The sequence below is a fragment of the Uloborus diversus genome, chromosome 7, assembly GCF_026930045.1.
Source record: "Uloborus diversus isolate 005 chromosome 7, Udiv.v.3.1, whole genome shotgun sequence".
NCBI lineage: Eukaryota > Metazoa > Arthropoda > Arachnida > Araneae > Uloboridae > Uloborus > Uloborus diversus.
The window spans coordinates 2,233,646-2,305,734 of NC_072737.1; the positions used below are offsets into that span (position 1 = coordinate 2,233,646).

Consider the following 72,089-nt stretch of genomic DNA (forward strand, 5'->3'; position numbering starts at 1 on the left):
ACACACATGCATACACATACATACACATACCCCTACATTCAAACACACACATATACCCCCCACACACACACATTCATAGAGAGGGAGGGGAGTTTTTAAAAATCAAATCCAAACAATTTTTTTTTTTTTTTTGAGCAATCACGATTGCTTATTGTTCTCACTTGACTGTTTTGATGTTCTATCATTTCATTTTCCCACCCCTCACGATGCTGCTCCTGTAGCGAAAGCCATCTCTAGGTTGCATCCATGTCCTACGCACACGCGCATACATACACAACTACACACACAAACACATACAGACACATACACATACACACATGCACACAACTACCCACACATTCATGCCTGCACACAGACACAAACACATATGCCTACACACACATACACATAACCCCTCCACACACATTCATACACACAAGTACCCACACATACACATACCCCCCCCCCCCCCACACACACACACGCACACACATTCCAGGGGTGATTGTGTTCCAGTATTTTACCGGATTTTCGGTATTTACATGTTGATTTCCGGTATCTTCATCTTCGAAAATACCGGAACTCATATATTTTCAGAAAAACCCACTTTTGTAAAATTTAGGTTGATGTTTAATGAAACGCCGAAAGTCCAAATTGAAGACGTTTTATTTGGTATAAAGCGTAAGCTACCGTCATGTTTTACAATCTCTAATTATTGAAGAACAGTTGGGGTGGGAGATGAAATAAAGGCTTGATAAGAAGAGGAAGGAGGGTTACTTGATGTTTTTCCTCTTAATATTTTCTTTTGAAGATGTCTAATAGCGTTTCTCTGTTGCATATCTTAATATGCAGATGATGTAACTAGGGGTGCCCATTCCCCCCCTCCCCACTGCGATGGCACCCCTCAATTTTACCAAGCCCCCTTTTCCCTCGAAAATTGCCACCCACTAATAAAAAGATTTAAATTCTTCTTAATTAATTTCTCGAAAAGTTTCTGTATTATAATCTGCCTCATGATCCCCCCCCCTCCCGACACAAACACATGAAAATCCTTGCTGTAGCTATAGTATTAGAATAAATTGCTAAAATATTTATTCACCAAGACGGCCTATGTCTTTTCTCTGTTGCAGATGCTTATGTAATAGGCTTTGCAGTCCCCCCCCCCCCCCCATAAAATGTTGAATTTTACGACCTATATATATCGAAAATATCGATATTTGGAGAGCGATATATCGTGGTATTAAAATTCTCATATCGCCCAGCCCTATTGCACAGTGATCATAATACATGCTGCCCCTTTTGCGCCAAACATATTTAATTCTGAAATCTTTATGCACTTTCAGTAAATGAATGTAATAAATGGTTAAGGATTCAGATGCAGTGGAGGAAAATAAAACATTCTTTGAAAAATTTTAAGAAATGAGAAAAATTAAAAGAATTTAATTCCCTCCATGCACATGGACGTATTAAGTCCAATTAAAACTTCGAGATTTAGCCCCAACAAATAATTATGTGTATGAATAATGTGTGCATATACGTAATGTGTGTATGAATGCCCATCAAAACATTTTTTCTTCTTGGGGAAAAAAAGTTTAGGTATTTTTTCATGGAGTCGCAATCACCCCTGACATTCATACACACAAGTACCCACACATTTATGCCTGCACACAGACACAAACGCACATGCCTACACATACATACACATACCCCCTACACACAAACACACACGCCTACATACACACACTCGTGATTACGAAAAACATAATTTGAATTCAAGATGTCAAAATTCAAATTATTATTTCTTTTATTGCCTAAGTTCTGGTGCCCAACAGAAAAGCTTATTTTTCCCAAGCTTGCCTGAAATATTTTGGAAACCAAATCTGAATTTTCATGTGAAAGCACTAGAATGTTGTTATCTCTGCATGAGGCAATTCCCCAAATTAACACTGGTACGAGGGGCAAATTCCATTTTCAATGCTGGACAACTCAAGTTTCGGAGCGTAGTAGACAATTTTGGAGTGTGCAAACCACCTTACCTGTTCTGAACTCTTTTATTTAGGTGAGTTTGAGTGACCTTTTAGTCCTAGCCTGTTATATCTCTCTTTTAGTTTCGTTTGGCGATTAAATATCTCGCCAGTTTTATGGCAAACCTTAGTTTAAATTGAAAGAATCTCAGTTTAGATTCAGATTGCTTTAGGATTTTAGATTGATTGATGTCAATTTACGAAGGGAGCTGCTGGCCCTTTAAGTACCAGCATGAACCATTCCTATAGTTATAATTCTATTTGTTTTATGTTAATAAATGTTAGTTTTGTTTAATTGATAGTTGTAGTGTTGTTACTTGTCTAACATTGTGACCAAAGGAACGGACTTACGAACAATTATAAACCTGCAAAATTTAGAGCTGCTGAGTTCTTTTATAGCCAAAGGGACATTTTTCTCGATCATGTTGTTTTTGGCCTTTGTAATTATGTTCACATGCCATATTGTTTGACATCGGGAAACATGTCAGAAATATGTGACATTGTCCATGACGAGAAATTCTAATATTTCAGCATGCCAGAGTTTATTTTGCAAAGTATGTATTAATTCAGAGTTTTATTTGCAAAAAGAAGTGGAGGGGAGAAATTTTCTCTCGTTTCCTACTCATCGTAATCAGGGTTGGCAAAAACCCAGGTTTTTTTTAAAAAAAGCCCATGGACAAAGGTTTTTTTGAGTTTTTTTAAATATAACCCTAAAAAACCCAACTAAAGCTGGGTTTTTTTTTAAAAGAAATGTGGGTTTTTTTGGCTTTTTTTAGGGAAAATATGGGGTATTTTCAGCATATTGTAGCGTAAGTATATGGACAAAGCACAAAAATTGTCTTGCAGTAAAAAAAAAGCTGGAAAATTCAGCATTTTTTGAAGAAAAGTATTAAAGACGACGAAACCCAAGAATGGTGACGTTTCAGATTTTTTAGTTTCCATGATTACCAACAGTTAAGGCAAAGTTACTTCTCGAGTAATAAAATCTATTGTTCGTTTTTAATTACGACTTTTTTTTTTTTGCATTTTACTTTATTGTATTTCATTTTGTTATGCAAAACGACTGTGGAACCTCAAGTAGTTTAAATCCCTTTTTACTGAATTCCAGCTTAATCAAGACATTTCTTTGAACTTTATGTTGCCTGTTTTTCTACTTCTGTGTACAGAGTAAGACATATTAAACTTTTTCGTAAGATAATGAAAATACTGTACATCCTATTCTGTTTTCTGTCCGAACGTTTGTAAAACATGCTAATTTCTAAAAAATATACCTTGTTTATTCGAGATTTGTGACGTGTTGGTTTGCAGAAAATAATTCACATGAAAGCCTTTTAGCTAGAGTAGTTTCCTCTGTACAACCTACAAATATTGAGAAAATCAGACGTGACAGGACTTAGTTAAAATAATTTGAGTTATTTATTGACCATTTAAAGAGAAGTTAGATATATTTATTTAAAATCTTTGAAGCATTTTTTTAATGCCGTTAAGAGTTAAAAAAAACTATTAAAGTTCAAAACTCATTTTTTATGTCCATTACCTGTGGTGAAGAACAAATAAAAAAGAAGTTTAAAAAAAATTAATTAATTTAAGTACTTTCACAATTTAAACTTCTCAGAAAATTAAAAAAAAAACCCAGAAGTGGGCTAAATAATGGGTTTTTTCAAAAAAAAAACATTGGGTCCAATCCGGCCAACCCTGCTTAAAGGTTATGTTTTAATCAAAAATAGGAGAGGGAGGGGAGTTTTTAAAAATCAAATCCAAACAATTTTTTTTTTTTTTTTTGAGCAATCACGATTGCTTATTGTTCTCACTTGACTGTTTTGATGTCCTATCATTTTATTTTCCCACCCCTCAGGATGCTGCTCCTATAAACATACCCCCCCCCACACACGTTCATACACACAAGTACCCACACATACACATACCCCCCCCCCCCCCCACACACACATTCATACACACAAGTACCCACACATTTATGCCTGCACACAGACACAAACACACATGCATACACATACATACACATACCCCTTACACACAAACACACACATGCCTACACACAAACACACACACACACATAACCCCCCCCCACACACACACATTCATACACACAAGTACCCACACATTTATGCCTGCACACAGACACAAACACACATGCATACACATACATACACATACCCCTACATTTAAACACACACATATACCCCCCACACACACACATTTATAGAGAGGGAGGGGAGTTTTTAAAAATCAAATCCAAACAATTTTTTTTTTTTTTTTTGAGCAATCACGATTGCTTATTGTTCTCACTTGACTGTTTTGATGTTCTATCATTTCATTTTCCCACCCCTCACGATGCTGCTCCTGTAGCGAAAGCCATCTCTAGGTTGCATCCATGTCCTACACACACGCACATACTTACACAACAACACACACAAACACATACACACATGCACACAACTACCCACACATTCATGCCTGCACACAGACACAAACACATATGCCTACACACACATACACATAACCCTGCCACACACATTCATACACACAAGTACCCACACATACACATACCCCCCCCCCCCACGCACACACATTCCAGGGGGTGATTGTGTTCCGGTATTTTACCGGATTTCCGGTATTTACATCTTGATTTCCGGTATCTTCATCTTCGAAAATACCGGAACTCCTATATTTTCAGAAAAACCCACTTTTGTAAAATTTAAGTCGATGTTTAATGAAACGCCGAAAGTCCAAATTGAAGACGTTTCGTTTGGTATAAAGCGTAAGCTACCATCATGTTTTACAATCTCTAATTATTGAAGAACAGTTGGGGTGGGAGATGAAATAAAGGCTAGATAAGAAGAGAAAGGAGCGTTACTTGATATTTTCCCCCCTTAATATTTTCTTTTGAAGATGTCTAATAGCGTTTCTCTGTTGCATATCTTAATATGCAGATGATGTAACTAGGGGTGCCCATTCCCCCCCCCCCCACTGCGATGGCACCCCTCAATTTTACCAAGTCCCCTTTTCTCTCAAGAATTGCCACCCACTAATAAAAAGATTTAAATTCTTCTTAATTAATTTCTCGAAAAGTTTCTGTATTATAATCCCTGCCTCATGATCCTCCCCCCCCCCCCCCGACACAAACACATGAAAATCCTTGCTGTAGCTATAGTATTAGAATAAATTGCTAAAATATTTATTCACCAAGACGGCCTATGTCTTTTCTCTGTTGCAGATGCTTATGTAATAGGCTTTGCAGTGCCCCCCCCCCCCCATTAAATGTTGAATTTAATAATCTATATATATCGAAAATATCGATATTTGGGGAGCGATATATCGTGGTATTAAAATTCGGATATCGCCCAGCCCTATTGCACAGTGATCATAATACATGCTGCCCCTTTTGCGCCAAACATATTTAATTCTGAAATCTTTATGCACTTTCAGTAAATGAATGTAATTAATGGTTAAGGATTCAGATACAAAAGAGGAAAATAAAACATTCTTTGAAAAATTTTAAGAAATGAGAAAAATTAAAAGAATTTAATTCCCTCCATGCACATGGACGTATTAAGTCCAATTAAAACTTCGAGTTTTAGCCCCAACAAATAATTGTGTGTATAAATAATGTGTGCATATACGTAATGTGTGTATGAATGCCCATCAAAACATTTTTTCTTCTTGGGAAAAAAAGTTTAGGTATTTTTTCATGGAGTCGCAATCACCTCTGACATTCATACACACAAGTACCCCACACATTTATGCCTGCACACAGACACAAACACACATAAGATAAATAAATACCTTTGTGCTGAATAGTAAAGTCAGACCAAACAACGTAAGTCTGCTCTTGGCTTTTGTCAGATGTCTTTTCATCCATAAGCTCATTATTTTTGCATTGAAAAAGGCGTTCCCTGTAACGCCGAAACCCGTGTCTGCTGTAATTTACAAATTTGTGCTTCTACTTACGTTGTTTGGTCTGACTTTACAAACACACATGCCTACACATACATACACATACCCCCTACACACAAACACACACACATACGCCTACATACACACACTCGTGATTACGAAAAACATAATTTGAATTCAAGATGTCAAAATTCAAATTATTATTTTTTTTTATCGCCTAAGCTCTGGTGCCCAACAAAAAAGCTTATTTTTCCCAAGCTTGTGTGAAATATTTTAGAAACCAAATCTGAATTTTCATGTGAAAGCAATAGAATGTTATCTCTGCATGTGGCAATTCCCCAAATTAACACTGGTACGAGGGGCAAATTCCATTTTCAATGCTGGACAACTCAAGTTTCGGAGAGTAGTAGACAATTTTGGACACTCGACGTTAAATCCCTGTTATCACAAATTTGCCATTTCAACTGCGCTTGCTCGGACTTAGCTGATTTCAAAAATCTTGCTAAAATTAATTTCAAACATTTTAAATTTGTTAATAAATATGAGATAGCAACAGATAAAAATTAGAAATCACAAAATTTTCTCTGATTTAGTTTTTAGTCCTCGGTAAAGATTGAGTTTTAATTAATAATGGATTCGGTGTTTGATTTTTCTACCAAATTTTTAACCTCTGAAGAGCGTACTAGAATTGCAGCATCACTTCTTGTACAAAGCCGAACCATCACCTAAATAAAAATGTATAATACTAAGCTGTTTACGACTAACGTAAAATATCCGCAAAAGACTGATATCTGTACTCATATTCCAATAATTTTTGAAGTACACAACGTGTTTTACGTTTACGTTAAATAAATTTTTCCAAACCAATTAAAAAAAGTGACATTTTTCTCTTAACATTATAAAGATTATCAATTATTCATATCCGTAGTTTCACATAAAATATCACGAAATCGCTGTGAAAATATTCTAATCGTATTCATTAATTTGTTGAGACCGTAGCTCAGCCTAAATATAAACAAGCAACACGAAATCTTAAAACAGAAAGCCCAAAAAGCTAAGTCCGTGCGCAAGCGCAGTTGAAATGGCAAATTTGTGATAACCGGGATTTAACATCTAGTATTTTGGAGTGTGCAAACCACCTTACCTGTTCCGAACTCTTTTATTTAGGTGAGTTTGAGTGACCTTTTGGTCCTAGCCGAAGGGACATTTTTCTCGATCATGTTGTTTTTGGCCTTTGTAATTATGTTAAGGGGAGAGTGTCGTACCTTCTGCTAATTTCTAAGAACCTATTTTTAGTATATACCTCAAAACTTAAACTTTGAATTGGTAGCCAATGGCTACCAGATCCTTACAAAATGGTAGCCAAATCTCAAAAAATGATAGCCAAACTTTATTTTAATTTAAATTATTTAATTTATTTTATTCCGTTTATTTATTTAGTATGTGTGTATATGTCATTGGCGTAGCAAAGAACGTTTCTTATAAAATAATAATTAAAAATAAATAAGTAAATAGAAAACATTAAAAAAAAACTAAATAAAATAAAAAGCGAGCTAAAAAGAAAAAAGGAAAAGAGGGTTGAGGAAAAATTTTGGGGGAATTGAACTTGGGGGGAACGGGCACCCCTGTCCAGATATTATTTAACACATCTTTTACAAACTATAATCTACATTAATTTATCTTTAAGCAAAACACATCACGATAACAAAATAAATAAATAAAAAAGATTGTTATTATTATTAATTTTTTTCAGCTTTCAAAACTTCTAGAAACATCACAGCTTTCAACCAAAAGACGAGTTAGTTCCTTGATAAAGAAAACAACAAAATACCAAAAACTTGAACAGAATGTAAAACCTAAACCATTTGCGATTCTACAAAAATATTTTTTTCTTTTTACAAATGCATGCAGAATTTTATAAAAATGAATAAATAAAAGAAAGGTAAACAATATAAAACAAAAAAAAAAAAAATGAAATAAAAGATCCAGCAGAAGAAAAAAAAGGGTTTCAGCCGTATTCTTTCCACCTTCTCTAGACGCAAGGGTGCCATTTTTTTTTTATTATTTATGTGTTTTATAAATACGATTGTACTTCTCTTTATTTATTTTGGAACACACATTTTCCTCTTCTAACTGGTGAAAATGGACAATCTACAACGCGGCGTCATTTTGAAAACCGGGGACGCCATTTTGAAAATTTACCGCGAAACTTAAAAATAACAACTTTTTTAAGGGGAAATAAAGTAAATAAACGGATATGTCCTCTCCTCCAGTAGGTTTTATATTTTAAAAAGAAAAAAAAAGGAAAAACAAACAATATGATTAAAACAAAAAATCAAAAATCTTGCAAAAAAAAATTTTTTTTTTAGCAATATCGTTTTTACCTTGTCTCGGTGCATTTTGACTCAAAGGCGCCATTTTTGTTTATTCATATGTAAACCAAATGTACAAGATTATTTCTTTAAAATTCTTTTTATTTTGGAAAGGACATTTTCGTCTAAACTGGTAAACATGAACAATAACAACGCGACGCCATTTTGAAAACGCGTAGTTTAAAAATACCGCAAAACGAAGAAATAGCCATTTGTTAAGGAGAAATAAAGTTGAAAAATGAATTTAAGATCAAAAAAGCTTAATTTATTAAATTGGTGCATGAAATTTGTCTATTTTTAGGATCGCGTGTAAAGAAAGCCCAGTTTTCGAAATAGCAAGTTTTGTAACGAATTTGCCATCGTGATTGCGATTTTTGTTTTCTATTCAGAACAAGAACACATAGCACAATTGGACAATACTCTCCCCCCCCCCCCTTCCCTCCTTCATCCACGGCGATCCGAAAGCCGAACTTTTAGTGCACAAAAGAATTTGGGGAAAGGTCATAAGCCAAGACTATAGGTCAGGGAAGGTTGCATTGGCGAATGGTAGCCACATTGGCGACTGAAGTGAATATAATGGTCGCCAAAATTTGAAAATCTGGCGACCGCGAGTTTTGAGCTTTATTTTAGTAGCCATAATTTTGTAATCTCTAATAGTAATCTTCACCAGTAAACGGTGCTACAGTAAAAATCAGCATCAAATGAGTAAGATTGATGATTTTGTGAGAGAAAGAAAATTTTATGACACCAAAGTAAATATTTTCTTCGTTTTCATTTCATTTTCTGTCTTAGTATTTGTAAATTTAATCAACTGAATTTTATTTTGTTATTAAAGAAAAGTACTTTAAATAATTTGTTTTTGAGAAAATAATGATAGTGCGTCTAGGTTGACCATCATTTTGGTTTTTCTTAAACCATATGACGACTGTACTTTGGGACAGCCAAACATTTTCTAAGTTATGACCCGTTCTAAGGTACAATATATGAATGGTTCTTAATAATTAAGATATGTTTAGGAACATGGAACAATGTCCTAATCTTATGTAGTCTTTTAAACAAATTTAACATTGGATAATAATTCATAATTCATCATTCATAATTAATTATTCATAATTTTATTCGCTATCATGAAAAAAATATTTTTTTGGTTTCTGGTGAAAAATTGGTTCAAGTATATGAATGGTTCTTAATAATTAAGATATGTTTAGGAACATGGAACAATGTCCTAATCTTATGTAGTCTTTTAAACAAATTTAACGTTAGATAATAATTAATAATTCATCATTCATAATTAATTATTCATAATTTTATTCGCTATCATGAAAAAAATATTTTTTTGGTTTCTGGTGAAAAGTTGGTTCAAGTATATGGCTGTTTCCTGAATTATGAAGATTTTCCCTTAGTACAACACGATGTGTTTCGAGGTACAATAGGATGTTGTACCTTGGGACAGCTTGGAACTATTGCTTTAAATGGGTGTCAATATTTTATTTTCAAACTGTCTGAATTTTAAAAAATGCATAGAAGTATGTTGGTGTAGTTTAATGTGACTTTTAGGTTTTAAATTTGAGTAAATGATTGAAGTTAAAAATTAAAATATGAAAACTGTCCCAAGGTACAACACTCTCCCCTACGTGCCATATTATTTGACATCGGGAAACATGTCAGAAATATGCGAGATTGTCCGGTATGCCGAGAAGTTCTAATATTTCAGCATGCCAGAGTTTATTTTGCAAAGTATATGTATTGATTCAGAGTTTTATTTGCAAAAAGAAGTGGAGGGGAGAAATTTTCTCTCGTTTCCTACCCATCGTAATGCACGATAAGAAAAAACTGAAAAGCAAATTAGCATTTTTTTTTGTTCCTTCACTTTAGGGGGGACAAAAAGCTATATTAAGTCTTAATTGTGAAACATTTTAATTTTAGAACTGCAAATATTTGCTTCATTTAAATTTTTTCATAATTATTTGTAATCAGTTAAAGTTTTCTTATTGGAATAATAATGGATTGTTCATTAGTGTTTGTACAAAATAAAACTAAACGGTTTATTAACATAATAATAATTTATTTCGAACTCTTATTTTTTAAGTTTAGCAAATATATGCAGTCGAACCTCAATAACTCGAAGCTTATAACTCGATTATTCCTTTATCTCAAAGTTTTCATCGGGTCCCAAACTCTTGAAATTGAAAATATTACTGTGGAAACTTTTCGTACTGTGGAAACGTTTTAGCTGGTTCCAAGGGCGCCCATATAGGGGGGCTCAAGCCCCCCCCCCCAATTAGAAACAAGAATTTCCTTGGTTTTAGTGCTTTTTTCTTTGCAAAAATGTGTAAACATTTCTTTTCCAGCCATCTTAATATATAAAAATCTTCTGTGCGAACGTTTGTCACCATAAGGCTTTTAAACGGCTGGACCGATTTTGATCAAATTTTTTGTGTGTAATGAAGTTGTGGCAAGCATGGTTTCGAAGCGCAATGGATGGAATCGGAAATGTTTTTGTTAATTAATTAATTAATTTAAACATTGGATGGTTATTTCTCCCAAATAATTAATATTTATTTTAACCTATTGTTGAGCGAGTACTGAAATAGATATTTAACTCGTTGCCAAAGAACAATATGAAAGCCAGCTCTGCTTTTTGTAATGAAATTTCCCACTGTGATATGTCAATTGAGAATTGATAAAACATAGAAAGAGAGAGTGAAGCCTTCATTTCTTAAAAGCAGCGATTTTAGGTCCCGTGATATATTTTAAAGTAAAGTACTGGAAGGTTCACGCAAAACGTGTGTTCTGCCGTCGTAGTTGAACCATGTGACCGGACCGGTGCTTTACGTTTTCCGAACCAAATAATCAGAAAGTACCGTACCTAGCATGATTTATTTATCGACCATCTGAGTTTTGGCACCATTGTCAAGAACTGTGGTCGGAAAAACTACATTTTTTTTGTAGCGAACTACAACTACTTTAATACAAATGTAATTTACTACAACTACTTTTTTCAAAATGTAGCAACTACAAACTACTTTTAAAAATAAAAAATAGTCGCTACTTCGTTTTTTTTAGCTAATTTTAAAAAAATAAATAAATAAAAAGCATACACTTATACACCGTTTGAGAATTGAACGGAAAAATTCATAAAATGATTTAGATTAGTAAATTGAATCATTTGAACATGGTATATTACCAAGAATTATTTATTCTTTCCTTCGCTTGCTGAGTCAATTTGTCATTCAAATATTTGTAATGATTTTTACGCATATTCGCTGTAAGAAAGGATTTAAAAGTGGAAGGAATTCAACGTTTAAATTTTTAATCCTTTCCTGATAGTGAATACAGTCGGATACAACGCTACAACGCGATCCGACTTGCGCGAAATGGCTATAACGCGAGTTTTTCATGAGTAATGATTTTTTTTAATGCGGACACAAATTACTCGCCTGCAACATGAAATTTTTCAGAAAAGAGCGGCGGAGAGTTAGAATGGGCTTCGTTGATACTAAATATTGGTTTTGTGAACCAATCTTTAGCATCACTGAAAGCGGAAGTTCACCCACTGCATTAGTCTAAACAACGCTTTGCTTTAGTTTATGCAAATAACCAGGGCTGCGGAGTCGGAAGGAAAATGGCCGACCCCGACTCCGACTCCTGGATTTTGAAACGCCCGACTCCGACTCCAACTCCGACTCCGGATCTTTTTTAATTTTTTTAATTGTATTTTTTAAACTCCCTCTCTCCATTCAAGGGAAGGGGGAAAACCTCTTAACAGAGATTGAAATATTAATTCCTTTTTATGAAAATTTAGCATTTTGTTTTTTATTGTAAACCCAAGACGTCATACAACGTTAGAAATTCAATTTAAAAATCAAACTTTCCAATAGTTACGAGTTAAAAAGTGAGATGACTTAAAAATCCCTTTTAAAAATTTTGAAAATGATTATCTGTAATTTTCCCCCTTTAATGTTTAACAAATAGATGTTGATCAAATCGTGTGCTTTCAATTTTTGAAAGCTGTAACTTGAGAGAAAAAAAAACTTTTTTTCTAAATCCAAGTTCTTGAGAGGGAGTGGTTTGCCCCTGGTGACATCCATCTAGTAGATGACACCCAAAGTTAATTTCAGAGTTTATAAAAAATATAAATACTTTAATTCTGAAAATTTTCACGAATATATTTTAAATTATATTTCATCAATAAAATTTCAACGAAAATAGGGCACATATGCGTCAGGAGCTAATTTTACACAAAACGCGGCGGTATACAAATTTGTATGAATAGCTTTTACTATACCTATATTTCTTCTTCGCTAAATTTTTAATTTAAATTTTATTGGCTGCTTTAGAATTAACCTAAATATGAAGATTTTAAGATTAACTGCAATTCTTGAGTGTTGTAATCAAGAAATTTTTTACACTTATTTTGTTACATACTTTTTAGTGCGAACCAAGCTTACAGAAATAGTCTTAATAAAGAAAAAAACATTAGATTATTTCATCGAATCTTTTGGATTTGTGCTTTCGAGCCAGAACTTCTTTGAATTTGCCGATCACACTTAAACGTTTCAACCTTAGCTACAGGCGTCGACTTACTAATTTGTTACGTTTCTTTTACTATTTTAAACTGAGATGGAACAAAACACTATATTTCTATTTTTATTTGAAAGTGATTACTTGAAAATGTTATTCAACAAAACCGTTTGCTGACAGTTGCTATTAGTTAAGTTAAAAAGCAAGCAAACTAGGGGACGGCTACAGAAAGTTCGGTACGCATTCAAGCTAGCTGATTGCCATAATGGCGGTTATTTTCTCATTAGTATCTTTTTATACATGTAATCGAACCAATTGGTAATCAATTTTTAAAAAATGCAAGGAGAGTCAGTGAAAAGGAAAGAAAAAAAGAAGCCCGGAGTCGGAGTCGGCATGTTTTCCAACGACTCCGACTCCTTTATTCCAAAATCAGTCCGACTCTGACTCTTCGACTCCGACTCCGACTCCACAGCCCTGCAAATAATCACGCCGATTCTTAACTTTTTTTTTTTTTACATGTGAACGTTGATAAAATGCGTCGAACGCTGATAACAGTCTGATCGCGCTGCATAAACCTCCTTATTTTTTAAATTACAAATATATTTACTATATCAATATTGAAGTTTCTCTCCCCCATTAATCATTGATTTTGTGCTAGATTAAAAAATTTTATATCAAATAATAACGCTTTTTCTAAAATACAGAAAAAGTGGGTTCTTTGTAAAAGATACTGCAATATATAATTAATAAATGATTTGAAACAATATGAAGGGTTTTTACAAACGTCTGAAACAATTGGGTATGCTTATAAAAAATTACTAAACATACCTTGTTCCACAACGCGAAATTCCGACTTACGCAAGGTGTCTTGGAACGCATCCCTCGCGTAAGTCGGGACTCGACTGTATTTCATTTAAGAAGTGCATCTTGGCTACTTGAAAATGTAAATAGATGCAGTCATAATTTGTTTTAAATTTTATGTAGACATACGTGTACATAAAATTGATTTACATCATGAAAAACATCTTTTAAACAAAAGAGAAAAAACTTGAATTTTCATTATATCAGTTAATTTCATAGGAACTTTTTTTTTTAACTGGAACTAATGAATTGATTTTGAGCTTCAAGCTAGAGGTCCGGACCAGAACACCATCTCCTTTCTTACGCCACTCATAAAATGAAATAAAAGCATTTTTTCAATTTCACCAAATAACCTCAAAAACTTACTATATTTAATAATCGACTTTTATCATGTTAATATATCCAACATCCAATCAGTAGAAAAGTTGCTTCTACATTTGAACAAAGCCCTTGCCTGTTTGGTGATATTTTGACAAACCCTAAACTCCAGTAGATAGCGTTAATTTTGTTGACCACTTTTTTGTTTCTTCATTCTCCTTAAATATATAATTATAATATATATATATATATATATATATATATATATATATATATATATATAATATATATAATAAAGTTGCTTCTACATTAAATATAGCATTTCCCTGCATGTCAAACATTACCAAAAAATATTTTCAAATGATCATACCGTGGCTTGCGTTTCATTGTTGATGACGTCAGAAGCGTTACTCGATCATTCGCTAGTATATATATGAGGATATCTGAAATATGAAACATAACTAAGGATGCTTACTTTACTTCAATGTGAAATTTTAAACTACAATGAACTCGCAGGACAGCACGATTCTGTTTACACGAAAAGTATATTTGGCGAGCTTTTCTCGAGTAATGAATTTGAGCTAACGCGAATTCCTCACCCCGTAACGCGAAAATTTTCGAATGGGAATCACAGGTAAGTATCATCTTCTTTACTGGCTATTAGATATTAGTTTCGTAAATAATCTTTCCCTTTAGATTCACTGAAAGCGGAACTTCCCCAACCGAAACATTGTTTTGTTAATTTACAAATCGCCACTACGCATCTTTTTCATTCTAAATATGAAGTTGATGAAACATAATTTCACATAAGCAGCTGTTTATCTAAAGTTTGAAAATGGAAGGAAAAATAGAAATCTCTGACAACTAAAGAAATTTAAAGATTTTCGATATGCTTGAACTTAAAAAGTGTGTCGAATATAATTACAGTGTCTACTGTACAGTATTATTGAAGTATTTCTTTTTTTTTTTTATTGCTACATACTATACTTACTGTACTGCTTCATTTTATGCCATTATCTCCGACTGATTTTTGTGCAACTTAACAGTATTTTTATTCATTAACACAGCTTTTTTAAAAATGCAGTAAAGTTTCAGTCCTCTATGTTTAAATTTGGTAATAGGAGGTTTAAGAAATGGGTAAAAATAATTTGAGGAATGTTTTCAAATGTCTCAAAATGATTGGTATGCTCATAAAAAATCGTATTTTTTAACCCTTTTCCACAACGCGAAATTTCAACCCACGCCATGAGTCTTGGAACGCATCTCTCGTAGGTTGAGATTCAACCGTATATGCAGATGGCATTTGACATGAATACGTAGAGCTTTTTGCTCAACAAGCAAATTTGCAAGACACGGAAAAACTTCCGTGATCATACATTTCTATAACACTGTAATATTTGCTGTTAGCCGGCCAAGACAGTTCAATATCATCCACTTCCATAGCATTTACAGTAGCATCCATACTAGGTGTATATTGGCACAATAATCTCATTGACATCTAAAATGTTCATCCACGGGACATTCTCAGCTGCCAGAAAACAGAAACGCAGCATGGGCGCCATTATGCAAAGTTTTAGAGAGGGGGGTGGGGGATCAGATATTTTTTCCATGGTTTCATTTAAAATATGATAATTATCTAAGTGGCCAAAACTGGATAAAACTAATTTTATCCTGGCCGGTTTAAACCGGTTTAATCCATGGTTAAAACCACCACTGGCCGAAACTCTTACAACCCTGTTTTGTGTACACCATAGGAAATCTTTTAGAGGGTGAGACTTTTAACTTTTGAGAGTTGATTCTTTTTAAGACACCCTAGGCGACATTTTGTTGTGTATAGTTTGAAGTGTATAGCTTTTCTTAGGCTAAGTATTTATTCTCATTATAATAAATAATGTGAGCATAAAACGTCTTATTTGAAAAAATATTGGGAGGCCTTATCTAATTAGCGAATTTATAGTACTTTTATTTTGTCTGTATGTAAACGGTCGTGTTTTGTAGTCAATTTCAGATCAGCAATGTTTTTTGTATTTGCTCTGCTTTCCTAATTATAATAAGTTTTTTTAAACGCTTTGATTTTTATTTAAAACTAGTGGTACCCGCACGGCGTAGCCCGTAATAGAGAAATTAAAATGTCTTTTGGTTCGCCTGTATATTTACAAGTAATGTATGGTGAATTTTATCGCCAATTGGCTTGTGCCCATGTTATGGTTCCACGTTATGGTAATTTCGTAATTTACTCGTTCATCTTATGATAATTTTGTTCTTAAAATCGGAATGGAAAAAGAATCACATGAAATTTTCGAAAAATCACTTCGAGGTGCACACTCCCGTGCTACAAACTAACTTTGTGCCAAATTTCATGAAAATCGGCCGAACGGCCTAGGCGCTATGCGCTTCACAGAGATCCAGACATCCTCCGGACAGAGACTTTCAGCTTTATTATTAGTATAAGTATAAAGAAAAATATACATTCTCTTAGTGGTTTGAAACAAATTCCATTAAAAGTTAAAGCTGTTTTGAAAAAAATAACAAATTCATTACTATGACGGAACTGAAAAATGTTTATTCTCAGTCGATTCAAGAACGTGCATTATTTATATTTATTAACGATTTGCAAATGTTATTGGTTTATTGAACTAATGTGAAATGGTGCGGACAGAACTGAAATATTCGGGAAAGGGGAGAATTCTGCATATGCCGAATGAAGTCCCAATTTTACTGAATGTAAAATTCGAGCATGCACACATATATAATACATAACATCTACTGCGAAGAAAAATTGGGTATCATTGAAAAATAGAAAATAAGAATATTGAATTTGCGAAACTGTCTACTGATTTGTCGAATCAATTATTCAAGTGTCACACCCCTCCCCAAATATTTTTGGGAGGTCACAGTGACCTCCGGTGACTTCTCATCGGGGCAACCGGGGAGGGGGGCGCAATTTCTCCAGTTCGCCAGAGCCGCCAGACCCCTTGGTGACGCCCCTCCCCCCCAAACGCTACTTGTGGGAAGGTAAAGTGCAGTGTCTGCACTTTACCTTCCCACCAGCAGCGTTTCAAATATCTTAAAAGCTCAATGGAGTTTTTTAGATAGTTTTAGTTACTCGTTTTGGATTTCATAACAACAACTGGGAAATGTTGAAATTAAAAGTACTTTCGTGCTTCGTTTCCAACCGGAATCAAATAAGCAAGGTAGTACTCTAAAACTAAAATAGATGTCAAAAATGCTAAAAAAAAAAAAGAAACTTGCTGATATTGCCCCCCCCCCCCACACACACAAGGCAGAATACTTTACGATGTTCTGCAACGTAAAATTATTTGACCAAAATTGTTCTGCAAGTACTTCAAGCATTGTGCTCGAAAAGACGTGACATTTTCTTCAAATTGGGTGCCAAAAAGCAAAATCGTTTCATATCGGAGTTTTTTTTTTTTTTTTTTTAACTGGACTATGGTTATTTATTTTTGTGGAAATGAGATATTTCCGGAAACATCACTGCTTTCAACCAAATGACTAATTAAAGAGCACTGAATTTGTAAAATTTGTTGATCATAAAATCTATAAAATCAAGAAAACTTTAACAAGGTGTCAAACCTAAACCGATTGCGATTCTCCAAAAACAGTTTATATGCTTTCTAAAATGCATAGAAAGAGCAAAGATACAAAATTTTATAAAAATCCAAACCCAGGGATGTGAAACCACATCATTTTTTAAATTAATTTTACATAACACGAAGGAGCAATTAAAATAATTTTACTAAATAAAGAAATTACTGAAATAATAAATAAAATGAGTCGAGTTTGGGTTACATATAATAAAAGACTTCAAAACTCTCTTAGTAATTGAAGTATTTTCTGGATGCAAAGGGATTGAAATCGCAAACAAGACACGCAATTTCCGGCGATGGACCTGTTTTAATGGTGTCCTGTTTCCAAAACATTCGTGTATGGCAGAAATTGCAGTGGATAAAGATCGATTGTGAAATTCCTACAAAGTACTTATCGACTGCCAAATTATTGTAATTTGCGAGAATTTTAGATTTTCTATTAATTTTAAGAAATCTGCAGGATTTCTGAAAAAACCTATCTTGAGTTGGAAGATATTTCTAGAAAATCTGCAATTTCTACAAATTTTCTGCGCCGCAGTTTCTGCAGATTTTCGGCACCGCTGTTTCTGCGGATATTCGGCACTACGGTTTCTGCAGATTTTCTGCAGAAAATTTGTCTGTTTTCCTCTCACATTTGAACAGAAGTGTTCTGCAGCTCAGGCATCTGTTTTGCACTGAAAAAAAATACTTGACATAACTTCAACATGAAGTTCCGTCAGATAAATAATGAAAATTTTGGGTGAAGTTCGTCTTTAATGACCACCCCCTCTTTTCGTACGTCAATGCTACAGATTCACTGATTTCCCTAAATCAGTTATTCTTTTTCCTTGTTTGATTCATTACGTACGAGAATGTGGGGCAAGGTTATATAATTAAGATTTCTACCTCTTTGCGAAATTAACAAATAGGAAATGTGTTCTGAAAATTACGGCACATTAAAAGCAAACGGTATATTTTACTCTAAAACTTTCCCTGAAACATTTTTAGTTTTGGCTGTCAATTTGTACCTCCAAAAAAAAAGGTGGAGTTTTTTCACTTTTTTTTTCATGGGGAAAACGAAAAATAAAGCATTCTTCTAATGAAATATTTTCGATTCTTTTTTTATAGATTGTTTTGATCAAATAAAAAAATGAAAGAAAATGAAACAATAAACGAATAAATAAATTAATTAATTAATACATGAAAAATAAATAATTTCGTGAATAAAATAGTGAATGCATGAGAAAATAAGTAAATGAATTGATAAATAAGGGAGTTATTAAATGAAGGAATGTAAATAAAATAATTAATAAATAAATACGTAAGTGATTTGATAAAGGATTAAATAAGTAAATGAAATGAGCTATTTCACTGCGCTTGAATTTCTAAAACTAGTGTCTAATATAGCAAAAACAAGGGGGAGGGGGAAACAAAAATATTTGAACAACATTTTTAATTATTGTTTCAAAGTAATGTTAAGCAATGAAAGTGAGTTGAACAGTAGTAAAAGTAAGGGGAATTAGTCAAAAAATAAATGCGAAAAATTAAAAAAAAAAAATCAGTACCACTCTTTATAAGTTGACCACCGAAGTACTGCACCGCAAACCCTCAACTTACACAGGCTTCACTGTATATATGGAAATGAAGTTGCTGACGGTCAGGCAAGTGAGGGGAGCCGAGGGGTTTCTCCTCATAAAGGGTGCCTTTCTTCTTCAGAAATTGCAACCCGTGTCAGGCAAAACATCTGAGTTGGGCCCCTACACATAAGGGGCACAAAGCAACCCGCCCCAATGTTGCTTTACTTAGGGCAAACAGCAGAGAAGATCAAAGGGTACTGGCCCGGCTACGAAGCTGACACACTCGAACACAAAGTCATGTGGCTGGCCTCAGGGTCTAGCCCCTCCTGCCCATATCTTCTCCTGTATCGGTTGTGAGGAGGTTCTGCTCTACTCCAACCCTACAGCTGTTTTAGAGGGTTCGAAAGCGCGCAGGTTCATGGACTTGGTCTGATGTTTCCGTATCTGAAGTGGGTTAAGCAAATTTAATAGTTTCGTTAGCGTTTGTTAGCGATTTTCGTGTGATTCAAAAATACATTCAAAATATTTTGAGAATTATCTCCAAGATTTTCTTATTTTCTAAGATACCTTTTTGGGTATTTTTTTTTTTATTTATTAGAGGCGAATAAAGCATAGCACATCACAGCAATAAATTTAAGCTTTTGAACAAGTTCCCCATTGTTTACAAAATTGTCTACTAACGAAGTAGCAAATTAATTCTTCCAATCCAAGATATTATCTTCGGGTAATTATGTTAAAAATCAATCAGTTTAGTAGGAGTGTGTTCTCAGTTTTTCAATACAACAGTAAATGTGCAATGTTAAATGGTTTAATTTCCCGCCTATTATCCAAAATTACTTTAGGGTCGCCCCACTGTGCGTCCCCCGCCTTCCTCCCCTAACTACAGCACTGAATCCATATAAAAAAGAAAGTCTTCACAATCTAAGCGTGTGTCGTTGAATGTAAAAGTATTTTTTTCATTTGTTGTTTTTTCACACATTGTTTTTTCTTGTCGTCCGAATGGTTTTCTTTCTAATGCACAATTTTAAATATTCTATGTCCCATCTACTTAAAGTTTTTCTCTTTAATGTACTCTAATTGTTTTAATTTTTTTCAGCAATAATTTGAAAGACATGCTGTTGGATCTCCACAAGTGTGATTCCAGAGTTTGACGCTCCAAATACCAATATTCACCGTTGTTTGGGCGTTCGTCTCAGGAATTATGTCGATGTAATTGTGTGAAGAAATACAAGGACAGTCAAATCCCTCTAAATTTTTTCATTTAAAACTTATGAAGAGCTTTGTACATTCCTAAGCAGCAGAAACTTGCAGCGCATCTCGAAAAGTTTAAGCTTCGGCTGCTATTAGTCTCGACTCTCTTTTCCTACTGTCGCTAGTAAAATTCTCAAATTTTATGCATTCAAGTTCTTGTAGTACTACTTCTTGCTTTAGTAAAGAACATTGACTTCAATATTATTTTGCAAAAGCTTGTTCTGAATGTAAATTTTTACCGGGTGTTGTGTGCAAAGTTAAAGGTCATAAACTTCGTTTTAAAAAACTGAAAGAGAATGGTAGAACAGTGAGAAGTGTGATGTGGAAATCTTTGTGTATGCAGGAGATGTTATTGGGGACAGCCAATCAATAGGTACTTATGAAACCTTGTTCCTAAAAATTAGGTTGGCTCAATTTTATGAGAAGACAGTTCTCATAATGACGCTGTCCAAGCAAAGTGTGGTAACCAGGACACAAACAGAGAAAGAATTAAGAACCGTTTCTGACTCCTGCTTCAAAAAAAACTTGACTTCTGCCAAAAAATCTAAGAACAATTGCATGTACAAAAAGCTTGATTTGTTTTATGTTCTTGTAAGCCTATCTTGAAAGTTGAATTGACAAAATACAGTTGCCAGGTCAATGTCGCTTAATTTTTTTCATCTCAAATGTGAGACTTCGTACTAAAAAAAACAAACTGCTACTATCTTCTGATTTCAGATTAAATACGCTTAGTGACTGAAGAAATTTTCGGGCATTCATTGTGGCACAAATAAAGCGTCTGGAGTTTTTTTTCCATTTATGAACACTTTCTTGCTGTAAAGCAATGGAATGCCGTACGCAGATCCATAATGCTAAAAAATGTTACTGCTGTGAACAGTGTTCAAAAATATTTGCTTATGCTGCACATTTAAAGGTACATCTAAGAACACATACTGGCGAGAAGACATTTGCCTGTGAACATTGCTCGAAGGAATTTACTACCCCTTCACATTTAAAGCAACACCTGAGAACCCATACGGGCGAGAAGCCGTTTGCCTGTGAACATTGCTGGAAGCAATTTTCCCAGGCTTCAGACTTAGAGAGACATTTGAGAACCCATACTGGCGAGAAACCGTTTGCCTGTGAACATTGCTCTAAGCAATTTCCCACCCCCTCACGTTTAAAGCAACACCTAAGAACCCATACTGGCGAGAAGCAGTTTGCCTGTGAACATTGCTCAAAGCAATTTACTACCCCTTCACATTTAAAGCAACACCTGAGAACCCATACTGGCGAGAAGCCATTTGCCTGTGAACATTGCTCGAAGCAATTTACTACCCCTTCACATTTAAAGCAACACCTGAGAGCACATACTGGCAACAAAACATTTGCCTGTGAACATTGCTCGAAGGAATTTCCCACCCCTTCACATTTAAAGATACATCTGAGAACCCATACTGGCGAGAAGCCGTTTGCCTGTGAACATTGCTCGAAGCAATTTACTACCCCTTCACAGTTAAAAAAACACCTGAGAACCCATACTGGCGAAAAGCCATTTGCCTGTGAACATTGCTGGAAGCAATTTTGCCAATCTTCAAATTTAGAGAGACATTTAAGAACCCATACTGGAGAGAGACCGTTTCCATGTGGACTTTGCTCAAGAGCATTTTCCAGCGCTTCAGATTTAAGGAGACATCTAAGAACCCATACTGGAGAGAAACCGTACTCATGTGAACATTGCTCAAGAGCATTTTCCAACGTTTCGAATTTAAAGGTACATCTGAGAACCCATACTGGAGAGAAGCCGTTTGCCTGTGAACATTGCTCAAGAGCATTTTCCAGCGCTTCAGGTTTAAGGAGACATCTGAGAACCCATACTGAAGAGAAGCCGTTTGCCTGTGAACATTGCTGGAAGCGATTTTCTCGATCTGGAAACTTAAAAGTTCACTTGAGAACCCATACTGGCGAGAAGCCATTTGTCTGTGAACATTGCTGGAAGCAATTTTCCCAGGCTTCAAGTTTAGAGAGACATTTGAGAACCCATACTGGCGAGAAGCCGTTTGCCTGTGAACATTGCTCGAAGCAATTTTCCGATGCTTCAAGTTTAGAGACACATCTGAGAAGCCATACTGGCGAGAAACCGTATTCCTGTGAGCAGTGCTCAAAAGCATTCTCCCACATTTCGTGTTTTAAGGTACATCTGAGGACCCATACTGGAGAGAAACCGTATTCATGTGAAGGTTGTTCAAAGGCGTTTTCCAGCGCTTCAGGATTAAGGAGACATCTGAGAACCCATACAGGAGAGAAACCGTATTCCTGTGAACTTTGCTTAAAAGGGTTTTCTGCATCTGGAACTTTTAAGATGCACATGAGAACCCACACAGGCGAGAAACCTTTTTCCTGTGAAATTTGTTCGGCGGTCTTCTCTCAACCGACTCATCTGAAAGTCCACCTGAGAACCCATACTGGCGAGAAGCCGTATTCATGTACAGTTTGTTCGAAGGCGTTTTCACAAAGAGGAGCCCTGAGAAAACACTTGAAAATGCATTCAAGCAAAAAAACACATTTATCCGATGTTGGCATGTATGAAGACACTGAAAAGCCTTCTACACTTGCAGTTGAGAAATTGCACCCGGAGAACGCTTCATTGTTTTAAATTTCATTTAAAAAACATTCTCAATATGTATTTGAATGAACTTTTCAAAGTCTCTTCTGGGGAAAAATTGAACTTCCTGTGAACAACAATGTTTTTAGGAATTTTCTCGACTGACTGAACACTTGAGAATCGATTCTGACGAATGGGATCTTCCTGTAAATTGTGTTCGAAGCCAAATTCTCAACGCGGGAAAGAAAAAGTTGGGGAATATGGAGGAAAGTGAAACAGTTAAGGTTACAGAACTTTTTCAATTTGATCAAATTTTTTTATTTTCGGCAGGATATTTTTGCTTTCAAAAAATAATTTGAAATTTTTTAGTGTTTTTTTTATGATGGGGCAAAGTGAAAAATAATTATTTTCTGTTCGATTGTAAAAAATATTTTTGATCAAATGAACAGTAAATAAAATATTGAATTAATAAATGAAAAGATAATGAAACAATAAACAAAGAATTGAATTAATTGATTAATGTAAGAAGAAAAAATATTGGTTGAGAAAAAGAGTGAATGAATAAGAAAATAAGTGAATCGCGAAATAAGAGAATGTAAAGGTATTCATTAATAAATAAACACGTGATTTGGTAAATGATTGAATGAGCTAACGAAATACACTTTTTCACTTTTCCCCGCATGCACTTGACTAAATGCAATATATTTAAAAGGCTACTAAGTAACTAAATAAATACTGAACAGAATTCTAAAAGGCCCCAATTAGTGTTTAAAATTTTAATAGCAAGAACTTTATCATTTTCAAAAATAATTTTTGACTTTTAACAAAATATTACAACGTGAGTATCAATTTTTGAAAATTGCATGTATTATCATATGCTTTAATCTTCGCGGTATTTTTTCCCTGACTGGAACCGACTACATGCGCGAGTACATAGTTAAAATGTTATCAGACAGGTGGCGCTAAAGGCAAAGTAAATACTTCATCATTTCGCTTTTCCCCGCTATTTCACTTTGTCCCACATTCCCCTACTGTTTATATTTCATGCAAAAAAAAAATAAATAAATAAATAAAATAAAAAAAAGAAGAAGATTTAAAAAAAAAAAATCTGTTGACAAGCTCTGCGACTAAAACATTGGAAATGTGTATTTTACTCTTTAGGAAATGCTTCCACGTAAGAAATTATAAACTCACTAGCAAAGTTGTATTCGAAATTTCAAAGAAGCTGTTAAGTTATTCCTAACAAGGAAAACTGTTGTGATTTTGACAATACATGTTTTCTCACACATTTGGATGCTCACTATGTTCTTTATTACAGTCATGAGCTGGATATTGAAATAGTTTACTTAACTCGTTCTCGTTCATTGTCTTATAGTTAACACTACCTCAGAGCCAGACGGACGTAAGTCACTTAATCGCAACTTTACACGAGAGAGGAAAGACGTTTATGCTGGCACATGCAGAGAATTGAATGCAGGCTCTTTTAATCTTGGTAAAAAATTGAAAAGGATTTTTTTTTTTTTTTTAAAGAATTACGGTTCACATCGCTGAATGCGGAAGAGGCTTCAACATACAATGCACTAATAACCGGAAAATTGCAATTTTTATCTTATGTCGCTCTGGCTCTGAGGTACAGAACGGTCATTTTCAGCTCTGTAACTAATCTGTACGGTTCTGTTCTATGCTTTCATATTGTTTAAGACTAACCACCTTCTTCCCGAGTCTTCGAAATCCATGAGGGTCATTCAAAAAATGACGAAGCAGTGGCTATAAAACAGGATTTATTCGACATTCTTCAAAAATGCTGACCGCAATCGTTCAAACACTTATCCCACTGGGAAATGAGTCGCATCATTCCGTGCTCATTTAAGTCCTTTGGCTGCTGCTGGAACCAATACGCACGCACTCCTTAACTTCATCGTCCGAATGAAATCGTTGTCCCCGAAGTGCCTTTTTGTGTTTCCCAAAGATGTCGGATCCTGTGGGGACAGATCTGGATTATAAGAGGCGCGTGGTTCAAGATTTCCTACTAAAATTTCCGCAAAAGTTCTTTTTTTTTTTTTTTCACTTGCTGGGTGTGGGCTAGCGTTATCGTGCAATAGGATGACAGCCCGTGAAAGTTTACCGGGACCACACAAAACCAATGCAAAAGCGGAAATTTGAGTGGGAAGTCTTGAACCACCAACCTTATATCCCAGATCAATCTATCCCCATATGATCCCACAACTTTGAAAAACTCAAGAAGGCACTTCGAGGACAACAATTTCATTCGTACGATGAAGTAGAGGAGTGCGTGCGTAATTGGTTCCAGCAGCAACCGAAGGATTTTTGTGAGCACGGAATAGTGCGACTCAATTCTCCCAGGGATAAATGTTTAAATAATTTCGGTCAGTATTTTTGAAGAATGTCGAACAAAATATCAGTTTTATAACCTCTGCCACGTCATGTATTGACTGAACCTAATAGAATGTTATCGCGACCTTTTTTTTTTTTTTTTTTTTCTTAGCAAATGGTAAAGCGGAAAGTTACGTTTCCCCAAACAACCATGACAACGGATGGGCTAATACGACAAAGAATTTTTATGTATTTCCTGCTCTTGACTATGCAATGGGAGGGTTGTCAGATTTTTGTAAATGTTTTGTCACAAAAAAACAATAAAAGATTGTCATTTTGTGTTATTTTTGGATCATTATCAGCATCAATGTTATCTTAATACATTTCAAAATTATTATTCATACTATCTTATTGTTTGTATTAATGTCAACCGAAGCTTAAAAAAATTGAGTATGATGTTTATTAAAGCCGTGTTTTGCTCTCGAACCATTACTATAACCCAAATTCCCCCTTCCGTGGTATCATTTGGTTATAGTGAAACGTATGTTTGCTATTTTTATAGAAATGAGTTCATAAACATCTATTTTTTGAAAACTATTCTAGCAAGTTACAATGCTAAGCTGGAACAAGAAAAACAAAAAAACGTTTTACAGGATTTCAGAGTTCGAAAGGGGTATTTTTTTTTTTTTTTGTCAAATCACATCAACAGACCCTAAACTGACTCGGGATTTTTAGTAGAAAAATGCCACGGAATGAAGTTAGTGTTTATGGCATATGTGATTAATTGTGTCATTTTCCAGACACATTTGCACTCTATATCCATTTAAACATCATACTAATCCTATTTCATGGGATAAAAAGTTTTGAAAGTCAATAGTTTTCCTATTTCCTATTCCGAGTCACTACTGACTACAACTGTATTTATGTCGAGGAGTGCATACTAAGTGCCTTGCCTCCATTATTTTATATACCGATAGATGGCAGCACCATCACCGGATCGAACAGTTAATGAGAATTTAGAACTAGTCCAAGAGCTAATAGCTACCTGGTGCTAGCACCCCCAGAGGTATCGTTTCACTTGAAGGACATTGAGACCACGAGCATATTTAACGTCGCTCAGTCCCCTTTAATGACGACGGTGGGTCTTCGACCAGCGGGGATCGAACCCGAGACCCTCCGGCCCCGAGTCCAATGCCTTACCGATCAGGCTACCACGGCCCTCAATAGTTTTAAATTTAAATAAATGAAAATATTACACTAAATATAAATTATGATTATTATTTTGCTTATTTAACTAACTCATAGCAAATAAATTTTTTCTTAATTTAAACAAAACAAATATTAATAGAAATACTCGGTCCCTATTTATCGCACGACGGACACCCCGGGCCTGTGCCCTGAAGTGAAATTTCTAAGGGGAAGGAACATGTTCTATAAACAAATCACGAAACAAATGTCAAATTTCCCATAAACTCACTATGAATTCTTTAAAATTTTTACAGACACATTGTCAGGAATTAAAGGTTTTCTTTCATATTGATTTGATTAGGAGTTTCAGGTTCTGTTATTTTCTGTTAAATTCCACTTGTTGATTTCAAACGGGATTGTTCGTTCACTTCGTTAAAGAGGACTGAGAGCTAGGCGAATCGTCTGCGTTTTTACTTTTGGCAAATAACGGAACTTTAAAAAATGGATTTACTAATAGACAGCACAGAAAAGATTTATAAATCCTAGATTAGAAATCACATCCAGGGCTTTCTTTGGTGAGAATCGAACTCACGACCAGCTCGATGCCCAGTCAAACACGGAGGCCATGATAATCCCACTATCAAATGCAGTGGCCGATATCACTCCACGAGACGATGTACCTTGTTGGGCTTTGATTGGGTCGATCATTTCTCCATGTGCTTCGTCCTCTCTTTCAAACATCGCTTTGGTTTACCTGTAACTGTCAAGCAAACGGCGTTAAGGGCGCATATATCCACATCCTAGAGCTTTCGCGAAGTGCTTTTCCCTGATTGGCTATCTGCTGTTGAAGTCATTCTGTGACGTCTAACATATAACCGAAAACGTCACTTATATGCCTTGTGCATCTCGTCGAACGTAAGCTTAGAGTGCGTTCGACGAGCTCGACCGGGAGCGACCGGTTAGTTAATCACGTGACAACTAATGATCACGTGCTCCAATCAACCAATCAACTGCTTAGAATGGTAACCGCTATGGTAACCGGTTGATCATAGAACGACGCGGTTAGTAACTGGTTACTTACCGGTCGACCGGTGAGTAACCAGTACAAACCGCAGCGTTCTATCATCTATCGGTTATCTCACCGGTTACCATTTTCAGCTGTTGATTGGTTGATTGGAGCACGTGATCATTAGCTGTCACGTGATTAACCAACCGGTCGTGCTCGTCGAACGCACTCTTAGGAGCAACATGTGTAAAATAATACTAACTGTAACCCATTAATGCTGTTTACGCACGTTCGGTTAGGGACCGAAAGATTCTGAAAGCGTCAGGGTGAAATAGTGCAATATCTTCGCTTTTCTACTTGATTTTCTCATCGTTCATGCTGCCATCTGGCGAACAGATGTATGAGTATCAATCAATATTAATTACAAAATAAGGTTGCAAAGCCCTTATGGTTGTCTTCTTTTTTGTTCCATATTCAATTATTCTTTATAAATGAATATAATGCCAAAATATAAATATTTGAAGAATTATAAAGGTTACATTTAGCACTTATGATGAAAAAAAATGAAAAATAGGCTTTTTCATTTACATACATAATCATTTACTTTAGTGCAATCTTATAAAGAAAAGAGAAGAAGAATGTATTGTTTTTTGGTTACGATTTGGTGTAAATGGGTGAATAAATAAATTTTCAAATTTAGTAATATATAAACATGATAAAATTCAAATTGCCTATAATTGTTAGTAATAATAAAATTATTCAAAGAGACAGGAATAAAGTAGCATTATTAAACGTTTTTTCATTTGGTTTATTCTGAATAAATACATTGCGCATTTGCACTGAAATAGACTTAGGATATGTCAGAGCTTACGATTCATAAAAAGGAGTAATTTAAAATTGGACGATAAACTTCGGTAAAAAATATTTTAGAAATGAATAAAAAAAAATATTGATGGAATTATTTTCTTCCTATTCATTTACTTTTTACACCTTAATATTCATTATTAATTAATGCCAGGTGAAAAATAACTACAGTGGCTCCCAAAAGTGTTCGTACACCTTGAAATTTTGTAGTAAAAACCAAAATAACGCAAAACTGAATTCGAATATTAAGTCCAATTTTTTTTTTCACATCATTCCTATGCCATTCTGAATAAGACCCCAGTAGTTTTTTTTTTTTTTTTTTTTTTCAAAATATTGCCAGATTTTATTTTTGAAATTTGTCAAAAAACGAAGAGACAGAGAAAAGATACGCCACAAAAAGGTCTCGTACACTGAAATATTTTCGAATAAATTCATAATTAAAATTATCATATGTGGGTTTTTTTTTATTATTTTTGCATTGTAATGATACTATAAAGTCATTTGCCTTTAATTTTTTGTGCATTTATTCCCTAATATTCTGCTTATGATTTTAAAATGCGTAGAAAAGAACAAACATTATTCGAAATTTGATTTTTTTTTCCCCTCACAGTAGCTGTAAATTGGTTTGAAAATGTCTCTAAATTGGTTAATTTATACCATTCTATAATGAAGTGCTTGAGAAAACGCTTTAAAGACAAGAATCGGATCGAAAACAAGGTAAGAAATGGTCAACTGGCAAAGTTAACAAAGCGTGATCGGAGGTTTACAGTTAAAAAAAACCCTGAAAAATACACATTTTAGAACTGAAAAAAGTTTCTGCAGAATTGAACGAAACATTTTTACGTTTATTTTTTACCTAAAAATTGTTCGCAAAGGCTTCTGATTAAATGGATTAAATGGGATCTCATCCCGCGGAAATTATCTTGTTCGTGCGAAAAACGAGTAAGCTTACGCTTTCCGAAGTAAAATCAGTGATAAATAAGCTCAAAACGTTTTGGAACGACGTCCTTACTTATAAATGAAAATAAATTCAACATTTTGGGTTAAATTGTTGTATAATTGTAAATGGAAGAAAAAATGAGGAATTTAATCTTAAGAACTTAGTTAGATCAGTTAATCAGGGCGGTGAAGGTGTTCTTGTGTGAGGGTGCATCTCAGCATCAGGACTTAGAAATTTGGAATTTTTTGGTGAAATAATAAATTATGCTGTTCATTTAAATATTTTAAAAAACAATTTTAAACTATTAGTCCAAAATTTGTTAATCGGAAACAACTTTGTTTTTTATCAAGATCACGATAAGAAGCACACGTTCGCGTTTGGTGCCTCAAAATTTGTCCTTAAGCTTAGAAATATCTCCTCAATCGCCAGATTTAAACTTAATGGAACATATTTGGAGATATCTGGTGGCTAGATTATGTGAAAATACACAATTGAAACGAAAAGCGAACTAGAGACAGTAAGACTCGTAGTGCGGCTGAACACTTACTCAGAAATTGCACAAAAAAAGAAAGAAAAAGCAATGAAATCTATTACCAGACGTTTAAAAGCTGTTCTTGTTACTGCATGATATTCTGCTAAATAATAACTTAGTAAAAAGTTAGATTATTTACTAATTTTTTGACATTTTTGCAAAGTGTACGAAGACTTTTGTGAGATAAAATTTCCGACACTTTTTGGTTTTTGATTTTTAAAAAAATAAGTTTTAATGTTTTATTAAAAATTTTCATGCAGTTTTGTTAAAAATAGATCATAGATCTCATAATAAAATACCCATTCCGAAATATTAATTCTAACCAATAGATAAGGGCCTATTTCATTGAAAGTCGTAGGTGTACGAACACTTTTGGGAGCCACTGTATGTACAATAGAATAAAAGTTATTAAACTAGTTTGTTGATAATCATATCTTTAAAAAGTGAAAACGGTGCTGAAAAAATGTCAGTTACTTAAAAGTGAGCAACAAAAATTTTTAATTGGAAAAAAAATTCAAATTCATTCAAATATGAGTTTTAGTTTTACATCAAAAAAAAAAAAAAAAAAAGCCCTCAAACATTTTAGTCTGTAAGACGCTCATGTGAAACACATTTTCTATGTTAAAATTCTATATGAAAATAGCTTTATTGTAATAATGATAAAGGTTATTAGAAATGACTACTTAAAATCAGGGTTTCTGATTTTTTAATTTTCTTTTTAAATCAAAAAACTCGGATTTTTTCATTCAGATTTTTTTAAATCTTGAAACATTTGTAGATTAGGGTTGGTTGGGGGACGTGGGGTCACTGCGGTAAGTGGGTCACCCCCCTAAAACTGAAATAGGGATAAACAACTCTTCAAACTCTCTTCAACTCTTTCAAGCTCTTTTGCACAGATCATATTAAATTTCATCACAGTAATTGAATTTCATCACAGTAATTGGTTTAGCGCATATTTGGGATTCGTGAAATTTTTCTAAGTCATAGCACTTAGTCAAAAAAAAAAAAAAAAAAAAATCTGAAAATTTTTTTTTTTGCGAGTTCAAGAAACATTTTTCAAAGAAGTGTTTCTAGGTTAGTTTTTTATTATTTTTTATGATAATTAATTTTTTACCTATAGTATAATTTAAAGTTCATACAGCTACAAGAATTTTTGAATAAAATATTATTAATAAGTATTTAAGAGGAGGGGTCCCACTTACCCTGTACATTTTTGCTTATACGTGGTAAGTGGGTCAAAGGGTTAGCTGACCCCCCTGTGACTAAGATTTTATGTTATGATTATTATTGAACTTCAAATTTTTAGATCCGAAAATATAGTTCTTGCTATCAATGTGAATATATATATATAATATATATATATATATATATATATTATATATATATATATATATATATATATATATATATATATATATATATATCAGTATATATATATATATATATATATATATATATATATATATATTTGAACGATTGCTTATTGTTCTCATTTGGTCGTCTTTGATGTTCGGTTCCTTTTTCAGCTTGGACCAGGGGCCTCTGCAGCACCACCGCCCACCCATCCTCTTGCAGGTGCGACCTCCGAGCACTGCCTCCTGGAATCCGTTTCTCCTGGTCGGTAGCGTCCATGTCCTACACACACGCACGCTCATACACAAGCCTTTACACACATAACACAAACGCCTATGTGCATACACACATGATTACGTACATACACACAGTTCTCTACGCACCCACATAAGCCTACACATGCACGCACCGCGCTCCTAAACCACACACATAACTATACATACGTAGCCGCCCAGGAGGAGGGGCAGGCTTGGGGGGACAGGAGCCGTTTCTAGAAACAATTGCCCCCAATGAGCAGGGTCCTGTCGCAACTCGTGATTGCAAAAAACAATTTCGAATTCAAAATTTCAGAATTCAAGTTAATTTTCATATTTTTTTTTTTTTTTCTTTTCTGCTTGGTTCTGTTCGGTATTTCTCCTTAGCGCGTAATAATTCAAAGAATTGACTGGGTTCGTTTACTGGGCCATTGCTATTTTTAATTTTTTGCTAATTTTCAAAAGAATAATCATTTCTAATGAACTTAAAGTTTTTTCAAAGCACTCTTCCAACTCAAACCTCATGTCGTGTGTGCGTTGTCTGAGATTTTTTCAACTATTTAACAGCTGTAATCTCATGTATTCAGAGCTGAGGGTAACGTGACTAGGCCTGTCTACCTAAAGAAATATGAGTTTTGATGAAAATTTAAGGGAATATAATTTATGGCGCAAGCTGCGGCATTAAAAAATGTATCGGGAAAAGATTGACAGGGTTTCGATCTCATTTGGGGGGGGGGGGCATCCCTGTTTAACTGATACCATTTTAAGTAGGAAGTGTAACGCTGACTATTAAAACCTGATCCCCCTTACAAAAATTTCTGGATCCGCCCCTGATCAGTGCTTGGACATGCAAAGCATAGTTTGGAATGTAACTAAAAATTCAATTTAGTTTTAGAAGCTTCAAATTGCGTGGCCTTAAAAGTCTTTTGAAAATATTAACATCCGTTTCAGTGACATAAGATGCACTACTTTATTAATGAAAAAGACAACTTAAAGTGTGTACCACAGCTTGGATATGCAAAAACCCATATTATTATTTTATATTATGATTATTATTATTCAATGGGAGTGATTGGGGTGGGGCCATAGTCAATATCGCCTAGGGCGGCAGAACTACTAGAGCCGGCCCTGACCTTACTGTGGGGTAAGTGGGAGCCCCATCCGATTTTTTAAAAAATATAATCGTTAAGAATATTTAAAACATTATTTTAGAAAATAATGAAGAACTTTTGTTTATTAATAATATATAAGATAAAATAAGACAATAAGTTTAAAATTTTTTGCTTCAAAACTTATGCATAAGGTTTCAAAAACGAACTATTCTCAAAAGAGGTCCCACTTACCCCAACCGATCCTACGTTACATTTAAAAACATAATATATTTCCCACACAATAGGTGAAACAGCAACCTTTTAGCTAGTTTCATTTCATGGCAGTAGCTATGTTTGAATAATAGGTATAAAGTAGATCAGTTTTAACACAAATAATGTATGATTCAAAATAAATTTAGCGTTTAAAATTAAAAAAAAGGTTCATAGAATTTTTATTTTGATCTTTTGGTGCAAGTCTAGAAGCATAGTCCATAATAAATTTTTATCATAAAATGTCTGTACATGTACATTGTGCATAGTAATCTACAATTTTTCCCCCAGTCTCTTCTCCCCCTTTTTTCAAGCAGTTCTCAAGTATAATTTTCTCTTTTTTTAAACTGAAAACTGTCACACATGATGATAGAAATTTTACAATGACAATTAGAAATCCTTCAGAACAAATTTTGACTATCAACCACTAGGTTTCAACTCTAGCTGCTCTGCCCCCCCCCCCCCTTCCCCCAGCTACTACCACCAATCCTTCAACTATAATCCGGGAAACAGTAGTACCACTATTTCCTATTATTATATGTTTCATACTTTTTAGAAGAAAAAATATTAAAATTCGGCAGTTTTCTATGTTTATCAGCTTAGAGTCGACAAATGTTCTGAAATAGATTCAATTGGAGTGAATAAGGCAATTGTTAAAACTTGATTATGAAGCAGTCTGAACTAATAAACCTTTCAGCTTACTCTTAAAATTTCAATAAATTCTTAAGATTCATAAATACGTTATAACGTTTAGATAAGATGCGATTTTGTTAATAACCCCCCTAAAAATTTCAATGGATCAGTCTGCGGCATGACCCTTTCCCCTCTTTTGGTGGGCACCCCTGTCTTAATGATAAGGTTTCCATCATCATGTACATTTTTAGTGTAAAATAAAGTGTTAAACAATTACTTTATTTAATAAGTTTACTTAATTACTTTACTTAAAGTCATGGTGTATAAGAAAAAATGCAATTTTTTATATATACTTTTTTTCCGAACTGTAATTTTGGAATAAAAGCAATATTGCAAGAATAATCTATGTAGTTTAGCCAGTTGAAGTTAAGATTGTATAATGCATTGCAGTTAAATTTAGAGCAATACATTCTAAAAATTCAAATTTAATTAATAAAAATTAAATCAACTGATTTTAATCAATGATTTTGTTAAAACAATTTCTTGATTGAAATCAACGCTTTTTTTCTAAATTACTTAATTAAAATCATGATTTTAATCATGACTTAAATCAAGCTGATTTAAATCAACGAACACTGCTTAACATTAAGTAAGATTGTCAAGCAGTTAACAATAAGTATTAACAAAATCGAAAGCGTGTACGGTTCCAAATTATGAACACATTGAGTATTAAAAAATGATAACAATTAGGATTTAAAAAAATGGTGCTCATATTTTAATATCTTGTTGTCAGTCAAGAACTTTTTTTTTTTTTTTTTTTTTTTGAGCAATCACGATTGCTTATTGTTCTCACTTGACTGTTTTTTTGGCGTGCTATGATTTTATTTCTCCCCCGCCTCCATCTGCCAGCACCACCATCCATCGTCCTCACAATGCTGCTCCTCTCGCGAAAACCGTCTCCAGGGTGCGTCCATATCCTACACACACACGCGTACATACACACACACCTACACACACGCATGCCTACACACAGACACAAACACATGCCTACACACAGACACAAACACATGCCTACACACAGACACAAACACATGCCTACACACACACACACACGCCTGCACACAGACACAAACACACACCTACACACACTCACGCACATACCCACACATACGCCTGCACACAGACACAAACACATACTTACACACATACCCACACACACACATGCCTGCACACATGCAAAAAACATGTGACTGCGAAAAACATAATTTGAAATCAAGATGTCAAAATTAATTTTTTTTTTTTTTTTTTTTTGAGCAATCACGATTGCTTATTGTTCTCATTTGACCGTTTTTGATGTCCGTGCCTTTTTCAGCTTGGACCAGGGGTCTCTGCAGCACCACCGCCCACCGTCCTCTGCGGGCGCGGCTTCGAGCACTGCCTCATGGAATCCGTTTCTCCTGGTTGGTGGCGTCCATGTTCTACACACACGCACGCTCATACACACACACACAGACGCTCATACACACAAGCCTTTATACACATATACACACGCCTACGTGCATACACACAGGTCTACGCACACGCGCCTACACACACACAACTATACACACGTAACCGCCCAGGAGGAGGGGCAGGCTTGGGGGGACAGGAGCCGGTTCTAAAAACAATAGCTCCCGATGAGCAGGATCCTGTCGCAACTCGTGATTGTGAAAAACATAATTTGAATTCAAAATTTCAGAATTCAAGTTATTTTTTTTTTTTTTTAACGTTTTCTTAAAATAGTCAAGTGCATGCTGGGCAAAGTGACATAGTTCAGTTCGTTTACTTATTCAATCATTTTAAGTGTTAATTTATTAATTAACTAACAATTGCCTTATTTACCCCAATTGAATTTATTTCAGAACTTTAGTCGACTCTGAGCTGATAAACATAGAAATTTGTCAAATTTTAAGAATTTATCTTGAAAAAAGTATAAAAGTAGGAAATAATACAGTAGCACCAATGTTTCCTAGAAGTATAGTTGAATGATTGGTGGTAGTAGCTGGGGAAAGGGGGGGGGGGGCAGACCAGCTAGAGTTGAAACCTAGGGGGGGGGGAGGGGAAAAAGGGACTTGGAAAAAATTCTAGATTGCAATGCACAATGTACAAACATTTTATGATAAAAATTTACTATGAACTATGCCTCTGGACTTGCACTAAAAGATCAATAATGATAATTGATGTCTACAAATGTTTCAAGATTATCTAATGGAACTAATCATGCACGTATAAGAAAAAGTATTTTTTCATTTTTTTCCACCGTAAACAAAATTATTAGTCTTTTTAATTATTCGAATATTTTATTTTTGCTAATTATAAAGAATAAATGAATACTAAAAAAAAGAAAAAAGGAGAACCTCCATTAATAGGGCTTTGCAACCTTATTTTATAATAATTATTGATCGATACTCATACATTTATCCACTAGATGGCAGCATGAACGATGAGAAAATAAAGTAGAAGAGCGAAGATATTGCACTATTTCACCCTGACGCTTTCAGAATCTTTCGGTCTCTAACCGAACGTGTTTACGCGGGCCACATGGTGCGCTCCGTGCTTCTGATTTGAATTTGTTTCCTCCTGTTATTACTCTCATCTTCTGTGCTGAATACAACTGGAGTCTCTCAAAGTTCTTGTGTGTCACAGTGATTCAAAGTCGGCAACTATATCGAGAAATCTGACCTCATTATTTAATCGTGTAAGTAAACTGCTTTTTTAATTGAAATGTTTTACTAAATTTCAGCTGTGGAGGTGTGTGGTTTAGCATTTTCGGAGACGAGGAAAAAACTCGACTCTCTTTTTTTGTTTTTAAATGTTTAGATGTTTTAACTTTACGTTCACTGTACTCGAAACATTCAATCAAACGGGGATATTTCGATAATTGGGAATATGGCGATCTTTCTTCATTGGCGTCAATTTTTGGCTTCAGCGCCTGCGCGTGAGGTGTTTTTCATTGCAAATCCCAACAAAGCAAACGGAAACATCTATTGACAAAGAGTTACTATAAATCAGCAGGGTTACAAAATTTTATTATTTACGCCAAAAATGAGATTATTAAATGTTAAGGATATCCGACTTCGATAGTGGTCCCCCCAAGAGGATAGCCTAGATCCGCCACTGGATTTATCAAATTCTGTTTAATTTGTTTTTATACTGACATTACAGATTTCTTTAGAGTTGGGCTTACTGTTAACCATCTTCCTGATTAGGCCAAATTAACCCTTTTTTTGTTGTAAATGCCGACAAAAATAATTGAAACTTTAATTTTCACATGGGATATTTTCCCCCCTTTTTGTGAGTCTGATGAATGTGCAAAAATTTTAGCTGCTTGAATCATAACTAGAGAGATTCCGGGACATGAACCTTAGAGTATCCTTATTTGGCACCTTTATCTTGCTACTACAGTCGAACCTGTCTATCTCGAATTTTACGAGAGAGAAGAAAAATTCGAGATATGGAGGTTTCGAGATACAGAGGTTTTTAAAAAAAGTTTTAAAAATAAGTAATTGGAGCAGTGACTCGAAAGTAAAACTTTAGAAGCAATTTTACTAATCAACGATGTCCCCTTCCTCTCAGTTTCCGAATGGATATAATTGCTCGAAAACTTGCATCTTGTACATAAAGTTTTAATTCTGGAGGATTATGTGACTGCTAATATTAAAGAAAAATGCTTTTTGTGTCCAAATTCTAGTTAATAAAGATCGTTGAGGATCGAATTCAAGAAAGACACTTTAGTCGAAATTCGAGATATACAGGTTTTCAGAAAATTTCATTCAAGACAAACATGGGCAACAACAAACAGCAATGACAAGCATTAATAGGGGTAGCCGGGGTAAAATGGGTATAGTTGCATTTTTCTTGATTTTATTCTACTCGACAACATTTTTTGAAAATAAAAAAATATGATGAAAATGTTTACATATCAGGCAACATTTTGACTGGAGGGAAAAAAATCTAGCAACTCATTTATCAGGCTTAGCAACAGTTTTACTTTTCAGAATACAAAATAATGCGTTTATAGTGAGTGATAAACTTCTTTCTTGAAAAATTTACAGGAAGTGTTTTGAAAGCTTTTTATTTGGATTTGATAGAAAAAGAATTTTTCTAACAGAAAACTCAAAAAATAAGTAAATTTTAATATTTACAAAAATTTTATAGTACTTTTAGTTGCACGGGATAAAATGGGTATAGCCAACATTTTCGAATTAAAGACATTGAATGCATGAAGATTAAGAAACTTAAATTATCTTTGCAAGACAAATGTTAGATATTATTAATCTTTTAAACTAAAAGTATGTTTCTAAAAAGTTTTATAAAAAATTACTCTGCATTTATTTGTTTTATTTTAATTACTCTAACTTTTGCCAATTAGTACTGAAAGGTATTATATTTTTCGATTATTATCGATATAGTAGTTCATGATTACTGTAGGTTAGTAATTTACTGTAAGTTTATTATGTATATTGTTCATTGGTTTACATTATAAAACATAGCAAGTATTGATAGCTAATATGCTGTCTTTTAAATTTCCTTTTGAAACCACCAACCCCATACCCAGAACATAGTCGAAGTACAACCTCACACACAATCACAACAGAATCCTTATGCCTCGTAGCAAAATTGTACTGAATAACTAAATCAAACTGCTATACCTCTTGGTTCACAGCCATTTTTTAGCACTGGTAAGGAAATGAAAAATTTACAAAAAAAAAAAAAAAAGAGTCCAAAGAAAGGTGGGAGAAGTTTTAATTACAGAAAAGCAGGTGGCTGCAAGATTGTACACGAACAGGCAAAAGACAAACAAAAGCAGAAAAAATAAATAAATACACATAAAATAAATTAAAAAAGACATTAATAATAATTGATAAAATAACTTCAAAAAATTGAAGAACATTTCAATTTGTTAAAATCCCTAAGGCTTTTTCATTTTTTCACATATTTAAAAAAATTTTTTTTGCTAAACGATCACTATAATCATCTCTAAAAATCTGTGCATTCATTTGCTTATGAGTTTATTAGAAAAATTTCTGAGGCTAATTATGTAACAAATCAAATTTTTTTTAAAAAGAATTGGTTTTTAAAGGTTTAACATGCTCTAAACATTAGAGTCATTTATAAAATGCTTATCCAATGCACAATTTTGTCAAATATGTTATCCCAATTGCAAAAAGGATTACTTTAAAGAGCTGTATCTTTAATAGAAAAAAATCCTTAAGGATTCTAATGACATGAAAACACAAAAAAACCATCATCGAGAAAAAGCAATTTTGAGTTTTTCTTTTGCATAAGAACACTTAGGGAGCATGTCCTAAAACCACTCATAACTTTTTGAATATGTGAACTAAAGCAATGAAACTTTTCCCCTGAGTTCAGAATAGTGTTTAGTTTTGAAATAAGCAATAAAAAGGTTTTTGATCGTTTCATCATTTTTGAGGTACTGCTAAAATCCAGCCTTCAGCTAAAATCCAGGGTGAGATTCCCACTAAAACTTATACAATACAAAAGTGACGACCAGCAGCAGGCTTAGATCCCAGCTGGGCTGATCCTAGTCAAATCTATTAATCCCCTATCAAAATTAAACTATTCCAGATGTCAACACTCCTTTTAAATTAGAATCATAATTTATATTTTAGAGACGTACCGAGACTCGGTAACTACTCAGTACTCGGCCAGTTTGCCGAGTACTCGGTACTCGGCCAAATTTGGATCAGATACTCGGTCAATACCGAGTAGTTGCTAAAAATTGAATATTTTCCAAGACAGATATTAAAATTTATAAAAAAGCGCAAGCATATTTAATATTCTGCAATCATTTACAAGTCAAATTTAAATTTTGAGAATAATGAAGTATTTAATGCTTCAATGGAATAAATCTTTATTTTAATGTCCCCAAAGTTAATAAAACTTATTTATTAAAAATTGTGCAAAAAAGATAAGTATATAATACAGTGAAACCCCTCTATTACGGACACTAACAGGACAAACTTTTTCGTCCGTAAGAGAGGGGTGTCCGCTTTACAGAGGTTTTTTTAATTTAATTAACTTTAGTTATTTGTTTATGTTTTTTGAAATCTTAAATGAAATATGTGTGAATTCTACTCTTTCATATGCATAGATTTTTTTTAATTTACTAGTTTTTACCAACATATACATAATAAAAAATTATTTTATCAGGTTAAATTCAAATATTACAGTTTTGCACACTCAAAGAGATTTAAATAACAGGTTCGCATAAAAATTACATACCTAATTTGTACTTTTAAAAAATTGTTTGATTGATGTCTGTTGATATGTTTTGATCGATGAAAGTCTTTCATTTTCGAAATGTATCTTAAGTTCTTGTACCAAGTCTAGTCCTTTAGGATCGTTGTGTTTAATTGAAAATTCCCTGAGTCCATCTAATACGCTTAAAGCTTCGTTAACATTTTTAATTGTTTTAATGTCTTCTTTTATGGACAGTTCATCTTCATCGTCATCCTCAACTGTATGATCTTCGTTAATTTCGCGCACTATGCTTGCAATTTCTGTTTCGCTTTCTTCAGTGAAAACTTGGTCGTCGATGGGAGCATAGTCTTCAGCGGTCACATTTGTGAACCCTGCTTGTTGCATTAGCGACTGCAAATCGGATCCATCATTGTCACAATCAACTTCGTTGTCAATTTCCTCTGTGGCAGATCCTTTTTTGAATCCAACGTGATTAAAGCAACTTACTATTGTTTCTTTTTTAACTTCCTTCCATGCGTGCTTAACCCAGCTGATTGCATCTAACACATCAATTGTTTTGGACAATTCACTACTTGTTTTAGTTTCTTCCATTTTATTGATTAAATGCTTCATAACTAGTTGTCTGTATTGAATTTTAAATGCTTGAATTATCCCAGCATCCATAGCATTTCGATGTTGTGTTTGCTGGCAAGAAGACTATTTCTATATTTTTCAAGTGAAAGTCTTTGGGATGGGAGGGCGCGTTGTCCATAAAAATAACAATATGCCTTTTTTCTCTCCCCAACTTCTTATCAAAAGTTACAAGCCAATCAGATATGACACTGGTTGTCATCCACGCTCTTCTATTTGAATACCAGTCTACAGGTAATTTTTTTATATCCAGTCCTTTAAAACACCGAGGTCTGGCTGCTTTTCCGATGACAACTGGTTTTAATTTTGTACCATCCATGCTGGCACCCAACAAAACTGTTAAGCGTTCTTTGGAGATTTTGCCACCAGAGCAGTTTTCTTTCCGTAAAGTTAAGGTTTTATCTGGCGGAGCTCTATAAAACAAACCGGTCTCATCAATGTTATAAATGTCACATGGCTCGTAATTTTCAATCAAACTAGGCACTTTCTCAAACCATTTCTCACAAACGTCAGCGAGCATCCACATCCATGGATTCACCACATATTTTTTTTAAAAACGATATCATGTCTCGTTCGAAAACGATCTAACCATCCATTGGAAGCTTTGAAATTTTCTATACCCATTTCAGTAGCTGCTTCTTTCGCCTTTTCTTGTAAAATAGGGCCAGAAATCGGAATATTTTTGCTTCTTGCGGACACAAACCATTTAAACACAATTTCATTCACTGCAAGGGCATTACTTTTAGGAAAATCTTTTTTCTTCTCTTGGTTTCCATTTATGAACCATTCTTTCTTAAACTTCTCTTTTCCTTTTAATATACAGCAAATTTGTGTGCGTCCCACACCAAACTTTTCAGCAATGTTCCACATTCCAATTTTATTTTTTTCTGCGAAATCTATAACTTCAATTTTTTCTTTAAGAGAAAGAGTACGACGCTGACGATGAGTATTCAGAGCCATTTCAATGAGAACGATGAAACAACTGAATGCTTTTACCCTTAAGTTTACTTTATGATATTGCATTGGCTTTACTTTTACTCTCTATAAAATATTTTTGTTAGATGGCGCGTCAACTCGGCTCCACTTAGACACAACACGCCTGCTTGTTAGTCATCTGAAAAGGAACAAGGCAACGGGGGAGGGTGGGGGTATACAGACAGAAACTTGCAGAATAATCATTTTCTCTTTTCTTTTCTTTTATTTTTGACGATTTGATGATGTTTTTTGGAATGAAAAATGCATTTCGGTGTCAAGCTGAAAATTTTTTGCTACGCAGTAGATGCAAAGTAAAATTACAAAGAAATATTTTTTTTATCTCCGTATAAGCTGGTCGACTTTGCATTAAATGAAGCCTTTCAATGGAGTAGCTATTTAATTCTCAAGTTTTAAATACTATCCTCAAAAAAGGATATATCAATGTAAATGACTTTGAAAAGGGTGTCCGTGTCCGTACGAGAGAGGTTCCTTATACATTAGGTTTAATGTCTCTCTGCCGGGGAATTAAAAACTGTCCGCATAAGAGGGGTGTCCGCATTAAAGGGGTGTCCGTTAGGAGGGGTTTCACTGTATATGGAATTTTTATATTAAAAATAGATTTTTGCTACAAACGAAAATTAGTTATATGAAATATAAAAATACCTTTGCTTAAAAAAATAAAAGGAAATAAAACAACATTAAAAGCACAGTGCAGGAACACTGCAGACACATGTTTTGGTGTTACAGGGAATTTCTTTTTCAATTCACAAAATGTGAGTTTGTAGATTTAAAGGCATCCGACAAAAGTCGGATTTTTTTGTCTAATGTCTCTACATTCTTTAGCTCACATTTTATGCACTGATAAAGACGTTCCTTCGAACACAGAAACACGCGTGTGCAGTGTTCCTGCACATTTGTTTTATTTGCTTTTTAAAAAGTATTTATGTTTGGCGGACACTAGAACTATAAAAGATTGGTATAGTTTGTTTTAATTCCGACTTGATTAATCATACCTTTTATTTATTTATTTTTAATTTTAAAAATAATTTTTTTGTAAAATTTTTGACATAAACAATTTTTTTTAAATAATGCGAAATTAAATTTCAGCAGGAATTTAGTTTTGAAAACTATTATATAGACGAAGAAGTATATACTACTATTCCAATAAGTTCAAAATTGATCACGTGTGTGACGGTGGTTCTTCTTAAAACATAATCGGTACTCGGTACTCGACCAAGTAGTGAAAGGCCGAGTACTTGGCCAAAGTGCTACTCGGTACGTCTCTATTATATTTAAAGCATAGACTAATAACAATAGACCGAGCTACGGCAACCCTTTTGCTGCTCATAAACCAAACCATGTGACTGGTGGATATCCTAGCAACAGCGGGCGTTGATCATAGCAGACGATCAACGCCCGCGAGAAATAAAATAAATAGAATGGATGGAACACGGAAGAATGATCTTTTATGGAGCCCGATTTGTAAAATTGTCATTCTAAGTTGCAAATATTTTGTTAATATAGTTAGTTTTTCGTTTAGATAGTACTGTGCATTTTTTTTAGTCAATTTCAATAACTCTCTAAGCAATTAAAGTTGCAAGCGCCCAAAAAGAATCGGCAAACAATAAGATTTTTGCATATTATTTCAATTTAAGATACCGATTAGTACATTTTTGCGTTAATGCAAAACGTTTACACCATTAAGTTCACGCCAACGCTGACGTAGCAGTTCCAAATGGAATAAAAGTTACTGAAAACTGCGATCAAAAACTAATGACTAATGTCAAAATAATGCATAACTAAAAGAAATACAGTTCAATTTTTGCACCTGGAAAACAATTATAAGGAATACACATTACGTCTTAAAATACATGTCGAGTGCCAAACTATGGATAATGTTGCCATCTAGCAACCATGCTGCCAAAGTTTTCGCCAAGCCTTCCACCAGTCACATGATGTATCCATGAACCAATTTTTTCATCAGCAAGTCTGGGAAAGCTCGGTCTACTCTTATTATTAGTCTATGATTTAAAGGTCTGTAGCCCTCCTTTGAACCCGTTTCAATAAGTTAATATCTTTCTTAAGATAGGGACACTAAAACTGAACAGCATACTCAAAATGGGGCATTACCAGGCTTGCCAGACATCCTGGTGTCCCAGCCTGTTTGGTTTACTTGGCGTCCTTGAAAAAATCTTATTTGATTATTCGCAATAGGGAAAGTGCAACCTATTAAATGTTCGAATTTCGACTATTGGATATTGTTAATTGACCCTCAAAACTAAAAAATTCCCCATCGCCGAATTTTAAAACACCGTGATTGATTTTTAATGGATTTTTAAAAATCCACGCTCAAAAGTGCACTCTTCTGAAACGTCACGAGCTTACGTCACAGGGCACTCATGGGCAGCCTTCTGCCGAAGATCCCTTGTTTTCGCTAGGGACATTTGGAGCGAGCTGATATTTTTATTTTTTAGAAATTCAATAATCCTTTTGAACACACTATGGAGGACGGATTCGTTAAAGCACTATCTAAATAATCTTCCTCAATTAACATCAATGAGGATATTCGAATATTTCCGAGAGGATGAGAGGTTTAATGTTCCAGAAACGCGAGGAGTTAAATGCGAGGAGATAAGCCTTTTACGTTTCGTCTTCGAAGCCAACTGCACGTCCTTCATCTTCTCCCGTGGCGGAAGAGCGCATGACGTCACTTCCTGTGCCATTTGACGTCACAATCGCTTCAACTTTAAAAATTAATTAAAAAAAAAAAACTACTTATTGTATCGCAAAAATTCTTTCACCTATGATGTTCATACATGTTACTCTATCCTATAAAAATAAAATTGAAAAATCGAAAACTTCCCTATTCAAGAGCTTGAATATGCTACCTTGCTGTGATTAACAACACTAAAGAAAAAGGTAAAACATTCCATTCCACATGTTTTCTTTGTGGTAAATTACAGGCTTCAGACAGTTTGTGATGTAATATAGTTACAGAAGAAAAGAAAAGAAACCTACCCGCAAACACGATGAAAAATAACTGTCATTCCCTAAGCGTCAAAGCAAGTTATAAGTTACGGCGTGTGTTTGTTTTACTATTTTCATCCGCCATTAGACAGTGGCTGCTGCGCCCCCTATAGTTTATTGGACTTGCGAATAGACGATCAAAAATGTTTTGAAATAATAACTAAGAAGGATTATTTAGAAAAATTCCTTTCTCTTTTTTTCGCCGCACTGTATTAGAAATGAAAACAATAGGAGAGTGATATTCTGCTAATAAATTGTAATACAGTGAATCCTGTGTATAACGATACTGTCTATAACAATAGACTTGTCTATAACAATATTTCTCTTGGTCCCAGCAAAATTTTAGCATGAATAATCAAACTGCCTGTAACGATAACCTGTCTATAACTAGAGACGTACCGAGTACTCGGTAACTACTGGGTACTCGGCCAAATTTTGATCAGGTACTCGGCCAATACCGAGTAGTTGTAAAAAATTGAATATTGTTCAAAGCAGATTTTACAATTCATAAAAAAGTGCAAGCATACTGCAATCATTTACAATTCAAATTTAAAAGAAAAATTCAAATTTTGAGAATAATGAGTTTGTTATGCTTCAATGGAGTAAATATTTTTAATGCCTCCAACTTAATGAAGCTTATTTACTAATAATGGGGCAAAAAAGGTAAGTACAGAGAATATGAAATTTTTATGTTATTAAATGGATGTTTGAAGCATAAAAATACCTTTTCTTTAAAAAATAAAACGTTAAAAGCACAAATGTGCAGGAACACTGCAGACGTGTGTTTCGGCATTACAAGGAATGCTTTTTTCAATGCACAAAATGTAAGCTTATGGATTTAAAGACATCCGACAAAAGTCGGATTTTTTTACGTTCATAAGCTCACATTTTATGCACTGAAAACGATGTTCCTTGTAATGCAGAAAAACGCGGTCTGCAGTGCTCCTGCACATTTGTGCTTTTAACGTTGGTTCATTTGCTTTAAAAAATTATATACGTTTGTCCGACTAGAAGTATAGATTGATATAATTTGTTTTAATTCCAACTTATCCTACTTTTTATGTATTTGTTTGTTTTTAATTTAAAAAATAACTTATTTGTAAAATTATTGACACAAACAAAATCTTTTAAATAATGCGTAATTAAATTTCAGCTGGAATTTTGTTTTAAAAACTATTATTTGGACATGGAGGTCTACACTACTATTCCAACGAGTTCAAAATTCGTCATGTGTGTGTCGGTGGTTCTTTTTAAAACGTAATTGGAACTTGGTAACTCGGCCGAGTAGTGAAAGGCCGAGTACTCGGTACTCAGCCAAAGTGCTACCCGGTACGTCTCTATAACAATATTTTTTTAGGCCCCAACAGTATCGTCGTAGACAGGTTTTACTGTACTGTTTTTTCGTATTGTCTTGTGTCGCGAATCGTTATCATACGGTTGAGTCCAATATAGGGCATGAAAGGGTGCAGCTTTAGTAGCAGAAGAAGTTTCACGGCACATTACACCCTTAGCATGAAATAATAATGAAGTCGCTCATCTCTGTGACAGCTGTTTACCTGTTGAGAGAGTATTTTTTTTGCTGTTGAGCAATCATGATTGCTTATTGTTCTCACTTGACTGTTTTGGCGTCCTATCATTTTATTTTCCCCCCACCACCCTCTGCAGCATCACCGTCGACCGGCTCCTCACGATGCTACTCCTCTAGCGAAGAACGTCTCCACGTTGCATCCATATGCTACTTACACGCGCATACATACACAACTACACACATGCACGCACCCACAAACACATAAACACACACACAACACACACATTCATGCCTGCACAGACACAAACACATATGCCTACATACACATACCCCCACCACACACACAAACACACAAACACATACACACACATACACCTACACACACAAACATACACACACATAACACACACGTACATACAGACACCTACACATACACACATTCATGCCTGCACAGACACAAACACATATGCCTACACACACATACACATACCCCCCCACACACATACACATACCCCCCCCCCCCACACACACATACACATACCCCCCCACACACACATACACACAACTACCCACACGTTGCTTTGTAGTTGAGTTGAGTTGTCTTTTAGTGATTTATGCCTATCCCGGAAGGGAGGCTTATATCACGGCAGGGAAAAATGGGTCGACCACCTGGGAACACCCACACATTCATATCTGCACACAGACACAAACACATATGCCTACACACATATACACATTCCCTCCCCCACACACACATTCATACACAAACCACCAACCCACACACTTATGCCAGCACACAGACACAAACACACATGCCTACGCACACATACACATACCCCCTACACACAAGCACACATACCCCCCACACACAAACACACACACTCGTGATTGCGAAAAACATAATTTGAATTCAAGATGTCAAAATACAAATTATTTTTTTTTTTTTTTTTGATGAACAAAGCATGGTCTGATGATATGGGTTTGATGAAGGAATCTACCATTAAAGACAGGTTATTGGATTGGATTGTGTTGATTTTTGCAATAAGATTAAATCTAAAAAATACTTTCTGAAAAAAGTCCTATCCAGTGAAAATTAACTAACAAATATTGTTGATTTGTTTTCCCTCATTTTAAATGCTTCATCGTATTTAAATAATTTGTAAATATTGTCTTGTAAAAATAATGTTCTAATGGTAATGTTTAAATTCATATACTTGTGTCATTTATGACTACCCTTAATTTAAGTTCATAATTAGGACCATTTTTTCATAGCATTGAGAAAAAACTGCACTTTAAAAATCAACCAACTCTTGAATACCCTCAACATTGTTGTGGGGGGGGGGGTGGCTTTTCGGCATCCCTGTTAAGCATTTCAGAAATCTGGCAAGCCTAAGCATTACTAAACTTCCGTATAATGAAGGATGAACTTCCTTAGAATCATGTAAGTATCTGAAGTCATTTCATCAAAAAGGGCCTGCAGGCTCATAAGTGTAGGCATTTGTAGAAACACAAACAATTTGTAAATTGAGAAACAACAAACACAGATTTCAACAATCGGGGGGAATACACAGCTGGTGGCAACGTTCAAACAACATTACAGTTGGCTCTCTGTTTAACGACTTTCAAGGGACCACAAAAAATCGTTCTGAAGTAGAAAGCGTCCTTAAATAGAATGCTTCTAACACTACAGTGGGCCATCTGGGACTGCGAAAAGATGTCGTTGAATGGAGAAAGTCGTTGAATAAGAGCGTCGTTAAACAGAGAGCCAACTGTACTTTGTTTTCTTCACAAAAGTTGGCACTGTCCTTGAAAGATAAGACTTGTAAACCTCAACGTTACTTCTCTTAGCTTTTGAACCTTTTTTTTTTTGCTTCTCCCCTGCTTCAAAAAGTACGAGTAGATTTTATCACTTCTTTCAACTTCTGATAGGCATGCTATGGTAAATTGGGGCAGTGAGAAGCAAACGGATGCAAGTGGCAAAATTTAAAATTTGGGAATAACCAGTACACATGGTGGGTGAACCCCTCCTCTATCTTGGGGCAAGAGATGGTACTAGTGGCCCTGGTAGGTGCTACTGTGCAGCATGATTTAGAAAAAATTTTTAATGAAATCCTACATAGGACCAGGTGTGATTGTGTTCCGGTATTTTACCGAATTTCCGGTATTTTCGGACGTATTTCAAGTATTTTTATGTCCGAAAATACCGGAATTATGTTTTTTTTTTTTTTGATATGCTTTTACCTCCCTACCTCCACATTTTTTTAAAATTATATAATACTCATCAAATACACCTGCAAGTGCCTTAAGATGGACACCTATCCCTTAAGATGGACAAATGTCGAGATAATTTTGTATAACACCAGCTCAAAAGTAATCCATTAAAATTTTAATCAAATGTACACACACCATTTTGACTCTGACTATTGAACTATTTAATACTATGGCATAGGTGCACTTAAGTAATAAGGGCCAAAGATTACCTCCCCCCCCCCCCCCGTTCTTGCCTTGAAACTTTCAGGTATTTTTTGAGGAATTCACAATCACCCCTGGTTTTACTCAAAGATCAGTCATCTTAAATTTAAGAAAATGGAGTATTGGCTGAAAAATTGGAATGTCAACTATAGGTGAATTAAGTGTTTTTGAAAGTAAATTTCTCAGCGAAATAGAGATAAATGATACTATACTTCCTTTGAAATAAGGCAATGTAAGCTTATCGTTAAGTGAGTTATATAAAATTATGTTTCCTGTTAAGTTGAAGCTTCCCAGAATAGCTGCCCGAAAGCTAAGGGGATGGTTATACTTTTTTTACTTTCATCTATATTTAATTTTAGAAGAAAGTACTGAATTCGTGCAAATTTTCGATTTTTGACCATTTTTGGAAAACGTCTGTCTGTCTGTGTGTGTCACCTATGTGTGTGAACAGTTTTTTTGTGGCCGCTCTACAGCGAAAACTACCGCATGAAATCGAACGAAATTTGGTACACGTATGTGCCCCTATGTGAACTTGTGTCCATTGGTTTTTGGCGCAAATTCCTCCAAGGGGGTGGAGCAATGGGACGTTTCTTGAGTTATGAATGCTTGCTGTTCTCTAGGAAGTAACTGGCGGAATCAAACAAAATTTCGTCCATATGTTGTCCCTAACAGGTAGAGGTGCTGATTCAATTTTGGTGTCAATAGCTGAAACGGATGTTGAGCTATCGAACTTTTTTTGTATTCAATTGTGACTGCTGTATCTCAAGAAATAATGAACGAACTCAAACAAAAATTTATCGACGAGTAGCCCTTAGAGGGTATAAGAGCTGATTCTATTTTGCCGTCAACAGCTGAAAAGGGGATGACGCAATCAAACGTTTCCCCCCCCCCCCCCCCCATTGTGAGTGCCATATCTCCAGAAGTAATGCTACGTTCTGGATGAAATTTGGAATAAATGTGAATCCATATGGAAACAGGCGTTGGTTCAGTTTTGGCGCCAATCGCTCCATGGAGGTCTGATTTTTTTTTTTTTTTTTTTTTTTTGCGTGAATAAAAATAGCTTTATAATTGCAACAATAAGAAAGAGAAATCGTAATATACTGTCTGCGTATTTCATGTGATTTTCATTGATGAAAAATGACCAGAAAACTGCGATAATTTAAACCATAGACTAATAATAAGAGTAGACCGAGCTTTCCCAGACTTGCTGATGGAAAAATTGGTTCACGGATACATCATGTGACTGGTGGAAGGCTTGGCGAAAACTTTGGCGGCATGGTTGCTAGATGGCTACATTATCTATAGTTTGGCACTCGACATGTATTTTAAGACGTAATGTCTTTTTATTATATATTTTTTTTCCAGGTGCTGAACTGTTTTTCTTTTAGTTATGCATTATTTTAACATTAGTAATTAGTTTTTGATCACAGTTTTCAGTAACTTTTATTTCATTTTCAACTGCTACGTCAGCGTTGGCGTAAACGTAATGGCGTAAACGTTTTGCGTTAACGCAAAAATGTACTCATCGGTATCTTAAATTGAAATTGTAAGTAAAAATCTTACCGTTTGCCGATTCTTTTTGGGCGCTAGCATCTTTAATTGCTTAGAGAGTAATTGAAATTGATTAAAGAAAATGCACAATACTATCTAAACGAAAAACTCACTATATTAATAAAATATTTACAACTTAGAATAACAAATTTACAAATCGGACTCCATAAAAGATCATTCTTCCGTATTCTATCCATTCTATTTATTTTATTTCTCGCGGGCGTTGATCGTTTGCTACGATCAACGCCCGCTGTTGCTAGGATATCCACCAGTATGGTTTGGTTTATGAGCAGCAAAAGGGTTGCCATAACTCGGTCTATTCTTATTATTAGTCTATGATTTAAACTTTTTAACTGTTGCCATCTTGTGTTCGTTAAGAAATAAATGTTTGTAATTATTTTAAGCAAGGCTTTTAAAATAATATTCAATTTTCATTCTTTGCTTCTCTTTTGAGTTAAATCGGGGATTGGGACGGTCGTCAAGTTTTGGCATGTGTCATTTTGTTTTTGTTGGGAATATTGCTTCCTCGTTAAGCATGAAGAGGAATCAGATTTATAAGAAAGATATAGAAGAAAGTTTCGTGATGGACACAACATTGTACTAGTTTTCTTTTTGATTTGTTGAACGTGTTCATTCCCATCAATCTTTTGATTTGATAAACCTTTTTGTTTTTCATGTTATACTCATCTCTGTTTTGCCATCAGAATAGCAAACATCCTGTTCCCCACGAGGGGCACTCTTGAAGCTGTTGGTTTTATAATGCACACTAATTCGTTTTAATTCCTTTTCAGCAATTACCTGGACTTACATGACATTGTACTTCACCAAGCATGTCAGCTGATTGACTCTGTTGTAGTAATGCAATTGAAGACATTTTCGAACTCTTAATGACAGAGCCATGGCGCATCAAGCCTGTACTGAAGAAAAGCAGCATTATTCTTGTGAATACTGTTTGAAGGTTTTTACTGAAGCTTCAGAGTTAGAGGCCCATATGAGAGTCCATGCTGAGAAAGAAACGTATTCGTGCCAGTACTGCCGAAAGTCTTTTCCTCGAGTTGAAAAATTGAAGATACATTTAAAAGTCCATACTCAAGAAAAAAAAATTTGTTGTGATGTTTGTCCTAAGTCGTTTCCTTACCTTTCCAGTTTAAAGAAGCATCTGAGAGTCCATACTGGAGAAAAACCGTATTCTTGTGATGACTGTCAAAAGTCGTTTTCTATCCTTTTCAGTTTTAAGAGGCATTTGAAAGTCCATACTGGCGAAAAACCGTATTCTTGTGATGATTGTCCAAAGTCGTTTTCTGACTTATCCAGTTTTAAGAGGCATCTGAGAGTCCATACTGGAGAAAAACCTTTTTCTTGCGAATGTTGTTTTAAAACATTTTCTGAAGCTTCAAACTTGAAGTCGCATTTGAAAATCCATACTGGCGAAAAACCGTATTCTTGTGATAATTGTCCAAAGTCGTTTTCTGAATCTTCAAAATTGAGGAGGCATTTGAAAGTCCATACTGGAGGAAAACCTTTTTCGTGCAGTGGTTGTTTTAAGACATTTTCCCAAGCTTCAAGCTTGAAGGTGCATTTGAAAATCCATACTGGCGAGAAAACATTTTCTTGTGATGATTGTCCAAAGTCGTTTTCTGACTTTTCCAGTTTTAAGAGGCATCTGAGAGTCCATACTGGAGAAAAACCGTATTCTTGTGATTATTGTCCAAAGTCGTTTTCTGACCTTTCCAGTTTTAAGAGGCATTTGAAAATCCATACTGGCGAAAATTCGTATTTTTGTGATGATTGTCCAAAGTCGTTTCCTGACTTTTCCAGTTTTCAGAGGCATCTGAGAGTCCATACTGGAGAAAAACCTTTTTCTTGTGATTATTGTCCAAAGTCGTTTTCTGACCTTTCCAGCTTTAAGAAGCATTTGAAAGTCCATACTGACGAAAAACCATTTTCTTGTGATCATTGTCAAAAGTCGTTTTCTGATCTTTCAAATTTTAAGAGGCATCTGAGAGTCCATACTGGAGAAAAACTTTCCTCTTCCGATTGTTTGAAGCTTCAAGCTTGAAGGCGCATTTGGAAATCCATATTGGCGAAAAAACGTATTCTTGAGATGATTGTAAAAAGTCGTTTTCTGACTTTTCAAATTTGAAGAGGCATCTGAAGGTCTATACTGGAGAAAAACCTTTTTCATGTGTTAGTTGTGCTAGGACCTTCTCTCAAGCTTCACACTTGAGGAGGCGTTTGAGAGTCGATGCTGGAGAGAAACTATAAACGTGTGAATGTTGTTCAAAGTCGATTGTTGACGCTTCAGGCCTCGTGAGATTCCATATTGGTAAAGGTTCATTCATGAGAACACCATTCATGGTCATTTTCTGAAGTTGGAAAATTTGAGAGTTATTTAAGAGTTCATACTCAAGAAAAACCATTTTGTTTCCCAAGTCTCTTTTAAAACATTCCAACTGGAGAGGCATCTACTCCATACAGGCGGAAAACATTGTGTGGTGAATGTGTTAAACGTACAAATGTTGTGGTAAAAGATATTCTTCCACTTCACACTTGAAGATACATTGGGCAGTGAAATGCAAAGGGATCCAAGTGCCAAGATTAAAAAATTGGTGATAACCAGGACAAGTGGTCGGAGAACCTCTCCTATGTTTTGGGAGGAAAGATGGTACTAGTAACTTTAGTAGCTGCTGCTGTTACAGCATGATTTAGAAAAAGATTTCAATGAAGGCCAACTAGGATCCTAAGCTTAAAATTGTTTTACTCAAAATAAGGCCCCTATATATACGAGCCGACGCATCAGCTTAAGATTAGCCTTTTTGGATCGGAGCGCGAGTTTGAGTGGTTGTCTTTTCTGGCGAGGTATCGCGTTTGGTGATTGTTCACTGTGAGCAATTATTAGCGGCACGTGATTTGTTTGTTGAATAAAATATTATTGTTGGCAAATATGGCGAAATCCGAAACTTTGCTGTGGCAACCCAAGAAGCTGTGCAACATAGACTAATAATAAGAGTAGACCGAGCTTTCCCAGACTTGCTGATGAAAAAATTGGTTCATGGATACATCATGTGACTGGTGGAAGGCTCGGCGAAAACTTTGGCAGCATGGTTGCCAGCTGGCAGGATTATCTATAGTTTGGCACTCGGCATGTATTTTAAGACGTAATGTGTTGTTATTATAATATTTTTCCCAGGTGCAGAGATGATTGAACTGTTTTTCTTTTAGTTATGCATTATTTTGACATTAGTAATTAGTTTTTGATCGCAGTTTTCAGTAACTTTAATTTCATTCGGAACTACTACATCAGCGTTGGCGTAAACGTAATGGCGTAAACGTTTTGCGTTAATGCAAAAATGTACTAATCGGTATCTTAAATTGAAATGGTAGGTAAAAATCTCACCGTTTGCCGATTCTTTTTGGTCGCTTGTATCTTTAATTGCTTAGAGAGTTATTGAAATTGAATAAAGAAAATGCACAGTACTATGTAAACGAAAAACTCACTACGTTAACAAAATATTTACAACTTAGAATAACAAATTTACAAATCGGACTCCATGAAAGATCATTCTTCCGTGTTCCATCAATTCTATTTATTTTATTTCTCTCGGGCGTTGATCGTCTGCTACGATCAACACCCGCTGTTGCTAGGATATCCACCAGTCACATGGTTTGGTTTATGAGCAACAAAAGGGTTGCCATAGCTCGGTCTATTCTTATTATTAGTCTATGAATATTATTTTTGGCAAATAAGGCGAAATCCGAAACTTTGCTGTGGTAACCCTAGCAGTGCAACAATGAAAAATCCGATCCAAAATGGCTAAACTTAAGCTGATGCGTCGGCCTATCTATATAGCGGCTCTAACTCAAAACTTTATAAATCCCTTTGCTTCTCACTGCGTCATATGAAAGCGCATACTGGCGAGAAACTGGAAGTGTGAACAGTGCTCAAAATCATTTTCTCTTGATTCAAGCCTAGTAACACACATGGCAATTCTTCGCTGGCAAAAAAAAAAAAACATTTTTACGAAAATTGTCCAAGAGTCATTTTCTGATCTTTCAAGTTTTAAGAGGAATCTGAGACACCATGCTGGGAGAAACCACATTTGTAAACGTTGCTAAATGACATTTTCTTAAACTTCCATTATTTCGAAGACGAATGAGAATCTATATTGGTGAATGTTGCTCAATGTCGATCTTTTCCCTTTACACTTGAAGCAGCTTATTAAGCACCATACTCAAGAAAAAAAAATGTAATGTGAATTTTGTTTAAATACATTTATGCAAATCTTATTGTTGCTTCAAGTTGTGTTTTTTTATTACTACTTTTTCTTAAAGAGGTTTGAGATTCTGTGTGGGAAAAATATAATGAAAATATCATATTGTATTGTATATGCAGAGCTGCCAACTGCTACAAAAAAAATCGTAGTTTCTACGAATTACAGCTTTACAGCTTTAAACTACGACGCTTCGAAAGTGAGTCCAAAAACTACGATTTTTTTTTTTTTTTAATTTATTAGACCAAGAACGCAAAAAATAAAATAAATAAAAATTGAATTTTGTCCTCTTGAAATTAAATTATGTTTTTCGCAATCACGAGTGTGTGTGTGTGTATGTAGGCGTGTGTGTTTATGTGTGTGTAGGCATGTGTGTTTGTGTCTGGCAGTGATTGTGTGGGTAGTTGGGTGTATGAGTGTTAATGTGTGTGGGGGGAATGTGTATGTGTGTAGGCATATGTGTTTGTGTCTGTGTGCAGGCATGAGTTTGTGTGTTTGTGTCTTTGTGCAGTCATGAGTGTGTGTATGTGTGTGTGTTTAGGAGTGTGTATTTGTGTTTGTGCGCAGGTATGAGTGTGTGTGTGTGTGTGTGTAGGATATGGACGTAATCTGGAGACGGTTTTCGCAAGAGGAGCAGCATCGTGAGGCTGGTCGACGCGACGGTGGTGCTGGCAGAGGGTGCTGGTGAGGAAATAAAATGATAGGAATTCAAAACAGTCAAGTGAGAACAATAAGCAATCGTCATTGCTCAAAAATTAATTTGAATTTTGACATCTTGAATTCAAATTGTGTTTTTCGCAATCACGAGTGTGTGTATGTAGGCGTGTGTATTTGTGTGTGGGGGGTATGTGTGTTTGTGTGCTGGGGATATGTGTACGTGTGTGTAGGCATTTGTGTCTGTGTGCTGACATAAGCGTGTTGGTAGTTGTGTGTATGAATGTGTGTGTGGGGTATGTGTATGTGTGTATAGGTATATGTGTTTGTGTCTGTATGTATGCGTGTGTGTATGTGTCTGTGTGTGTGTCTGTATGTGTGCGTGTGTAGTTGTGTATGTATGCGCGTATGTGTAGGACATGGATGCAGCCTGGAGGTGGCTTTCGCTATAGGAGCAGCATCGTGAGAGGTAATGGTGTGGAGGGTGGCGGCGGGAAAATAAAATGATAGCACATCAAAACAGTCAAGTGAGAACAGTAAGCAATCCTGATCGCTCAAAAATAATAATAATAGTAATCATGAACTGCATGAAAATCAAACTGGTAAGTTCAGAAAATCAAACTTCTACAAGTACGCTGCCGGTTTAGTTTTCATGCAGATTATGGGTACTTCGGCAAAAAAGCGGAAAAAACTGCCAAAAATATCGTGAAGAATATAAAAGCACTTGGCCATTCCTTATTTCATCTTTAAGGACGGGTTATGTAAAATGTACTATTTGCAATAGCGATTTTTCAGTTGAACATGGTGGTCCTGATGGCTGCCGTAAGCATGTTACTTCAAAAAGACATGCCGACCGGGTCAAAGTACAGCTCATAATCAAGAATTCATCATCTTAAAATATTCAGCATAACTTCTTTTATTCCGTATTTATATTCTCTGCATCATTTGTGAAATTTGTTAAGTATCATTATTTTGTTCTTAAAACTGTTGACAATTCACCAGTTTAATTCTGAAGCAGCCCCCCCCCCCCCCCCCCCCCCCCCGCAAAATGCAGCTACAATTTTGGATTTTCAAAGGTTGGCAGCTCTGTGGATATGGAAAAACTTTTTCTCAAATTTCAAAGCTGCATGAGAATCGCTCAGATGAAAATCTGAAATAGCAAAAAAAAAAAAAAAAACCTAGAATACTATGCATAGAAGCTTTCTAGTTTTTTATCTTAGGATATATAAGACTACTAGGAGAAACTACACCCTATTTCGAATAAATATGCTTGTTTAATAAATCTGTATGGTATTTATATGCATCAAAGAACGTGAAACTCGAGGTTAAAATAACAGATTTTTAGTTTCTAAGTAAGTCTTGAAGTAATTAGTTCTAAATAATTATTTTTACAGTTATTTTATCATATTTTGTTATTTTCCCCAAAATTTGACTTATTTTCTATCAACTAAACAAAAAACAGTTTAAAATAAAAAAAAAATGATGTCTATGTCGGATTTTCATGGAACTTACCTTTAAACAGTTTCTGGCGTTTTCCGAACCAAAAAATGCATATAATGACTACTAGCCATGAAAAATCACACCCACAAATGAATAAAAATCCCGCCATCTATGCTTTTAACCTTTAAGAACACGGATGGTTTCAAGAACACGGATAGCGCACACATGACATAAGAGAACTTCTTTGTTGATTTTCAAGTGCTAAATATTAATTGATTAGGAAAAACTTGTCATGGGATGATATGAATATTGACCTCAATTGTAGTAAACACTAAAATTTTTACTCAAGAACAAATCTATGCTCTTAACTAGTGATGTGCCGGATCGTTAAAAAAGTAGATCCAGGGATCCGGATCATTAGTGTCAAGATCCACGGATACGGATCTCAAAATGTTTTTGCCCAATTCAACTATCCAAGTGTAAAATTTATTACGGAAGGTATTCCCGTCACTATAATAACACTGTTTCTTCAAAAAACGCCATCTACGGCGAAAATATAATAAAGACTATGCTTTTCTCTTTGAAGAAATTTCCTTTAAAATTGATGGAGAGTTGGAATTAACGGGTCAGCGCCGCATTGATGCTTAAATGAAATGTGAAAAATTATTTCTATCTTGCTCGGTAGATGTAGGATACAGGAGCAAGAATGTAAAGCTGCTACTGGATAGGCTAGAAATAATTTTTCGCATTTTATTTCAGCATAGATTCAGCGCTGATCCATTCCACCCAAATGACTCTGACCTACGAAATAACAGAGCCGGGAACACCTTTACAAACAGTAAACGGAGACTTTTGTCTTACTTTTTTGAAGGATGCAGGGGAAAACTAAAATGAAGAAAAACAGAAACCCCATATCAATAACAAAAACTAATAATAAACTAAAAATTTAAAAAAAAACATGTCTCAGAGGGCCGTTGGTTTCTGAAATGATACCGTATAATTTAAATAGGGAATAAAACCTAATTTAAATGGAATTACGATTAAGATCCGTCAAAAAAGTAACGGATACGGATACAGATCTTTCTTTTTCCTCGGATATCCGTGGATACGGATATCCGGAACATCACTACTCTTAACCTTTAAAAACATGGATAGTTTCAAGAGCACGATGGCGTACTCTGTACGCCAGCGTTTTTTAAAGCTTAACTATCACTGTTTTAAAGATTTTCCTATTTAATACAATGTCTAGTAATGTTATAGAAGTAGCAAAAATCTAATTGAACCAACATATGAACACAATTAAAATAAATACGATCACAACATAGAAAAAAATGAAAACGTTTAATTTGCGAATTTCACGAATAAAAAAAAATGTATACATATAAATTATAGTTTAGTAATTGAGACAACTCGTTGGCATTTGTTGAACATGTATTGCAGCTCTCACAGTTGTATTTTGTTATTTTTATATGCTTTTTGCATACGAAATTGGAACATTCACGTGTGGTTTCTAAGAAAAATAATCAAAAAGAACAAGAGCAAAAGGCAACTTTCGACTTTAAACACATTTATATCACTAAACGGACCTCGAAAAAAGGACAAATAATGGCGACGTGTTGGTCAAATGACTATCCTAAAATTCACTCGCTAAGTGGCATACTCAGTAAGTCGTCCCGTGTTCTTAAAGGTTAATGAACAGGCTTCTCGGATCATTTATAACAGTATTGTCCGAAAATGATTGCCACACTTTGGCGTAGGAAATTGAACAACTGAAAAGATGACAAATAAAACAAAAAAAAAAAAAAAGTATGCAGATAAAAGGGGGAACCTCTCTCCGAATTGAGGCTTAGCTAAGAAGTGTGAATCAGGGTAAAACCAAAAGACACCGGTATCTCGAAAATTGATTCTTTTTGCATTTACGCAGCAGAACTACAGAATGGATGTACCTATATTCATAACAGAATTTATATGCATCATTTCAATGGAGATGTTGCAGAGAACAATAGAAGACCTTGATGGTGAAATTTGTGCTCATGACAACAGCAAACACAGTGTTCCAGCAGTCCCTGAAGTGCCTATAAACTGTATACGTCCTGAGAGGTTTGAATAAACCAGTACCATGCTAAACTTAATTCAAATTACAAACTAATTAAAAGTTTTAACATTAATATTTCGATTTCAATTCGTGTCTACGCATATTTTATTTGATGTCAGCAATGGTCTTTTCTTGAACAACAACGAATGTTGATTCTGATTCCGAGCGGACTTCGAGGCAAACTGCTAAAAAGCATTGCAACTGCAACACCCCAACTGTCTGAAAGCGATTCTTCACCAGTGTCTCTCAGCTCTGAAAATAGTTCTTGTAGATGTTGTGAAACATTCCCACCTACTTCAGAGGACAAATAATTCTCACGTTGGTGATAGCCCATGCGTGCCAGATCTACGTCATAGTTTGAAGACTCAAAATTGTTTCTGCGTAAATCACAGCAGGTAAGAAAGGTTCGCTATTATTTAAGCGGAGACGCGCTGGCTTTGGCAGGAAAGAAGTAGCAAAGGTGCTTAGAATTGCTGCAATAGCTAAATATCATTTAGATTCACTCCATGTCACGTGACCTGGTGGTCCCCATCCAACCATCTCCGATTTGGAGGACTTTCTGAAAAGGAGCAGTCCTGCCTTTGAAACTAACTCATGCACATTTTCAGCTTCAAAGACACAAATCATGACGATCGACTCAAAAAGAAAGTGGGCTCCAAAATGGCCACCGATGGAAAAATCGTGCTAAACATGCCAATATTCGTTTGACAAAGCTGCTCTGCCATTTTGGCGTCCCCCTTTTTACTTTCTTCTATATCTAATATATAGAAGAAAGTATTGGATTCGTGCAAATTTTCGAATTTTGACGGATTCGAACGTTTTGAGGTGTGCTGCGTCCATTTCGACTATTTTTGGAAAATGTCTGTCTGTCTGTGTGTATGTGTGTGTGTCACGTCTGTGTGTGACCAGTTTTTTGTGGCTGCTCTACAGCAAAAACTACCGCATGAAATCGAACGAAATTTAGTACACGTATGTGCCCCTATGTGAACTTGTGCCCATTGGTTTTTGGCGCGAATTTCTCCAAGGGGGGTGGAGCAATGGGACGTTTTTTGAGTTACGTGTGCTCGATATTCGTTAGGAAGTAACTGGCGGAATCAAACAAAATTTGGTCCATATATTGCCATTAACAGGAACCGGTGCTGATTCAATTTTGGTGTCAATTACTCAAACGGGGGTTGAGCTATAGAACGTTTTTTGTCGTCCATTGTGACTGCTGTATCTCAAGAAATAATGGACGGAATGAAAAAAAAATTTATCGGCAAGTAGTCCTTAGTGGGTATAAGAGCTGATTCTATTTTGGTGTCAACAGCTAAAAAGGGGGGTAGCGCAATCGCCCGTTCTTTTTTTCCATTGTGAGTGCCCTATTTCAAGAAGTAATGCTACGTTCTGGTTGAAATTTGGAATATATGCGAATCCATACGTAAACAAGCTTTGGTTCTATTTTGACGCCAATCGCTCCAAGAGGTGTTGATTTTTTTTTGAATAAAAATAGCTTTATTAATGCAACAATATGCATGGGGAGGAATCAGAAAAAAAAAAGAAAAATATAGAAGAAAGTTTCGTGATGGCCACAACATACTAGTTTTTATCGATCTTAGATCCTCAGGATTTGGTTATTGGAAGCTGAAAATTTGCATGATTTAGTTTCAAAGGCATGTCTGCACCTCCATAAAATTTCGTTCAAAGCGGAGATGGTCGGGTGAAGACAACGAGATCATTTGACATGGAATGATTCAGTTTGTGACGCACCTTTTGCTACATGTTTCCTGCCAAAGGTAGCGCAATTCAGCTTAAATAATAGCGGACCTTTCTTACGTGCTGTGATGTCGTTACGCAGAAAAATTTCGGACCTATATCCCTACTAGCAAAATTTCTTGCATCAACCTTGACAGATCTTGATATTACACTGACGGGGTCAATATTGACGTGTTTCATACTGCATAAAGCTTGCATAAAGATTAAAAAGCAATATTACAATAACAACACGTATGCAACATTGCATTCATCTTAAAATATCAATATTGATATTACCTTACAATAACAACATTGCATACATGTTGAGGCCGTCAAGATGATATTGATTTCATGCTGTCGCCGTCAAGGTAATTAGTACACAATAGAACAGGTGGACCTTCGTTAATACTTGCGCATGCGCACAGTTCTTTGTACCCAGCGTCCCTCGCATTGCTGGCACATCTTCGACCTTCGACCTTCGATTCCGAGGAACTGCACGTGGCGTTGTATTCTTTAGGCTTCGTTAAGTTAGTTTGTGGAATAGTATTGTTTTAGGAATAACTTATGAATGACTGATAACTGCATTCGTTTATTAATATAGTACTAAACAAGTCATATCGCAGACGATGTGCGATATGATTTTGTGCTACCAAGGTAAGACAACTTCTTCCAAAATGCGTTTGAGGTATGTTTCTTGATTGATTTGTATCCCCTGATCAACAAAAACAAGTGGTGTTTTCCCACTAACACATATACCACTCCAAACCATTAGATTGGGGTCCAAGAAGGTCATGGAATCGAGGGTGTGTGCTAAATCTCAAAACTTTGGCATCCCTCAAGAAATCCTTATGCAAGGGAATGGGATGAAATATCAGTAAGTGAGTTGCGGTCCATAGCCGAAAATTTTGTCACACCTTTGAAGCTCTGTATTAAGGCTAAAGGTAGCCTCTTTGAAAATTTGTAAATATATTAGACGAAATAATGTTCAATGGAGGCCGGTTGATTGAATCGGTGGTTAATTAAATCAACCCATTTTAATGAATCAAATCGTCACAAACAGAACAAAATCCAGATTTATTGAACTTGCTGTTTTATTGAATCAGCCACATTATGGAATCAAAACTGTTTAGAACAAACGTGATTCATAAAAGCAGTGGCCACTGTATTCATATTTATTTTGATGTTTGGTCGTAATACTTTCATTAGCATTAAAGTCATGGTGTATTATGTGTGTCTAAGTCCATTTCTTGTCACCCTGTAATTTAGTTTTCTCACAGCACTCGAAATTTTTCCCATAATTTCATACACACATACATTCTACATCATCAACAAATTATACAACACAAAATACTTTGCCCTGAAAAATAATGTTTCTAGTCTTTTAATTTTAGACTTAGCAGTAGACATAAACATTGAAGGTAATCGATGGATTTGGGCTATTCCATGAAATACAGAATAAGATTTTTGATGAAAAATAAAATGTTTAAGGGAATGCACTGACATTTTTATTCTTTGCTTACAGTTAATATATGTAAAAAAGCTGTTTTATGGTTAAATACACAATACTATATCTGTCGTTTTTAAAAGAAATAAAACAAACAGTAGATTCTATACAAAGTTCTACAAAGTGTAGTACAAAAAATTAGGAGAAAAGACAGTAAGATTACATTGAAAGTATTTCAAGCATAAATTTTTTTACAATAAAATTATAATTCTGACAATGGTGGCGAAACTGATCTGTGGGTCAAACGCCAACACAATACGCATTGATTTTTATAAACTTATTTATGTACATTTTTAAAGACTTCTATCAATCATCCAATATTTGGACCTCATAACAAATGCAAAGGAAAACAGAACAATTAATATTGATAACTAATCTCATGCTCTTTAAATGAAATCAGCGTAAAGTTTAAGATGCAAGTAAAATAATTTTTGCTTTTTATGATAATGGATAAACATTTCAACATTTACTTTTACAAATTTACTCAAAAATCTTTTAAAGTAAAATTACTATTTTTAATTTTCCTTTAATAATTTATTTATTTATTAACATTTCAGTAGTTTAAACATTTGGGCATTGGTTTTTCCAACTTAAAGAAAATATTAATAAATAAATAATAACAACAATAAAATTAATTTCCTGTACTTTCCAGTTTTTAAGAACAATTTTGAACTTCTCTTACGTTCCCATGTTTTTTTTTTTTTGCTGCTTTTTAAATTTCCTGTATTTTTTCAGTTCTTTCTGGTAACCCTGTGGCATGGCAACCCTGTTTGAATAAAATGGCACTTTTGCAATTAATGTGGGATTTCATTCAAAAATAACTGCATAACAAACAGGGTTGGCAAAAACCCGGGTTTTTTTTAAAAGCCCAAGGACCCAGGGTTTTTTGAAATAAAACCCCCCCAAAAAAAACAACTAAAGCTGGGATTTTTTAAAAAGAAATTTGGGTTTTTTGTCTTTTTTTTAAGGGAAAATGTGGGATGCTAGTAGCATATTGTAGTGTAAGTATAATGGACAAAGCGCAAAAATTGTCTTCGGGTAAAAAAAGTTGGAAAATTCAGCGTTTTCTGAAGAAAAGTAAAAAAGATGACGAAACCAAAGAATGGTGAAGTTTCAGATTTTTTAGTTTCCATGATTACCAACAGTTAGGGCAAAGTTACTTCTTGAGTGATAAAATCTATTGTTCGTTTTTATTTATTTATTTATTTTTTTTTTGCATTTTACTTGATTGTATTTCATTTCGTTATACAAAACTACCGTAGAACCTCAAGTAGTTTAAATTCCTTTTTACTGAATTCCAGCTTAATCAAGACATTTCTTTGAATTTTATGTTGTCCGTTTTTCTATTTCTGTGTACAGAGTAAGAAATATTAAATTTTTTCGTCGTAAGATAATGAAAATACTGTACATCCTGTTCCGGTTTCTGTCGACCGTTTGAAAAATCTGTTAATTTCTAAAAAATATACCTTGTTTATTCAAGAATTGCGAGGTGTTGGTTAGTAGAAAATAATTCACATGAAAGCCTTTTAGCTAGAGTAGTTTCCTCTGTACAATCAACAAATATTGAGAAAATCAGACATGACAGGACTTAGTAAAGATAATTTGAGTTATTTATTGACCAATTAAAGAAAAATGTTAAATATATTTATTTAAAATCTTTGATGTATTTTTTTAATGCCGTTAAGATTTATAATAAATACTATTAAAGTTCAAAATTCATTTTTCATGTCCATTGTCTGTGGTGAAGAACAAATAAAAAAGTTTAAATTGAGAAAGTACTTAAATTAATTAATTTTTTAAAAAATTTTCGGAAAATTTAAAAAAACCCCAAAAGAGGGCTAAATAATGTTTTTTTTTTACATGGGTTTTTTCAAAAAAAAAACATCGGGTCCCATCCGGCCAACCATGATAACAAATTGAGTTATTTTCCTAAAATTCGGGTGTGCCGATGGATCAAAATTACGCAAATTTTTAATTCGGTACATGATTGTAATAACGGAGATTTGGAGGGCAAAAGGACAAGGTGAAACCTCTCTACTCGCAGCCAACCAGCACCTTGACTGCCCCCTCCAGCCCCCCTTGGGAGACCCTGAAGGCCTCCTCCGCATCCTGGATCCCGAAGCGATGAGTCATGAGGGGCCCCACGTCCAGGGCCCCGCAGGACAGGAGCCCCAGGACCGTGGGGTAACAGTCGGTGTAGCGAAACACGCCCCTCACTTCCAGCTCTCGGTTGACGACCTCTGGCATTGGCAAGGTCACTTCGGGGGACCCCAGGCCCACCAGGACCACGGTCCCTCCGGACTTTGTCACCTGGAAAAGAGATCATTTTGACTCACGGACTAGTCCGGCAACCATGTAGGGTGCACCGCAAAAGTTTAAGCCATAGACTAATAATAAGAATAGACCGAGCTATGGCAACCCTTTTGCTGCTCATAAACCAAACCATGTGACTGGTGGATATCCTAGCAACAGCGGCCGTTGATCGTAGCAGACGATCAACAAGAAATAAAATAAATTGAATTGATGGAACACGGAAGAATGATCTTTTATGGAGTCCGATTTGTAAATTTGTTGTTCTAAGTTGTAAATATTTTGTTAATATAGTGAGTTTTTCGTTTAGATAGTACTGTGCATTTTCTTTAGTCAATTTCAATTACTCTCTAAGCTATTAAAGATGCTAGCGTCCAAAAAGAATCGGCAAAACGGTAAGATTTTTACCTACCATTTCAATTTCAGATACCGATTAGGACATTTTTGCGTTAATGCAAAACGTTTATGCCACTACGTTCACGCCAACGCTGACGTAGCAGTTCCGAACGAAATAAAAGTTACTGAAAACTGTGATCAAAAATTAATTACTATGTCAAAATAATGCATAACTAAGAGAAATACAGTTCAATCTCTGCACCTGGAAAAAAATTATAATAAAAACACATTACGTCTTAAATACATGTCGAGTGCCAAACTATAGATAATCCTGCCATCTAACAACCATGCTGCCAAAGTTTTGGCCAAGCCTCCCACCAGTCACATGATGTATCCATGAACCAATTTTTTCATCAGCAAGTCAGGGAAAGCTCGGTCTACTCTTATTATTAGTCTATGGTTTAAGCACAATGCAAATTTTTTAATAATAAAATAATAGTTTAAAAAACTGAAAAAAACACTCTTTCGTAGCAAAATGAACTTAAAAGTGAAAAATAATCTTTGGATGATAGAAGTTGACCAATCATTTAATTTTAATGTAATACAAAAAAGCGTGGGGGGCTTCTTATCAGTTGTCTTGAATTTCTTCCATTTGTTGTCCAAGCAAAAATGTAAATAGACAGCACCCCACGCTTTTTTGTATTATACATATATCGCCAAGTGTTCGACAAATTATAACACCACTTGAGTTTACATCGAAATTAACAATGATTCCCCCCAAAAAGGGGCAAAAGACCCCCTTAGGAACATCCGAATGCAACCAAAAGGGAAGGTGCACAACTAGATACCACTAGGAGTCTATGTACCAAATTTCAACTTTCTAGGACGTACCGTTTTTGAGTTATGCGAGATACATATACACATACGCACATACATACGTACATACAGACGTCACGAGAAAATTCGTTGTAATTAACTCGGGGATCTTCAAAATGGATATTTCGGGTGTCTGTACGTTCCTAGGCACTTATCTACGTGTGGTCGAGTCGAAAAAAAAAAAAACTCAACATTCATTCGGGGGTGAGCAAAATGGAAATTAAGGTCGATTTTTGAGTGAAAATTTTTTAGACTACAATACTTCCTTTTTTGTAAAAGGAAGTAAAAAGGAAAACATTTCTAGGTCAAACAATCCTTGTGTTAGGCTCCTGGGACATAATATTGTTAGGGTTTTGGGGAATCACCCATGTGTCTGAAATTTTGAAAAATATAACCGTAACGAAAATCAGAAAGTAGATGCGACATTTTTTTGGCTGTCGCAAAATTCCCTGGTTTTTCAGTTTTTTCCACTCTACATTTTTCCAGTTTTTTTGGGGGGGTTTTCCTAATGGCATACTTGCCAACCTTCAAGTCGTATATAGATGATTCACCAGCAACATATCTTCACAACAGAATTATTAAATTATGCTTTAAAATAACATAAATACTAAATTTAAAATGATATGGGGATTTTTGGCAGATGTATGCTAATTGGTAGTAGCAAGAAAAATATACTGCAAAGGAAAAACCAAATAATAAGGAAAATTTGATTAAAATTTCGTACATTTCCAGTCTCTACTAAAAAAGTAGCTACAAAAATTTAATTACTCTAATCCAAAAAAAAAAAAAATCACTATAAACTGAAAATAAAATATAAAATAAGAAGGTATAGGATAGCACATGATAAAATAAATTCAAAGTTTTAAAATAATTGAAATATTTCCAAGATGCAAAAAGATTGAAATCTGCGGCAATTTTCGGCAAAGCACGTGCTTCTTTGAACATGCAATGTGGAAAGCTCCCAAAAAAGTAAACTTTTGCTAAATGAGTTATTATTTGGAAAAATTCTTATTCTTTCATTTTGGTAGATGACTATAGTCCATTTAGCGAGAGCTGATAGTGGACGTAAACAAAGCAACGTGACAATTGGCGTTACCGCTGTCTGCTTGGCGCTGGGATGATTGAAAACAGCGCCAACCAGATAAGCGTGATAGACATCGGTAAACGATATTTATCCGCGTTCTCATTCCTAATGTAAAGTAATATGAAATTTACTTTATTCAAATTAGATTAACTTCTCAACTCTTTCGGCACGTGTAAAGTTTCAGTTTTAGGTTGGCATCCTTTGATGCCCAATCATATGCAAATGAGGCAAGTATAAATAGCGAACGATTCCAATCGTTCTCTCTCTCTTCTTTTGTGTTCGTCAGCCTCTCGTGAGTTAGGTCCGATAGGTGTTGGGGAGTTGCGAACTCCGCCTCCTCTTATGGCCAGGGTTTATTCTTATGAACTTATTTTTGTTAGTTTATTTATTTTAGTTACTATGGACCAATAAATTTTTGGTAAGATTTTAAACAAGTTTCCAATGTTCATTTCTTCACATTAACATTTGATTCTGCACCTTCCACTGTGTGGTATTATCTCTGCTTGTATAAGCATGTAACATTGTTGACTGACTTACGAAATGTAGCCCTTCGGCTTTTCGTTTAAACATCGTAAGTTATCAAAGCGAAATGTCCGCGCTTTCAATGCGAACAGCATTGCCAATCGGGCGAGTAAGTCATGAAAGTAGTAACCCTCTTTGTTTACTTCCTCTATCAGCTCTCGCTGAACTGAGTATAGAAAGGGGCGCTATCTATTGAGAAGAAAGGGAAACTTTTGATGATTGACTGGAAAATACGGGATAAAAATCGTAAAAAACGGGAAATCGGGAGATGGAAGTAAAAAACGTCAGTCTCCCGTTGAAAACAGTAAAGTTGGCAAGTATGTAATGGCATGGCAACCCTGTCCACACCCTCCCCAACAAGACGACGATTCTCACCTTCAGGGACAACTGGATGCAGCTCTGGGCTCCGGAACACTCGAGAGTGATGTCTGGGCAACCCCCCAACAGACACTTGATCTCCTCCGAGACCAGTTCTTCGCTTTTGTCTCTCACGCACACCTGATGAGTGGCCCCCAGCTTCTTAGCCAACTCCAGACGACCAGGGCAGATGTCTGCAGAAAAGAACATTATTCAGGGTGGTAACATAACCTGGAATTCTCGGGGAAATTTCAATTTCTGGAAAAAAATCAGGGTACAGTAGAACCGCTCGATAACGGATACCAAGGGAACCAGAAAAATTGTCCTTAAAATAGAGGTGTCCCTTCTTCGGAGGTAGATGAAATAATGCATACAGTAGAAGACCGTTATAACGCCGACCTATATAACGCAATTCTCTATAAAGCGCACAACTTTTCAGAAGTAAACAATAGGTTTTGAAGTTTAAAAAATCCCTCTGTTTTGCCTTGCAAACATAAAAACTGCTAGGCAAATTAAATCTTGAAAGTTTTTCATCTTTCCATCTTAATTCAAAGCTTTTTAATTGAAAACTAGTACTCATAGTAAACAGAAAATAACAGATGGCTCTTGAAAATGCAGCTGTTATGCAAACCATGAAGCTAGCAGAAGTGCAGGATAATGCACTTTCTTTTCATTGTGAAACATATTTATTTGTGAACAACTAATTGTAATAGTGGTGCTTTAATATATTGCAGATAAAACTCATTCTGAAGTGCTAATATATAGATATATTCTGAATCTTAGTTTCAAAAGTTGTGAAATGACCTATATAACGCAAAAACCTGTATAACGCAAAAGCTCTGGTCCTGAGGTGTGCGTTATAACGGTCTTCTACTGTATTAACCCAGTAATTTCGTAAAAACCAAATGCTATTAACGTTCAACATAAAATGCTAAAATTGATTAATGTATACTGAATACAAATCAAAATTATTCAAAATTTCGAAATTCATCCTTTTAATAATTAAACTTGAATCAAAAATTTCACAATGGTAAAATTGTGTAGCATACGTGAATTATTTGAAGTAATTCCTTACATGGACTTGTTTGATTTCAGGCAATTTAAAATTCAGTACAATACAAATTCCAAACAATGCTCACATTTGAAGTGTTATTTACACAAAAATATTCATGGGTCATTGACTATCCATTGGCTGTTAACCGACTTCAATAAGTTCCCGAGAGGAAAAAACACGCATGTAAATTTTAGTAAAAATTTTACAATACATCATATTACTACACGTAAAAATTTCACTACTAGTTGAATTTGAGATACTTAAATTCCTGTAAATTCAATACTTTGTATACATTTACATATTAATTTTTGTAAGTATTATCTAACTGTCCCTTAAAGGAGGTTTTACTGTATTTTAAAAAGTTCTCAAAATATCAGGGGAAAATATAATTTTCAACCACCAAACCTCTAAAAATTTTCCTCCCTGTTATTTCTTTTCACTTTGACACAATTTTTTTTTTTTTTTTTTTTTTTTTTGCCATACAGAAATTTTCACATTCAAAAATTTTTAACTGCTACAAACCAGCAAAGTCTCGGTCAATCCGAACAAAAAAATGGAAAAAATGTTTAAAACTACCTCAAATCAGATGTGCTTCTTTTCATTATTTTTTTATTTACTCACTAGTGGTACTCGCACGGCTTTGCCCGTAGTAGAAAAATTGAAAGGTCTTCGGGTTCGCTTGTATATTTACAAATAATGTATGGTGAATTTCTCGCCAATTGGCTTGTGCCCATTTTACGGTTCCACGTTATGATAACTTGGTAAATTACTCATCCACCTTATGATAATTTTGCCCGGGAAAATGTTCTTAAAATTGGAATAGAAAAAGATCCACATCGAATTTTCCAAACATCGCTTCGAGGTGCACACCCCCATGCGACAAACTAATTCTGTGTCAAATTTCATGAAAATCGGCCGAACGGTCTAGGCGCTATGCGCATCACATACAGACAGACAGACAGAGAGAGATCCAGACAGAGAGACTTTCAGCTTTATTATTAGTAAAGAAAAGTTCTGATGATCTTGTTGGTAATTATTAATAGGATTTTTATACTTTGTTTCATACAGTTGTTGATACAGCTATGATCACACTATTTTTTACATCTGTGTTGGGAATTGTATTTTGTTTTTCGATTATTATTAAGCTTTGTTAGAAGGCTTGTAAATAAAATTTATTTATTTTCATTAAAACTTTAATTGGGAATAATTTAATTAAAATTCTCAAATCAGTTTGAGAGCAAGTTTTCAAATGTCACAAGTTAGATGTTGAGCTGGATAAAATTTAATTTAAAAAAAGCTGAGTCTTCAAGTAATTTTAATGTTAATCTTTCTTTCTTGTTTTCTGATATAAAAATCTACTGTTTTTCCTCATATTTTTCAAACTAATGTCAGTTCTTAGTGAAATATTTTCTTCTTGTTTACTTTCCTTGGCGACATCTTTCCCAATCAACTAAAACAAGTTTTTAGCTTTATTCTTACAAATTTTTGTCAATTTAGGAGATGTATTCTACTAAAATTATTGAAATGATGACACAAAATTTAGTGATCAGAATTTTTTTTGTGCAAAATGTAAAAAAAAATATCTAAAATGTTCTGTAAATATTTCTTTCTTTGCAAAAACTTAATTTGCGAGAAAGAACGAGCCATTGATGGCTTGAAAAAGAAAACAAAATTCTTGCCTGTTCTTATGCTGTAAATTATATCCATTATAATGCACGGCTTTGCTCGTAATAGAAAAATCAAAAGGTCTTTTGGTTTGCGTGTACATTTACAAATAATGTATGGTGAATTTTCTCACCTGTTGGCTTGTGCCCATGTTACGGTTCCACATATGATCATTTCGTCATTTACTTGTCCATCTCATGATAATTTTGTTCTTAAAATTGGAGTAGAAAAAGAACCCCATCGAATTTTCGAAACATCGCTTTAAGGAGCACACCCCCATGCTACATACTAACTTTGTGCCAAATTTCATGAAAATCGGTCGAACGATCTAGGCGCTATGCGTGTCACAAAGATCCAGACATCCTACAGACATCCTCCGGACAGATAGACTTTCAGCTTTATTATTATTAAAGAAGATTAAGAGAGTTTAAAAATACATATACATATATTTCACTTTTAGAAAATGGTGGCTCATGTCACTTTGGATTACTGGAAACTCGGGTTATCCGGAAATTTTTCTCCAGATTGAAAATTGACACTATTCGTACGATATAAATAGGGGTACATTTTAATTCCTCGTACAAAGTGAAGGGAGTATTTTTTTCACAAAAAATTCATTACTCAAATTTCCGCTTCAATTGCAACTAAACGAATTTCGACTTAAGTTTTTCACTACACTTTGTCGGTACATATTTATTTATGCACGCACAGTTTTAGGGAACCAAACATGCATTTTAGATGCGCACAGATTGTTATACTTTAAGTCTTTATAGGAAAAAATTTCTTTTCATTTACAAACTAAGTTTTAGGGAACCAAACATGCATTTTAGATGTGCGCAGATTGTTATACTTTAAGTCTTTATAGGAAAAAATTTCTTTTCATTTACAAACTAAGTTTTAGGGAACCAAACATGCATTTTAGATGTGCACAGATTGTTTACTTTAAGTCTTTATAGGAAAAAATTTCTTTTCATTTACAAACTAAGTTTTAGGGAACCAAACATGCATTTTAGATGTGCGCAGATTGTTATACTTTAAGTCTTTATAGGAAAAAATTTCTTTTCATTTACAAATTAAGTTTTAGGGAACCAAACATGCATTTTAGAAGCGCACAGATTGTTTACTTTAAGTCTTTATAGGAAAAAATTTCTTTTCATTTACAAACTAAGTTTTAGGGAACCAAACATGCATTTTAGATGTGCACAGATTGTTTACTTTAAGTCTTTATAGGAAAAAATTTCTTTTCATTTACAAATTAAGTTTTAGGGAACCAAACATGCATTTTAGATGCGCACAGATTGTTTACTTTAAGTCTTTATAGGAAAAAATTTCTTTTCATTTACAAATTAAGTTTTAGGGAACCAAACATGCATTTTAGATGCGCACAGATTGTTTACTTTAAGTCTTTATAGGAAAAAATTTCTTTTCATTTACAAACTAAGTTTTAGGGAACCAAACATGCATTTTAGATGTGCACAGATTGTTTACTTTAAGTCTTTATAGGAAAAAATTTCTTTTCATTTACAAACTAAGTTTTAGGGAACCAAACATGCATTTTAGATGTGCACAGATTGTTTACTTTAAGTCTTTATAGGAAAAAATTTCTTTTCATTTACAAACTAAGTTTTAGGGAACCAAACATGCATTTTAGATGTGCACAGATTGTTTACTTTAAGTCTTTATAGGAAAAAATTTCTTTTCATTTACAAATTAAGTTTTAGGGAACCAAACATGCATTTTAGATGCGCACAGATTGTTTACTTTAAGTCTTTATAGGAAAAAATTTCTTTTCATTTACAAACTAAGTTTTAGGGAACCAAACATGCATTTTAGATGCGCACAGATTGTTTACTTTTGTGAGCATTATGTGTAGTGAAATTTAGACTTACTACACCGCTAGTAGAAGTGAACTTGCAAATAAAAATGTCCATAGCCTGAAGTTGGAAAGAAAAACACGTGAAGCATTTTTCCTCATGGAAAATCTGTATTTATTATCCACAAAGGATTACTTAAGTTGACGAACAACATCTTCATTGATATAAAAAAAACATTTAGACGAATAGACAAAGATTAGCCGCTAAAATACAACGATACATTCAGTTTTTACGAACATGCTGATTCCTAGGAATATATGGCATTTACGTAACATACAAAATAAGCCTAAAGGCGTTTTAAGACTTTGAAATAGACATCACGTTGTATTACGCCCTGCCAGGAGTAAAGGGCACTGGCAGACATCACGAAATCACGTACAACACATTTTGCGGCTATGTGAGGTGAGAA

General features: G+C 34.7%; 2 protein-coding genes across 2 annotated transcripts in view; one reads left to right on the plus strand and one right to left on the minus strand.

Annotated features, from left to right (window-relative positions):
- Positions 1 to 21,256: 21,256 nt before the first annotated feature.
- On the plus strand, positions 21,257 to 50,745 carry LOC129226162 (gastrula zinc finger protein XlCGF17.1-like). The gene is made up of 4 exons (XM_054860762.1): positions 21,257 to 21,277; positions 21,826 to 21,965; positions 22,245 to 22,537; positions 50,696 to 50,745. Exons 1-4 carry the CDS (start codon positions 21,257 to 21,259, stop codon positions 50,743 to 50,745), a joined length of 504 nt encoding a protein of 167 aa, XP_054716737.1.
- Positions 50,746 to 63,572: 12,827 nt separating this feature from the next.
- The window catches only part of LOC129225776 (sorbitol dehydrogenase-like), a 44,201-nt gene continuing 35,684 nt past the window's right edge, over positions 63,573 to 72,089 (minus strand). The window contains exons 7-8 of the mRNA XM_054860285.1: positions 67,106 to 67,281; positions 63,573 to 63,912 (exon numbers count right to left, since the gene is read on the minus strand). Coding sequence (XP_054716260.1) covers positions 63,637 to 63,912; positions 67,106 to 67,281 — 452 coding nt within the window. The 3' untranslated portion in view covers positions 63,573 to 63,636. The remainder of the gene's footprint in view (positions 63,913 to 67,105; positions 67,282 to 72,089) is intronic.

What these genes read in the sequence shown, in the direction of transcription:
- LOC129226162 (XM_054860762.1), top strand. Translation starts at nt 21,257, where the DNA reads ATGCTAAAAAATGTTACTGCT. An exon ending in TGCTAAAAAATGTTACTGCT is followed by an intron (nt 21,278 to 21,825) that starts GTGAACAGTGTT and finishes TCACATTTAAAG; the next exon opens with ATACATCTGAGAACCCATAC. An exon ending in GCCTGTGAACATTGCTGGAA is followed by an intron (nt 21,966 to 22,244) that starts GCAATTTTGCCA and finishes TTCAGGTTTAAG; the next exon opens with GAGACATCTGAGAACCCATA.